Source organism: Lactuca virosa, chromosome 6 (genome assembly GCF_052849685.1).
Source record: "Lactuca virosa cultivar CGN04683 chromosome 6, Lactuca_virosa_CGN04683_v6, whole genome shotgun sequence".
Taxonomy (NCBI): domain Eukaryota; kingdom Viridiplantae; phylum Streptophyta; class Magnoliopsida; order Asterales; family Asteraceae; genus Lactuca; species Lactuca virosa.
Genome location: NC_136431.1, coordinates 191,365,856 through 191,437,944, shown reverse-complemented (window position 1 = coordinate 191,437,944; position 72,089 = coordinate 191,365,856). Strand labels below are relative to the sequence as shown.

Below are 72,089 nucleotides of genomic sequence, written 5' to 3'. Positions count from 1 at the left end.
GTCTTATTCATTAGGCGTGATCGGGCTGAATAGTTCTGGACGTAATGTAGAATCCTCATCGGCTCCTTTAGTATCAGCCATGGCTGCCGCATCGGAGGCTATGCGTTTCGTATCGATGTTTGAGCGTGCGTATGGGGATAGACATCCGAATTTCGTCCTGGATAGTTTTATGGACGCCTTACAGCGGTCGAGACGCGAGTTTAAACTGATGTTTGTGTACTTGCACTCGCCTGATCATCCTGATACGACCTCTTTCTGTGAAGAGACTTTATGCTCCGAGGTTTTATCTGCGTTTATAAATGAGAATTTTGTTGCTTGGGGTGGGAGTATTAGGGCAAGTGAAGGGTTTAAGATGAGCAACAGCTTGAAGGCTTCAAGGTTTCCTTTCTGTGCTGTAGTTATGGCAGCTACGAACCAGAGGATTGCTTTGCTCCAGCAGGTGTGTAGTCTTACTTTTGGCATCTCCTTTGTTCTTATTCATTGTTGTCATATGTATTTCATCCTCTATTCTTATTTTAGGTAGTCTTCTGAACTCAACACCCTAACAATCCTCTTCATATAAACAATTACCCTTATCTAAACCCTAAATATTTGTTTCCTATTGTAGGTTGAGGGGCCTAAATCGCCTGAAGAAATGCTTACAATGCTACAAAGAGTTCTTGAAGAAAGTTCCCCTGTTCTTACTGCTGCTAGACTTGATGCTGACGAACGAAGAAACACCATTCGTTTGAGGGAGGAACAAGATGCTGCATATCAAGCTGCACTTGAAGCTGATCAAGTATTTTTCTTTTAAATACATATTTTTTACTATTCTTTGATAGGAAATATTCAATTTTAATAACTTATTTCAGGCTAGGGAGAGACAGAAAAAGGAAGAAGAAGAAAGAGTAGCAAGGGAAGTTGCTGAAGCTGAGAGGAGAGAGAAGGAAGAAGAAAAAGCACGTGAAAGAGCTGCATGTCAAGCTGCTGAGAGAGAAGCAGAATTGGTTAAACTGAGGGAGGCGAAAGGTTTGGCTTTGGGGGCAGAACCGGAAAAAGGGCCAGATGTCACACAGGTATTCCATTCCTCTCTTCTTTTATTTGGTATGGCGGAATCGAATGGTTCATTCCATTTGAATAAAAGAAAAGTTGTTTGTTTTGCTTGATGGAATGGAATGAGTCATTGCATTCCATTAGCCAAAAGAAAAACTACTTTATGCATTTAAGTTTACCATTTCAAAACGGTTGTGTGAATTAGGTATTGGTGAGATTACCAAATGGAGAGAGGAAGGGAAGGAGGTTCTATTGTAGTGCTAAAGTACAATGCCTATATGACTTTATTGATTCTTGTTCGGATTCCTTAGAAATTGGAAATTACAGTCTTGCCACCAACTTTCCTCGTGTTCTTTATGGCCTCGAAAAACTATCTTTAACACTTAAAGAAGCCGGATTACATCCTCAAGTCAGCCTTTTTGCTGAACTCAATTCATAAAACTTTAAAAGTATTTTTTGTTGGTTAAACAAGTTTGTGGCCAAAACTTGATGTGTTAGAGTCTTTTTTGCTTGTAGTGAAGTCTTCCTTTTTCACCTTGATGAATGAAGACCATTTCTGTTTCCAAAACAAAGTATTGTTTTTTTTTATTATTATTATTGTATGTTTTTTTACATGATGATTGATAACTTCTACGGTTCTACCAAAGGTAAAAATCATTTAGGCTATGTTTGGCAGACTAGATGAAAATCTAGCTGATAGTTGAAAAACTAAATGATAGCCAAAAAAGCTAGTTGCAAGCTGATATGCTGGTTGATGGAAATGACATTTGGTAAAGTTAGCTGAAATATGTAAAATGATACAAACATACATTAAAGTTTGAGTTTTTTTTATATATAAATAAGAAATGGTATATTTGGGGGAATTTTAACTCAATAAGCTAGTTGAAACTTTGAAGGTAGCTAATAAACTATTTTTTTGTTTGCCAAACATAACAATCTAAAAAACTTCAAAAAATAAATTAGATTATAAGCTAGCTATGACATTCCAAAGATAACATTAGTTATATAAGATTAAGGGCCTTTTTGATTATATAGAGAAAAAAAAATAGATGAGTTACTAAAATGCGACACATCATTATTTTTTATGATCTTGGTTGTATTATAAGAATAAAATGATTTTTTTTTCATAAATTGTTTGTGGTATATGTAGATCAGACGTATAGGTTTAACTTAATTCTATATATTTTTTCAATATAGTTATTAAAAACTTTATTTACAAACTAACAAATTAAAATCTAAATAAGATTATTGATACAAAATTTATTTTCTAGTTGTTTTTGGAAAATTAAAAATTGATGGTTCAAACAATAAGATTTAGTATTGGTAAAAGATGATGTGCTAGATTAATTTATCTTTCCTAAAGTAAAGTTATTTGATGATTATAATAAACATCAAGATTTGAGGATGGTAGTTGTCATACCATATTTATCACATTTTAATACTACCATGTCATTTTTTCTTTCACATAACAAAAATGAGATGGTGGGTGTTATATTATATTTTATCATATTTTTATTTAATTTTAAATATATGTAAATAATATATCAATATTATACTTTATATATATATATATATATATATATATATATATATATATATATATATATATATATATATATATATATAAATAAGTAGATCAAATGAGAACACGTAAAAGGTTGAGAACGCGAGAAAAGAGCTGGACCATTTAAATATTTAGATCTAAGCTTATTATTAAACGGACGATTTATAAAAAATTCTAAATTATGGGCATTAAAGTGTAACTTTTAAATGGTCAGAAGGGCATAATAGGAATTGCAAATTTACCTATTTCCTACAATTTCTCACCCTCTCTCCTCTTTCCTTTCATAATCCCGTATCTTATCTCCCTCACTCTCTCTCTAGGGTTTCAAAATAAACCGCATCTCTCAAAGAATTTGGTTCCCTTTTCTTTCCTCTCTTCCCGTCGATCGCTACATTGCCGTCTTACCCCAACTTCAGGTTTGAATCCACGTATCAAATCAGCGACATTAGATTCCAGTTCCACGGCAATCATCGACGATCCGACATCGGCTTCCGCTTCAGAAGAAGAAAGTCCAGCGAAGATCGACGCTAGGGTTAGGGTAAAGGTGTCGTTGAAGGTTTATCATATACGATATCACTACTGTGGACTTTATCAAAACCTGACATTGAACAAAACTGTTGTTCTTATACTGAACAAAACTGTTGTTCTTATATCGGGAAAGTTACACTCAAAGTTGATCTTGGTAATGGTACTTCATTAGAATCGTGGAAATGCAGAGTGGCTTGGCCAGTGGAAGGAAACCCTTATTTATCTTATGGATGAGTTGGTATGTATCGTTTTTGGTATTTATTAGTTTATTACTTTTTCTTGCTTTCCAGCATACTTGTTTGATCACATTTTTTTTATTATCGATCGCTGCTTCTCTATGACATGCTTGTAGAGACCGAAGAATGTTCAAGGTGCCGGGAAAATGGAGGTTCGTGTATAAACGATCCAATATATGACGATAACCACATTAGCGGATGAAACTTTAATTGTTCATACATTCAACTTGATCTCGTCCGTTTTAAAAGCAGATCATCGGTAGGTGTTATCCTAGGAAATGCCTCTTGTTAACTAGCTATTCAAATTTATTATTTTTTACTATACATAACTTTAAAAGTTTTCAACATATATGTATTCATTACTTCAATTCATATAGTTTTCTTATTATTTCATAATAAATACAGAATACTTAAAACATATTATTTATTATAAATATAACTATTCATTTAATTTACACGTAAAAATTCAGGAATATTAATTTTGGCAAATGGTTTAGAAATATCTGTTTTGAGAATCACCAATGAAGTGACCCCTTAGTACATAAATTTGATGTGATAATCGTTTAATAAAAAATAATGTTTTTCGTCTTTTGTAGGGTGGTTTTTCATGTGATAATCGTTTAATCAAAAAAGAATGTTTGATTATGTTCGTTATAATCATTTATGATTATAAATATTGTTGTCCATATGATTAGAAGACACCAATAATAATCATTTATGATTATAATTATTTGCAACATAAACGATTAAATGACTAGATATAATTATTTATGATTATAACAACATATGATTTTGCTACCAATCATTCATTTTAATATTTTTTTATTATCATTTTATAGTATTTACATAGTATTGTCATTTTGTAGATATTGATCAAAGAAAAATGAATGTTGGAATTTTTTTTACGTATCACTACTGCTCGTTACACAAGCTCGCGAGCCATTTGATTCAAATAGAAGAATGAGGTTGCGACCGATTCAAGAAAATGGTTGACACAGTGATGAATTTTGTAACTTTTTCTATTGAAGTGATGTAATCAATATTGAATATATAATTATGTATAAATGTTATAAATTAGTCTTGACATATTCATTTATGAATATACATATAAAATTGTATAAACTCAATCTTTAGAAGATTTATTTATCAATATAATAGTGTTTGAAAATGAATTATTAATGTATTGATTTTTTTATTTGTCAGTATATTCATGTATGATTAGTAATTAATTTTTTATTCATTTAAAAATAAAAAAATTTATCTTTAAATTGTGTTGTATTCATTTACGATTACAGCCGTATATTTTTATAATTACAAATGTGTTTTATTCATACATTTTTGAAAATATTCTGATGAATTATAAATTAAAAAAAATTGATTTTTTTATTTCACAAAAAAAAAATGAATACAAATTATTTTTATCATCCATTAATAAAAAAATCGGTTAATTTTTTTAGGTAAATGTAATCAATATCGCTAAATTTTAGGAAATTAAGATTTCAATTTAATTTGTTTTAATTTAAATTAAATATACAATTACTAATATACCCTTGCAAAATAATTGGTCTAGAAGTGTTCTCGCGTTCTCAACCTTTTTGGTGTTCTCATTTGATATATATATATATATATATATATATATATATATATATATATATAGATCCGGTAAGAAATTTTTTTTGGTAGGAAGGTAAAAAGTTTTTTTTCTACATATTTTTTTGACGAACAAAATAAATGAATCACTAGATGATTCATTTGTAAGATGATTCACAAGAAAAAATTCCCAAAAAAACATCTTTATGATTCATTTTTAAGTAAATTAAGAAAAAATTCATTTTTATGACAATTTTAGTGAATAACAACAAAATCATTGTATAAATGAATTATCGAGATGTTTTTTTGAAAATTTTTTCTTGTGAATCATCTTACAAATGAATTATCTAATGATTCATTTTGTTTGTTTGCGAAAAAAATATGTAGAAAAAAAACTTGTTACCTTCCTACCAAAAATTTCCCTTTTATTTGATCTTGACTCTATATATATATATATATATATATATATATATATATATATATATATATATATATATATATATATATATATATATATATATATATATAAGGAAAATATCTAATAAGAACACCTAAAAGGTTGAGAACGCGAAAACAATTCTGGACCAATCAATATATAATAACATATTAGTAACTGTATATTTTAATTAAATTAAAATAAAATAAAATTCAATCCAATTCTCTTAAATTTCGGACCAGTTACCAAAAAACAAAAAAATATTCATTTTTTTATTTTTCTTATTAATGGAATATAAAAAACATTTTTACTCAAAATTATTTTATAATTAAAAAAAATTCTAAAAAACATCATTCCTATTTCACGTTTTTTTCCTTCAAAAAAATGAATAGAAATCCAATCCCAAATCAATACACTTGTATTCACAAACAAATTTTTTCTTCAAAAAACCTAATACTATTACAATCACAAATGAATACACATCAATTTACAAATAATTCAATGCCTTTTCATTGATTGACAATAAAAATAGTATAAAAATTATCATTTCTTCATAAAATGAATACCTCTAATCAATGTTTTTATATCACTTCATTGATATGCTTTGCAATTTGTGTTCCATTTTCACATGTTCTCTCTCAAAATGAAAACCTCAATGTTTATTGCATAAATAAAAAACTTAAATCACAAAAAACTACATATTCACAAATGATTAATACATAAACAAAAGACTTACACAGCAAAAAAAAAATACATCTTCATAAATGATTAATGCATAAAAGAACTGTATATTCGTAAATGATTAATGCATAGAAGAGCAGTACAACAAAATATTCTTAAATGATTATACAAAATACACCATTAGAAATGGCTTCTAGTCAAAATTCAAACCCAACTATAACCAAATTTGGTAGCCTATTTACTTGAAATTGAGGGCTGGTGCTCTTCATAATCTTTTAAGTTTAAATTCCACTCTTTTATAACAATAAAAGATTTAAGAATAAACAGTGACTCCCACAAAACCAAACCTGCAACAATCCCAATAAACTCAAATTAATAAGAGAAAAATTAGTGATAAAGCCCATAACGTGTTATAAGGATTTAAGCTTGACCCAGAAACAATACCAAGCCTGTTGTCATCGTCATGCTCGACCTAGAAACCTTGTCGGCTGAAACCTTAACCCAAAAACAGTGACATTGAGTTGGCGACTTGCGATGGTCCGATTAAGGGTACGAAAATCAAAGTACATAAAAATAAACTTATAAATAATTTTTCAAAATTTTATTTGATCGGGTTATGTTAATCATGAATAATTATAAATAACAACAAACACTGTAATTAATAACACACAATAGGATAGATAAAAAAAAACTCAATACAATTATAAATTTATAGTCACAACTGAAGAAAGCACACTACAAAAGTAAAATAAAGTTAAATACATATGTAATCTTAAATGAATAAGGACAATATGAAGTTAAAAAAATCAATTGAAATTACTAACGAATGAAATATATAAAAAATATCTAATACATTTATAATCATAAAAAACGATGTTGCGCTCATGGTCGTTAATCTTCATGCTAACATCACACCTAAAAACAAAGGCACGTGTGATCATTGTTATTTTTAAATTCATACCTGCAAAATGATTTCAATGATATTAAAAAATAAAACAATTCACAAACTATAATAATCTATATATGCATCTTCATTTATTCACAAACGCTTGTATATATGGTTATAGTTATATTTATGTATGATTATAGTTATATTCATATATGATTATATATAGACATAAAAATGCTATAGCTATATTAATTTATAATTATAGCTACATTAATGTAAATTTATTGATATAAAAATTAAATATAGATTAAAAAACTCATTCATGTTTGTTATGCATCTAAATTTAAAAAATGTTTTCACTTGAACAAATTTAATGTTCAAAAACTAATTAGTGGACCTTTCAAAAACATTTGATGCATCAGGTATGAATAAAAGGAACATAAGAAGCATGATGAACATGAAGAAAAAGTTAAATATATCCAAAGGATCTCCAGCAAAACCCATATTCAAAGACCCATATTTCATTGAGTTCAATGAATCATTTATCTCTCACAAAATTCATCAAACATGTTCTATGCACAACCTTTTCCTTTGAATCTGATTCAAGATCTGTGTGTCTATCTTTTCCGTTGATTATAGGGGCTTGAAATCTTGGATGTTCGATCGACGACTGAACTCATACACATTGTCGGCTGGATAAGAAACGATACCCAAACCAAAAACAGTATTATTCTTAAATGAATACTTTTTTTTAATTAAAATGATGTATTCCTAGAAACAAAAAATTATAATCTTCACCAAAGGTAAAGGTTTCTACTCGTTTTAATGTGGCCCAGATCATTGAGAAATCAAAAGGGAACACAATACTATTCGTGGATGAAAATAGAAGTATAGAAAGACTTACCAGAATACAAAATTTACTCTCCTTAGAACCAAAAGAATTGCAAAATCGAGACCATACCTTCCAAATTGAAATCGATTTGCATAATCAAGTCCTATTACTCGATTTTTTTTCATAATCAGCCCTACATAGATTGAATGTCAATGTCAGATGAATCACAAGAGTCGATGAGAGGGAAAGAGATGTAGACGTGAGGAACCACCGTCTGATGAACAAGATGACATTGGCAGATGAACCCGAAATGCTGATCATATATGTTCTTCCGAGGGTCCAATTAGGGTTGCGATGAGAGAGAGAACAGTAAGAAAACTCGATTTATTTAGAAGACGGGGAAGATTGAGGGAACGAACGAATGTAGAAGATACAGGGATGGAAGCAAGCGTAGCAAATGGTGGAGGAACAGGGAAGACGGTGGAAGGGCTAATTTGGAGACCGATGCTGATTAAATTGATGGGTGAGATTATGACGAGCCCCAATTTAATCAGAGATGATAGATGGGGGAAATAATGACGTGATCCTCTAAATATAAATATAGGCTGATTTTATGGAAGTCAAACGAATTGTAATTCCCATAATGCCCTTACATTCATTTTAGCCTTATTAATTTAACCACATAACTTTCATAATTTACATAAATGGCATCTTTTTAATAACCATAGATATTACTATTTGGAAGGTTAAGATCTGTTCTCGCGTTCTCAACCTTTTAGGTGTTCTCATTTGATCATACTCCTATATATATATATATATATATATATATATATATATATATATATATATATATATATATATATATATATATATATAACTACTTATAATGCATATATGTGGTGGGTCCCTTTCAATTTTAAGACATCTATCTTAAAAACAAGGAGAATGTTTTTTGGCCATTAGATACAAAATGAATGGTTAAGATTGTGATCCAAGTAAAATAAAATTAACCAATCAAAACAAATACCTATATTATTACACACAAAAGAAACACAAAATTAGACGCTTACATTTACAAACATATACTATATCAATAAATCACACGAAGCTGTAATTTGAATGCTGCATTTATCTCTCTCTCTAAAACCCTTCTCTCATGTTCTCTCTAAAAATCTAAAGAACAGCCTCAACCAGTTTCTTCTCCTCCACCGGCGATTTCCCTTCCCGACGTTATTACCGACAGTAATACAGCTTCCACCACCACAACCCTAACTACTCATTCTCTATAATAGTTTCTTCTCCCCCGCCAAGGTCACCAAACTCCGCCAAACACTACTAACCTCGCACCACCGGTGCTCTTCAAAACTATCCATATCTGTATTTCTTCACCTACTTGTGCTTCTCTAAACATAACTAAAAACCATAGATCTAAAATCCCCAGATCTTTAACTGGCTTTTGAATATCTTCCTTCCACCAACAGACGATGCACTTACACTAGATCTTGTCTTCTTTCTTTATTTCGATTGTACTTTTTGTATTTAACTATATGTGTGATTGTCTAATAATTGTTTTTTGAAATTTCAATTTCTGGTGTAAAGATTTTGGATTGAATTTTCCCTTTGTAATTCTTTTATAAGCTCTGTGTTTGAGATTCATGTTTTGAGTATTTGTATTTATTAAAAGTTTTAGCGATAGGTTTCAGATCTGTGGTCTATGTATGTATTTGTCTGGAGGAAAAAGTTTCCAATGTATGCTCTATGTGAAATCATCTTCAGAAAAAAAAATGTATTCATTGTTAATTGATCGAGGACCATATGTTGAAGTGCAAAAATTATGTTTGATGCATATATTAATTTATGTTTTTGTTTATTTATTTATTAAAACAACCTTTGATTTTTTTTAATGAACTTTGACTTTTATTTGAACTTGAATCAAGAGCCTGGGATCTCTTTTACGACATCAGATCCGGTTACGTTTTGAATAAACAACATTTGATATATTGATTTGCTAGATCGTTTGTGTAATTCATATTTAATAAAAATATTAAAATTTTGTGTTGTAGTACAAACAGTTTACTCAAATCTTATATGTATTTAGTAATGCATATCTTGTGTTTGTGGGTATTGATTTCTTATTTTCTGTTGTTAAAACACATTTGAAGATGCTAAACTACGTTTGATGTAGAAAATGAATTATTCTTATTCCATTATAACACATTTGTATTAATTTTTATATGTTTTATATTTGATATTTTTCGTGTGCTTGGTATGGGAAAAAAAAAAGACTTGGTATAGAAATGATAATAAATTCTATTTAATTTAGTGTGTAAAAATTAAACTAAAAATTAGGTATTCTATTTTGATTTATGGATATCAAACTTAGTACTGTCTCCGGCACAAAAGAATAAAAACTGGGTACAATTTCCATTTGAGTATAATCTCAATTTAAAAAGCAAACAAAATCTTAGAGAATATATTATATTAGAAAAATCTATTATGTCATCCTATTTAAAGATATTATAGAAGAAGACAATTGTCATCCTATTTAAAGATGGCGTTTGAAAAGTTTTTTTTTATATATAAAAGGTACTCCTATACAACTCTTTTTTAGGGTGGCATGTTTTCGATGTTCATCACAAGTCACAACACCAATCGGCCACATAATAGTATTTTGATTTTTGTTATTAATGACGTTAGTATTTGAAAGCAAAGTAAGTTTAGTTTTCATCATTTCATTTCTATATAAAAACAATAATGTAAATTATAGAAATTTCATAAAGTACAATATGGGGCAGTCATTTCTATATAAAAATAAGAATGTAAATTATAGAATTTTCATAAAGACAATTTGAGGCAAAAGCCATTTGGTAGGGAAACACAAAAGCACTGTCTACACCAAAATGGGTATAACGTTAACATATTTTAATTATTCAAACATAAAAAGGAAAACGTGTGCATGTGTTTCGAAGAATCCAAGAATTATGCATTTAATTTCGTTTTCAGTTTTCACAAAAAATTGGCTAACATAATTAAATATATAATAATTTGAAACTTTTATTTGATATTAATTTTGAAAACTATAATATGAACATTTAAAATAAGCTAGCTTTTTATTTTTATGTTTAGTCATTTATAGGAGTTAACCACATAAATAATTAAGGGCGTGTTCGGCAAAATAACTGGTAGCGGGTAGCAGGTAACGTTTAATTTTGGAGCGTTTTGTTGAAAACTACTCCATGTAGATTTTAATTTTGGAGCGTTTTGTTTAGGTTAAAAGGTAAACGATCCTGTCGCCGTACGAAACTTTTTCTTTTTTACTAGCATTTTCTTAAAAGCTAGAAGTTAGAAGCTCTCAAACACTGCGTGCCGAATACGCCTTAACTTTTAACGAACATAAAACAATAACTTATTTTCATATACTTCTTAATTATACATATTTAAATATACATTTATATTTATTATAAAAAATACATGTTTTTATTTTTAATCAATACAACAATACTCCCTATGAATATATTTTAATAATAATTGTTATTTAACAATACGTTACCTGGTTTTTTTTGAACGTCAATATTAACCTATTCCTACCAAACTACTTTTAATACTACCTATGTCCTGAAAGAGACTTGAACCATCAACCTCAAGGAATGAGGGCAACACTTGATAGCGCTGAGCTAGGATTTAATGGTTTCGGACCGGAACCCAGAGGCGCATTTACATGGTGTCCCGGGGTGCACATGCAACCCTCAAATTTTACCATTAAATGCAAAATTTAATGTAAATTCGTTGAAATACGACACAAGTGCGTCACAAATTCATCAGAAATCCGTCACAAATCCGTTGAAAATTCGTCAAATTAATTCGTAATAAATGTAAATTTAATGTAAATATGTCGATGTAACCCTTTTAGTGACAAATTTTATGACGAAAACAAGTTCTTTTTAGCAGTGCACCCTTAAAAAATTTGTGCAAACTTCATACTTTTTTTCTGCGTCCGCCACCGGAACTGAACTGACCAAAAACTGATTATGGAATTAATGGGGAACCGAGAACCATAATCGTCGAAAAGAAACTACTTGCCGAAAATAAACAAATCACCGCCCTGGCACAATGTCACATTGCAAATTAACAACATACTTTGCTTTTTATCCTGAAACAACAACATGCCCAAAGAAACTAATCGCCGCAGAAACAATTCGTCAGAAGGCTAAAACGAACTATCAAACACAAAAATATAACTAACAAACGCATAAAAACTATCTGGCGCTGCTGCCAGATAAAGAGTAATAGACGAAAATTACTATTTACTGCCCGTCTAGAAACAACTGATCGCCAAAAGGAACAAATCGAAAGGAAACAATCTAACCGTCGAAATGACACTAACTTTCGTACGGAAACTAATCGCCGGAATGTAAAAATCGCCGCCGCAGCATCGCGCGGGTACGCTACTAGTATATATATATAAGTATTAAATGTACAAAGTCTTAATTTTAAGACCCAATTTTAAGAGGTACAATGAGTTATGCATAAGGTAGAAAGTGAAGGGAGGAAGGAAGACATCAGACGTATGTTATAGTAACTAATTGTATTTGACGAACCTCTTTACAATCCAATGGTCTAAAATAAATTTCACACGGATCAATTATTGGTGATCCTTAAAAATGAATTTAAACCAATGAGAGACCAACACATAAAAAGAAAATAAAACACACAAAAAAAAGAAAATAAAACCCAGAAACTCACATTATAGGCACTATAAAAGATAATCACCAGTCAAGTCAAGTTGTCGTTTGCAAAAGAATCCATCAAAATATTCATTACTCTTTTTCTCTTCTTCTCTCTCTAGATAACAAACCTCTAGCTACTCAAACATTCAACCACAATCTTCCAAACCCACCTCCATTACATCGCCACCACTGTAGCCATCACCATCCCTCAACACCATCACGACTCTCTAACATCCCATTCAAATACAATGGTTAGAGCAGCTGGAAATGCCATTGCAGCTGCCATTAACACCCCTACCACCATAAATGTCGTTGTTAAGAGCTGTCCGAGAGGGAAGCAGCGGCTGGAGGCTGGAACGAGAGGGGGTGCTCGGATGTCGGTTCTCGCACGAAGCAAATCGGGTCTTGGCTGGAAGGACCGGATCTCCGGTTCTTGATGGAACCGACGAGCAGTGGGACTAGGTTCTCAGATAGAAGCAAAGCAAAGGCAGGTCTTCGGTTTTGGGTGAAGAAGATCTCGAATAGTGATATTTCGTGTCGGTAAATGAGGTGGAGATTGGTGGTTCGGATATTGTTGCCTCTGTTGTGTTTTTGATTTGTGTTCTTTTCTGTTTAATCGATGGTTTCAATAGGTCGAAGGTAACTAGATTTTTTCAAGGTTGAAGGCTAAGGTGATGTTGGTGGTTCGGTGGTGATTTCTTGATGGAAATTGGAACGAAAAAGAAGGGCAGCAGGTGGGTTTGATGGAGGTTTGCTCGGGTGGGTTTGGAATCGAAGGAAAGCAGAAGTCTCGGGTGTTGGATTTTGATGAAGAACTTTAGTGTTCTTGTTGTTTCTTAAAACTATCTTCTATCTGTTACATGTACTGCACACACACCATTTGTACACAATGAAAAACCACAGAAACCTGTTAGAAATATGGTTTAGTGGCACTTGGAAATCTGAGAATTGAGAATCGTGATCAAACACTTTCAAATCGAAGTATTTGGGTAGTACTTCTGTATCCTCAATTGGATAAGACTTAGAGAAAATCAGAGAGAAAGAAAGAGAATGAAATAGTGTAATTTCGTGAGTACCAGAAAGAAAGAAAATCTGAGAGAAAGAAAGAGAATGAAATTGTGTAATTTCGTAAGTACCAGAAAAATGACTAAAAATTGGTTATAAACCTTTTTTATCTGAAAAACTGTGATATAACAGTTTTTTCTCAACAGTCAAAATTGTTATAAATTCGTGTTTTGTATAAGGATTAATGCTAAGTCAAAAACGGGTCAAATATTTAAAATTTGGATTTTCTGATGCATATTTAATACAGCAATATAACCCAAATAAAATATTTCTGTGCTGACCTGGCAGCTCGACCCCAGCCAGGGGCTCTGCCCCTTGGACCCCGCTCCTAGGGGCGTTGCCCTGGACCCCGTTCGCCCTTAAATGACAGTATACTTTGATACTTGATCAAATTTAAACAAGTGTGTACTCCACACCTTCCTTACTTGTTTAATATTTATCAAGATCATTTTTAGTCAACAAAATAATCTCATTACACTTCAATAACATTGATGATAACAAATCACCAACAAACCTCCTCCATTTAAGTGTAATCTTGATTAACTTAAAATGAAACATAACACCAATAAAACTGATGCATAAATGAAATATCGTGACAATTGAATTTCACATTAGTATATTATTCAATCCAAATATTCGAATATTAGGGTGTTACTAAGGATTGAACATTTTCTATTCTAAGTGAATACATGAAGATAATATACACAACAATTTACATTCTCAAAGTTCTAACTTGACACTATATTTTACTAGCTTGTGTCCCATCCTTCAATAAGCATATCAAAGCCAAGTCCTAACTTCTTGAAGCAGCTAAACTTCATGCTTATATAGGTAGTTTTTTTGTTCTTGCACCTGCAAATGCAATTTTTCAAAGAACTATTAAGAAATAAAATTTCAACCTCCTTAACTTGCAGTACTGAACACATACCTTGGGATGATAATAATAATGTGTTCCAATCTTCAAATATCAAGCTTTCCACATTGAATTCAACACCTAATATTACATTAGATGAGAATTGGGTATCTCAATATAAAAGATTTTAAGTGGACTTTAAACCCATCCCTACAGCCGCCTTGTACACAAGATCTCTTGCTAACCCTTTGGTTAGATGATCGGCTAAATTCAACTGAGTTCTTACAAACTCCACAGATATCACACCAGTCATGATGAGCTCACGAATCATGCTATGTCTAACACCTAAATGTCTAGACTTTCTATTGTACACTTGACTATAAGCCTTAGCCAATGTTGCAGCACTATCACATCTGATAGAAATTGTAGATATCGGTTTGGGCCATAATGGAATTTCATAAATCAAATTCCTTAGCCACTCAGCTTCTTTACCAGCAGCAGACAATGCAACAAACTCAGACTTCATGGTTGAGTTAGTAATACAAGTCTGTTTCTTAGATGCCCAAGAAATGGCACCTCCTCCAAGAAGAAACACCCACACACTTGTAGAGGAGTGATCCTCTAAGCTGTTAATCCAGCTGGCATCTGAATAACCTTCCAAAACAGAAGGATATCCACTATAAGTTAAACCATAATTCATGGTCTCTTTCAAGTACTTGAATACTCTACTCACAGCTTGCCAATGATGTGAACTAGGATTACTAGTATATCTACTAAGCCTTCCCACATCATATGTTATATCAGGCCTAGTACTAATCATGGCATACATTAGACAACCAATAGCCCTTGAGTATTCAAGTTGAGACACTGGAGATCCTTTATTAGGTAGAAGCTTAAGACTAGGATCTATAGGAGTGCTAACAGGAGAACAATTCTCAAAGTTAAACTTTTTCAATATCTTCTCAATATAATGAGATTGAGAAATTGAAATCCCATTGTTTCTTTTTCTAATTCTTATACCAAGAATTACCTCAGCCTCCCCCATGTCTTTCATATCAAAACTAGATGATAAGAATTTCTTGGTTTTATCAACTTCTTCTAAATCAGTACCAAAAATCAACATATCATCTACATATAAGCAAATCATGACTCCTTTACCAGAAGTATCAAATTTGTTGTATACACACTTGTCAGCTTGGTTTAATGCAAAACCATTAGACAAGACAACATCATCAAACTTTTGATACCATTGTTTTGGTGCTTGTTTCAAACCATATAATGATTTCTTCAACTTGCACACTTTGTGTTCATTTCCAGGCATCACAAACCCTTCAGGTTGTTTCATGTATATTTCCTCATCCAAGTCACCATTCAAGAATGCAGTTTTCACATCCATTTGGTGAATCACAAGATTATGTATAGCTGCAAGTGCTAATAATAATCTAATAGTAGAAATTCTGGCAACAGGAACATAAGTATCAAAGAAATCAATGCCTTCCTTTTGTCTAAAGCCTTGGATAACCAATTTGGCTTTATACTTATCAATAGTGCCATCCACCTTCATTTTTCTTTTGAGGATCCATTTACATCCTAATGCCTTGCAACCAGGAGGTAAATAAGCCAATACCCAAGTATTGTTATGCATGATAGAATCAATCTCATCATGAATTGCCTCTTTCCAGAAATGAACATCCCTTGAAGGCATAGCTTCACTGAAAGTCTTTGGATCCTCTTCAATATTAAAACAATATTGATGTTGAGAAATAGTCTCATTCCTTGTTCTTTCAACTAAATATAGTTGAAAATCAGATCCAAAAGACTTAGCTTTTCTAGCTCTGGTGCTTTTCCTAAGTTCAGGTACAGAACTTGCACCACCAGAAACATCTTCAGCTTGAGTAGTACTCTTGCTGGAAGATTGATGAATCATGTCCCTTGGTCTAGGTATAGATGTAAATCTTTCTTCATCAAAGATAACATCTCTTGACTCTATCACTGTGTTTACAGACACAGAGTCATTAGATTCTAAAACATAGAATCTATATGCTTTAGAGTGCTCAGCATATCCAATAAAGATACAATCTATACCTCTCTCACCCAATGTTTTCCTTTTGGGTTCAGTGAGCCTTACAACTGCTCTACAACCCCAAACTTTGAGTTAACTTAAATTTGGTACCTTTTTACACCAAAGTTCATAAGGAGTATTCTTACTCCTTTTATTTGGAGTTCTATTCAAGATGTAACATGCAGTTAACATTGCCTCACCCCAAAACCCTTCACTTAAACCAAAATATGACAACATGGAATTAACCATTTCTTTCAAAGTCCTATTCTTCCTTTCAGCTACACCATTTTGTTGTGGTGTATATGGAGCTGTGGTTTGATGTATTATTCCAGTTGATTCAAAATAAACTGGATCATAATACTCACCACCTCTACCAGTACGCAATACTTTTATTAATTCATTTTTATGAAGCTCAACTTGTTGTTTATAAATTTTAAATTTATCAAGTGCTTCATCCTTAGAATGTAGCAAATAGATATAACAATATCTAGATGCATCATCAATAAAAGTAACAACATACTTCTTGTTTCCAAGGGAAGGTGTTGCATGGAAATCACATAAATCACTATGTATAAGATCCAACATCTTGCTTTCCCTAACAACATCTTTGAAAGGTTGTCTAGTGATTTTAGTTAGCATGCATGTTTTACATTTTTCATTATTTTGCATATTAAAAGCAGGAATTAAACTCATTTTAGACATGTCTTTTAATCTCTTGTAATGAATGTGTCCTAGTCTAGCATGTCATAATTCAGATTTATGAAAATTATTGCTAGTACTACTAGAAGCCATGCAAACAGAATTATCACTAGAAGGATAATTAATATTAAGTCTAATCATTCCATTACATATATAGCCAAATCCTATAAAAGAACCATGTATTGACAATATATACTTTTCACTTTCTAACACTTGTTTGTAACCACAATTATTTAATACAATTTCAGACACGAGATTCTTACGAATCCCTGGAACATATAAAACATTGTTCAAACACAAACATTTCCCAGAAGTAAAAGTAAGTAAAACAGATCCTATGCCCTTGATTGGTTCAGTTGCAACATTTCTCATCTTCACAACAGATCCATCTTCAATTGGTTGAAAGTCCTTGAACCAATATAGATCTTTGCAAACATGACTTGTTGCTCCTTAATCAACCCATCATGCAACTTTATCATCCTGCACATAAAATGCTTCAGAAATCATAGAAATATAATTCTGAATATATTTAGAATTCTGCAATGAAACAGAAATTTGACCTTGTTGCTTTTCTGGATCCTTGGATCCACTTGGTCCAGCACCATCCTTATTCACTTTGCGAAGACGACAATCTTTCTAGAAGTGACCCGGTTTGTTACAATTCCAACAAACCAACTTAGCCTTCTTGTTGGAAGACTTGTCATCCTTTCCTTTAAACTTCCTTTTTCCATTAGACTTCTTGGGATTCTTTGAACTTTCTCTTTCCACCATGTTCACAGAAGAAGAACCAACTTGGTTCTTGCCTTTAGGATTGTTATCAAGTTCTTGAGTCCTTATGGACTCTTCAATCCTTAAATGGCTTCCAAGTTGAGTCAAAGTCAATTCCTCTTTGTTATATTTCAGATTGTGTTTAAAATCCTTCCAGGAAGGGGGGATTTTGTCAATTATCACAGCCACATAAATGGCTTCATCCATTTTCAGATTGTGTTGAGCAAACTGTCCCAAAATCCTTAACATGTCATGGAATTGTTCCATAACATGCCTGGAGTCAATCATCTTGTAACCCATAAAGTTACTAACAAGAAACTTCTTACTAGAAGCATCTTCATCCATGTACTTGGATTCAAGAGAATCCCACAGTTCTTTTGCAGATTCAAAATTTTGATAGATATCAAAAAGAGAGTCAGACATACCATTGAGAATATGACCACGACATATATAATCATCATTTTCCCACTTTGATCTTCTTCTTGTTGCCTCCAAAGGTTCATCTTCAACAGATTCTGGTAAGACTGGCATGGGTGTACTCAGAACATACACCACTTTCAGAGTGGTAAGGAGAAACTTCATCTTCTTGTGCCATCTACGAAAATCTTACCCTTCAAACTTGTTCAGTTTTTCAAACTTACTTGTCATTTTCTTCACAGAATCACCACTTGCTATGATCACATATTACTTCGATTTTTGTTAGAAATATGGTTTAGTGGCACTTGGAAATCTGAGAATCGTGATAAAACACTTTCAAATCGAAGTATTTGGGTGGTACTCCCAAATCCTCAATTGGATAAGACTCAGAGAGAAAGAAAGAGAATGAGATGGTGTAATTTCGTGAGTACCAGAAAACTGACTAAAAATTGGTTATAAACCTTCCTTATCTGAAAAACTGTCAAAACTGTCATATAACAGTTTTTCTCAACAGCCAAAACTGTTATAAATCCGGGTTTTGTATAAGGATTAATGCTAAGTAAAAAACGGGTCAAATATTCAAAATTTGGATTTTCTGATGCATATTTAATACAGCAATATAACCCAAATAAAAAATTTTCGCGCTGACCTGACAGCTCGACCCCAGTCAGGGGTTCTGTCCCTTGGACCCCGCTCCCAGGGGCGCTGCCCCCGGACCCCCGTTCGTTCAGGGGCTTCGCCCCTAAATGACAATATACTTTGATACTTGATCAAACTTAAACAAGTGTGTACTCCACACCTTCCTTACTTGTTTAATATTTATCAAGATCATTTTTAGTCAACAAAGTAATCTCATTACACTTAAATAACATTCATGATAACAAATCAACAACAAAACCTACACTCTTGCACTTGTTAGCTGTATAAGTTGGTTGATCTGTAAAGTGGAAATACTTGAGTTGTTGCCATGATTTTGTATTGTAAAGCATTAGTCTTCATATCTTGAGCAGTAGAGTAATGAGTTTCTCTTATAAAGTTATGAGAAAAACAAAACGCCAAACTCCACTCTACTATTAATTTCATTGATATAATTTCGCTTTTTGTTATATACTTTTTAGTTATGAAATAATCAAAAGCTATAAAATACATTTTCATATATAAAATATCACTTCTCTATAAAAAAATAATATTATTTAAAAGATTTAAATATCAAAGCAAAGTCTATTTGATTGTTAGAAATTATTATAAGTTACTTTTTCTTAAACAATTATAGTTGTGGAATATGGTAATTGTTAGCAAAAGGTGATGCGGACATAAATTCATACGGGTTGTTTGTAATGAAATGTTAATTTATTGATAGTTATTTTTTTTGTGTCTATAAACATTATGTATTATAAATTACTTATTATCATTATTAATACTTAATTATAACGTTAATGGATGATTAATTATAATGTCAATGAATGTTTATATAATTTATATAAAAAAAACTTCGGCTTCTATTTATCTATTCATGTCGATAACAAAAATTACCATAATCAAAGAGTTTTTGGTTAACCGATTGACATGTTTACAAAGCAAATTAATCGTTTTATTTGCACTCCGTTAAAATATACTATCCGTCGGTTGTTGAAAAGAAACTATTTGTCGGATGTCATACTTTTACCTACGAGTATTGTTGATTTTAAAGATAAAGTTTTGATCATCTATTAAAGAATTGAAGCTAAGTTTAGTTTATTATAATATATCCAATCGACATTTGATGATATCAATACTTTAGTAAATGATTATATCAAACGTAATATTTTTTATTAATTATTATAAAACATTTTTTCCTTCTAGCTCAGTTTCATTTATAACCAATCAAACATTATTAGTGACGATCGTGTTTATGATATTTTTTTAAATAAAAAGCAACAATATAAATATTATTAATTGCCTTCTCCAACTAAGCTAGACAAATTCTTTGAACAATAAAAATTCATTAAAACAAACTAACTTCTTTTATTTTGAATTTTGAACCTAGTTCAATATTTTTATCATCATCTTAACATTATTCGTTAAATGAAACTAATCACTGTCTGTTACAAGATAAAGAGTAATAAACGGAAATTACTATTTGATGCCCGTCTAGAGACAGCTGATCGCCGAAAGGAACAAATCGTCAGAATGAAACAAATCGCCGCTGTCGTATCGCGCGAGTACGCTACTAGTATATATATATATATATATATATATATATATATATATATATATATATATATATATATATATATATATATAGGGGCCCATTTTTATGTTTCTTACAGGGCCTTCAAAAACAACGGACCGACCCTGCTTATCCGATATAAAAATACAATATAGAAGATTTCACGTGATAGATTTGTAGGTTTAATATATCTTAATATAAATAAATCATAAACCATACAGAAAAGAACAAAATAATAATATATTTCATTTCATATAGGTTTCCTCGTACAATATAAACAAAATCTAAAATACAAAGCTTAAAAAATTAAAAATAATTGAAATTTAGATTTATACAATTTTTGATCAAGTGATAAACGAAAATTAGGCATGTGTTAAAGATAAGTTTCTTTAATTAACAACATTTTTTTTATATAACTTTATTATCAACAAAATTTTCAAATAAACCTGTTTAACCAGATTCCTTTTCATTATGATGTATGTTTTAAATATATGTAAATTTCAATATTTTTTATACTTATTGAAGACTTGTCGATGTGAAAATCTGGTTGGTTTAATATTTTCTTTTTATTTATATGACAATATTCATGACAATGGAATTCTTGTTTATAATGATTTTTTTTTGAAATACATCATATTTTATGTGATAAATTTTAAAAATACAACTTTTTTTATATATGAATTGTTTCAAATAATAATTCCTTTGATTTAATATTTTTATAATAAAAAATATTTTAATTGTTAGTAGCTTGTAAGAGACAACTTTCTTGTATATGTGATCAATACTCTTTTTTGCAAGATTTTTTTTTACTTAGACCACATGGTGTGTAGCCTACCGCATACCGCGGTAAACTGCGGTATGCGGTAAACACCACACCGAAGACCAAAATGAAAATGTGGTGAGGCCCTATCATGGTATGTTTTTGCCGCACCCTTCACTCCTTTGATCGTTAGAAAGTAGCTGTTGGCTTTTATCTTTTTTTTTTATCTTTTCTTTTTTTTACATTTACGTGTAAATAAAACTTACCTTCTCATTTTAAAATCACCAAACAACACAATTTTCTCTAGATTTTTCAAAAAAAATTATTTCTAAATGTCTTCTTCTTCTTCGACTTCGTCGGATACGTTGGCTTTGCGGGAAACAGGGTTTATGGGGGACGTCATGTGGACAACACTTGCTTGTTTGAAAGAAATGAAGGTGAAAGTTCGTGTTCAAAAATAAGAAATCCTCCTTTATGGAAAGATCGTAAGGTATTATTTTTACACTTTGTTGATGATATAAAAAATCGTTTTCCATATTTTCGGCAGCGGGTTGATGAAAGAGGTAAAAAAATGTTTCTCCACAATCCAAAAATATACAACTGCAATTCGTCAACTAGCATTCTGCATGGGACCGAAGTCATAGGATGAGTATTTGAGGATGTCAGAGCGCACGTCGCAGGATTATTTATACAGGTTTGCTAAAGCTATGATTATCCTATACCGCAATCACTATTTACGTAAGCCTACAATTAGCGACATCCATCAACTATATACATCACATGAAAACAAGCACTGGTTCCCTAGAATGCTTGGGATTGATTATATGCATTGGGGGTGGGTAATATGCCCTAATGCGTGGCGCGATCAGTTTATGGTAGGTGATCAAAAGCAACCGATAGTAATTTTAGAAGCAGTGGTGTAGTATGACCTTTGGATTTGGTATGCATTTTTTGGTCCATCTGGTGCTAACAACGACATCAATGTTCTAGACCAATCGCGGATATTCAACAACATCTACCTTGGGAAGTCGTATAATGTGTCGTTTGTAGTAAATGGGACGTCATACATGAAACATCCCAAAAAATACGGTCCAAAAATTTCATTTTTATTTTATATATAAAACCATAGTCACTCAAATCATCTCAGAAAACATAAGTGATAACATCTCAAAACATCATATCAAAACATTGTATCAAAATCACATGTCCAAATATCAGAGTAAATCATCCCATGCTAAATGTTGTGGTGTGTGCAATGCATTCATCCCGAGTTCTTCCCCTTACTAATGGAAGTACCTGAAACCAAAACTAAAAACTATAAACATGAAGCTTAGTGAGTCTCCCCAAACTACCACATACCATACACATAATCACATAACATAACATTGGGCCTTGCCCGCTATATCGGGCCCTGCCCGGCATCAGACCGAAATCCGGCATATGCCCCGCCGGCATCGGACCGAAATCTAGCATTGGCCCCGCCGACATCGGGCCCCGCCCGACATCGAACAAAGCTCGGTATACATATCAACATATCAACAATACACATAATAAGCACATAACATAAACATATAAACATTCCTCGGGCCCCGCCCGACATCGGATCGAAATCCGGAGACATATAACATAACATATAAAAATTCCTCGAGCTTTCCCCGGCATCGAACCGAAGTCAGGAACATATAAACAAGCACATGCAAGAATCACGAAGACATTAGCATACAAACATTCCTCGGGCTTTCCCCGGCATCGGACCGAAGTCTGGAAACATATAAACCTACATTGGACACTGCCCGACATCGGACCATAGTCCGACACATGCTAACTGTAACACCCCGTTTTGAAAAGGCACTTTGCGGCGGTCTCGGAGGCCCAGGGTATAAGTAATTCGGTCTTTTAGGGTCCCGAGAATTATTCGAAAGGTTTAAGGCTTGGGTGTGTGGTCAGGAGCGTAGGGCCTCTCACCACCTTCTCGTGGATATAAAGTTCGTCGGAAACGGACTTAGAATGAAGAAGTTATAGCACTTTAAAGAATTTGGCATAAATGGTCCCTAATGGAAATGTTTGGCAAGCAAGTCCCATGCATGCAAGGGAAGCATGCACGTGCCCGGCTGGGTACGCCCAGCGTAGTGGAGTAAATGATTGCGGGTATGGGGAGGAGTACGCCCAACGTACGAGAGGTACGCCCAACGTACTCCCAGAGACCCTAAACCCTAATTTTTGGGGCTAACTACTATATAAAGAACATTATGGCTCAAACCCTAGCCTCCTTATTAGCCACCCCAACCTCAGAGAACCCTAAAACCTCTCATCCTTCCATCTTTGAGTGATTTTGACTTCAAGAAGCTCATTTTGGGTGGTGTAAGCTTGGAAGAGGAAAAGAAGAAGTTGGCAAGGAAGAACTTGGGAAGTTGGAGCTCAAAGATCTGGAATAACATCATCATTTGGAACTCCTTGGAGGTATAAAGTTCATAAATTTACCTAAGAATGCTTAGATCTAGTATAGTTTGGTTTTGGAGTCATTTTGGTCCCAAGAATGGACCTTTATGATGAAATCTCGTTTTTGAGCTTAGGGTTGCCACCCTCAGAGCTAAAAGGGTCCCATAAACAGTAAAGTCTCCATCTTGAATGTCTTAATGGGTTCATGCATGAGATCTAGCCCTCTTCATGGAAGTAATGCATCATTTTTGGAGTTTGGGCTTGTTTGGGCCAAGTAAAGTCACCAAGTCAGTGACTTTACGGATTAAGACGTAGAAAAGGATCAGGATCTGTGATGATAGCTTCTGAAGTGGAGTATTAAGCCCTTAATGGGAAAAGGACTTAACAGGGGATTTACGCTGATCGTACGTGTAGGTACGCCCAGCGTACGCACCTTCTAGCCTGTACGCTTAGCGTACATAGATATACGCCCCGCGTAATCTGTCTATATGGACTTTGTGTTTTGGGCCACGATTTGGGTCATGGTTGGGTATTTGGGCTTTGATGGTCCATCAGGAGTCAGTTCTTGTGGGCCAAGAATATGTTTGAGCCTAGGGAAAGGCCGATTGAGGGGATTGGGCCCAATGTAGCAAATTGGGCCATTATTGGGCCACAAGTGGGCTTGGGAAGCTTACCTAGTGTTTGGCCTTTTTATATTACATTTTGGGCCTTGGAAATGGACTAAGTTGGACTAGGGGTAAAATGGTCATTTTACCCTAAGGAGGATTATTGTTTTGAACTAAGTGATATTTCGGTATTGATAGCTTTGGGAGTCGAGAGCTCAGATGTTCGGGATTTTGGTGAGGCAGCGGTTTGGGAGTTCGAATCTTCAGTTCAGATCGGCAGTGTAAGGTGAGTTATCCTCACTATATCAACAGGGTCAAAGGAACCAAGGCCGGCCCTTTATCAGATTTATATCCGGGTATTTGCTTAATATGTTTATTGATCTGTTAGATCTGCATCCTGGTAGTTAGGATGGTATTATGCTAGTGACCTGGTTTAGGTCGGTATCCTGGTATATAGGATGATGTTATGTTAGTGACCGGTTAGGTCGGTATCCTGGTTATAGGATGGTTGATGTGTTAGTGATCTGTTAGATTGTGTAACATCCGTCTCTCGAGGTATTAATTGATTAATTATGCAACTTAAAAGATATTGGTCTATGGTTGGACTTGACATTTTGGATTGGACCTTAAGACTCTTGGGCCGAGATGTAGGCTGCCCATAAGCCGTACGCGGGGCGTAACCTGGCGTACGCGGGGCGTAGTGTCATTGGATGCGCGGGACATGAGAGGCGTACGTGCAGCGTACCATAAGGTACGCCCAACGTACGCGATCAGACACTAAACCCTAATTTCAGGGTTTAAGAGCTATATAAACCCCATTATAGCCCCCCCTGGTTTCTTATCAGCCTCCTCACGCACAAGAAAACCCTAATACGTTCTTACCCTCTTCATTGTGTGAAATTGCTTTTTGTGATGCTTTTAGTGAAAGAAAGTTGTGAAGAAGGAAAGCAAAGGTTGGAGAAGAAGCTTGAGCTCAAGGATCTGGACTAAGCTCACCCTTGGTCATAAAAATAAGGTATAAAGCACTTAACTTTCTTCCTCATATTCTAGATATAGGGTTATGGGAGTTTTGGACCTCTTTAGGTCCAAAGGTTGGACCTTGATCTTGTGAATCCGTTTTTGAGCTTGGGGTTGCCATCCTTGATGCTCAAAACACTTTCTTAGCAATAAAGTTTCAATCTTTGAGGCTTTCATGAAGCCATGCATGAGATCTAGCCATTTCCATGGAAATAGATTATTGTTTTTAGTGTTTGAGCTTATGTGAGTCATGCAAGCCATCAAGTAAGCAACTTTATGGTTTAAGGCATGGAATAATACGTGGATCTAAGTTTGTAGCTTCTGACTCGGAATATTAAGCACTTAATAGAGGAAGGACTTAACAGGGTATTACGCTGAGCGTACGTGTGGGTACGCCCAGCATACTCGCCATCAAGCACTTACGCTAAGCGTACTTTGGAGTACGCTCCGCGTAACGCAGTCAGTTTGGACCTTGAGTATTTGGGCCTCAGTGTGGGCTGTATTTTGGACTTTGGGCCTTAGTGGGCCAGCAGGGGTCAGAGTATGGGCCAAGGGCATTTTTGGGCTTAAGTAGGGCCATAGGAGGAGTTAGGCCCAATTTAGAAAAATTGGGCCATTAGTGGGCCTTTAGTGGGCCATTGGTGGACTTAGAAAGAAGTAAAGGGTTTGGCCTTGGTTATGACCCACACCATAGTAGGGGTGAAATAGTAATTTCACCCATAGAAGGATCCTCGTTTTGATTAAGTGTTTTATTGGTCATGATAGCCGGGACAGCAGTCAGGGATCCTTCACTCGGATTTTCAGCATTTAGTTCTTCGAGGTGAGTTTCCTTCCAGTAGGAACGGGTCTACGGCCACAATGTCGGCCTGTATAGATATCAGTAGTTCCGGACTGCAGTCTGATGTCGGGGCGGTCCCGAGAAGTAGTTTAGTATGCTTGATGTCTTTGTGATTCAGGCATGTCTATGTGTTATGTGTTCTGGATTGCGGTCTGATGCAGTATGCAGTATATGTGTTATTGTTATATGTTATGATTATGTTATACTATGTTCAGTCAGTTCCGGACTTCGGTCCGATGCAGAGGGCAAGGCCCTAGTTAGTTCCGGACTTCGGTTCGATGCAGAGGGCGAGGCCCTAGTTAGTTCCAGACTTCGGTCCGATGTAGAGGGCGATGCCCTAGTTAGTTCCGGAATTCGGTCCGATGCAGAGGGTGAGGCCCTAGTTAGTTCCGGACTTCGGTCCGATGCAGAGGGCGAGGCCCTAGTTAGTTCCAGACTTCGGTCCGATTCAGAGGGCGAGGCCCTAGTTAGTTCCGGACTTCGGTTCGATGCAGTGGGCAAGGCCCAGTATGTGCTTTATATGTATTAGTATGGTATGTGGTAGTTTGGGGGAGCTCACTAAGCTTCGTGCTTACAATTTCATTTTTGGTTTCAGGTACTTCAGCTAGCAAGGGGAAGGGATCGGGATGATGGCATGACACCCACCACAGTTTTAGCCTGGGAGTTAGACTATGATATTTTTGACATGATTTGACATCAGTTGTGATATGAGACATATTTTATGACATTTTGAGACACACGACTTATGGTTTTCTTGTATGATATTTGGATATTATGGTTTTAGTAATGTTTTCAAACGAAATTTTTGGCTTGTATTTTTGGGATGTTTCAAGTTGGTATCAGAGCCTTGGTTTGAGGGATTCGGACACACTTTCGGGCGTGCCTGAACTCAAACTAAGGAAATGGTATAAGGTTTTCAAAAGAAAAACATTTTTGAATTTTTTTTTTGAAAAAGAAACTTAAAAAAAAAGAGTTTTAAAAATGAGAAAAGGGGTGTGGTGCATGCGATCAGCCGAGCTCAAGTAAGTACTCCCAAATTACCCATACAACTTTATGCTATGCTATGATTATCAGCTCTATTAGAATAGCATGCTAGATTAGGACTAAGGATCTAGGAACGATGCCTTATGTGCCGGTTATATGTATTTCAGCTTGATGAGAACTACATGCTAGTACAGATTAGTCAGTATGATAGCCAAAGTCGTGGATGCTTGATTGTGTGTACTCAATGCCCGAATGCTGCTAGCTTTGTGCTTTTAGGAGTTCTAGTTGTCTTTCACTAACTAGTAAACGAATATGTTAAGTTACATATTGCAAGGATTAAATAATTTCAGAAGGTTAGGTCTAGCTCTATTTCGCAGCTCTTGTTTGAGTCCAACCGTTGTAGGGTAGGATCTCTCATTCGAAGAATTATCTAGTTTGAGTAATATGTAATAGTATTCGCGAGCTAGTTAGGGGAAGAAAGCAGGGACTTCTTATGCAGCTGATGGCGGAGAGTGGGTTGGTGATCACCCTAGGGCAAGCCTAGGATGAGATTAGCATGAGATCAGCAGTAATAGTAGAAGGGACTTGGTGGAGTCAAGGCAGTACTTGAGGAAAGTACGGATAGATGTGGAAGGTAGTATGGGCCCGTACTACTGAAAGCAGAGGATCCGTACTCGAATCAAGGAAGGCTGAGATGAACCTAGGGAACTTGTAGTGTGTGAGATCCCTCGAGTTTGGATGAGTATTGTGATGTTAGTGATGGTATGTTGCCGAGTATATTGGCGCTACGTGGTAGACCAGATGGTAGTTCTGGTGTCGACGAGGGATCAGGCTCGGACTCTGGAGTCGGGCAGATTGATGATCAGATGAGGGAGTTCATTCCATCTGAGAAGTACGCACAATATCATTGACCAGACTCCTGTGATCCTCAGTGTGATCAAGGAGGGCATTATAGAGATTTGTGATGAGAGGCCGAGTGCATTCTGCACTGAGATAACAGTCATGATAGAGACTCGTACGTTGATGTTTCAGGAATTCAGAGTTTGTGAGGCTTCAGATTGTCATGGGGGTTAGGGACCCCATTGTTAGCAGCAGATGGTTGGCAGATGTCACCAACACTTTTCGTACCAGACGTTGTCTCGAAAGGAGACAAGATCTGACTTACTTCCTGTCTCCTGAGGGATAGAGCACGAGATTGATAGAAAGAGGTTGGTAATGAGTTGAGTGATGATGTGGTTGATGCTATGTCATGGGATGCCTTTCAGACAAGATTCTGGGCAGAGTGTGCCCAGGCAATTGAGGCGCAGCAGTTGGCGCAAGAGTTGTTAGATCTCCACCAGACGACTGAGACTGTGGCTGAGATCACTGACAAGTCTCGGGAGAGAGCTTAGTTGGTACCGCAGTATGCAGCAGATGAGGAATGGAAGAAGATAAAGTATCAGGATATACTGCAGAATTATAGCAGGGTCAGATTCAGTACAGCACGTGCGGGAAACTGCACAAGGGAGCCTTTCGTTCCAAGGGTTTGAGTAAGTGTGACTCTGGGGTATCCTCTGTTTGTGTTTGAATTATATTTTCAAGAGATGTCATATGCCAATTGCATACCGAGAAGCATTAGCAAATAGTGATAGAGCAATTCCCCAAATTACGGGATTGGGAGAGTACAACGTCATCTTGGTTTATTCCAAGACTGAGGAGCAGCACGAGAAGCATCTGAGGGAGGTGCTAGAAACTTTGAGGAGGGAGATACTTTTTGCAAGGTACTCCAAATGTAAGTTCTGGTTGTGCGAGGTGCAAATTCGGGGGCACCTTGTCAATCAGAAGGGTATTCTAGTCGATCCGGCCAAGATAGAGGCCGTGATGAAGTGGGAGATTCTGAGGTCTCCAATTGAGATTCAGAGCTTCCTGGGTTTAGCGGGTTATTACTGGAGATTTATTCGGGTTCTTGGAGGTGGTGTGATCTTTTGGACTGGCTAGTATTGAAACACTAGCAATGGTAAGCGTGGTTTTCAGCAGATTGGGCATAGAATGGTAAGAAGGATTGAGAATCCTTCCAGTAATGTGTGCTGTAAGACGTTAGTTGAATCAAAGTGGGGGAGAATCATCCAAGGATTCAGAAGTAGGAGCAGTTTTAAACTGGGTTAAGTTTTGCATCCTTGTCAGGAAGGAAGACAGCCCAAGTGGCTGTATGGTTTGAGGATAGTGTGAGATGGAAGTTCGAAAAAACTTGCCAATAAGGAGATCGCGTTCCCGTAATGTTTGTTAGCAAGCCTTAGGGAATCAGGTTTGGGATTCCAGTCAGGACATGAGTTCAGCTGAGTGCGGGTCAAGCGCGTGTTCGATCAAGTATGGAAAGTGTTATAAGTTGCGGGTGTAGCCGTAGCATTCACTAGCAGCCAGACAGTGTTAGAGTGTTGTAAGTCTGCGGGTGTAGCCGTAGCATTCACTAGCAGCCAGATAGTGTTAGAGTGTTGTAAGTCTGCGGGTGTAGCCGTAGCATTCACTAGCAGCCAGATAGTATTAGAGTGTCGTAAGTCTGTGGGAGTAGTCGTAGCATTCACTAGCAGCCAGATAGTGATAGAGTGTTGAAAGTCTGCGGGTGTAGCCGTAGCATTCACTAGGTTGGTAGATAGCGTGGGTACATTGTTAGGACGCGGAAGGAACAGTAGTACCCACCAGTTCGGGTGCAGCAGTGAGGATATGGAGATCCATAAGTTGGATATCAGAATTACCCAGATGGATTAGATCTGGTTGAACCAGTTATAAGACAGTCGGAACGTCACTGCAGTCATGGGATCAAGGAAGCAGTGGACTGCTTAAGGTCATTTATGACATAAGGCTACCAATGGTCATGTAGCAAACATTTTTAGCCTTGGGTTTGGTGACGTCAAGATTCGACGCATGGAACCAATCAGTTAGATCAGAAGGCCGTTAGGGCCACAATGACAAGATAACTAGTAGCAACTAGTTCCAGAGAAGGATTTCGTTTAGAAGTATTGTGAAGTGACTAAGTAGGGAGTCCTTTGGCTCCGCAGCCGGGCTGGAACCCGATATTTTCAGATGACTGATGAACAATTTGAGACAGGGAGGTCTCGTTAGATTTTGGAGAGCAGCCATGTGGCAGCATACTGCTTCAGGTAGTTCAGTGTTCGGGCAGTTTCAGCGTTTGGGCAATGTTAGTAATTGTGTCCTAAGTTGCAAGTACAGATAAGATAGCTGGTTTATTGGGAAGTGACAAGTCACTCACTGCGGAAATAGCTGAGCATTGGCCAAATATAAGTGATCTACATGGATAATTAAGTTTGTGAACTTGTTTTGTAGTGGGAATTTCGAGCTAGCAGGATGTTGAGGGGTCAGTTGAGAGATAAGCAGGCTGGTTTCATCGATAATGATTTAGTATGAGTGGTCTATCAGGGAATCAGACCATCTCAAGACAGCAGATTTCAGACAGAGTAGATATGGACTGTTGCGAGAAATCCGTTCACCAGTAGAATTTAAGGCGGTAGCGGCCCCGATCAGAGATATATGTCTGAGGATGACAGTGATTACCCCACTGCTGGAGCAGATTAGGGAGGCGCAGGCTGAGGGCCTGAAGGAGGAGCGTCAGAAGTGTGAGAGGATCGTGGGCCGAGTAGCTTCCTTTGATTATGACAGTCGATGTATGTTGACCATGAATGGGAGGGTCTAGGTACCGTACTGGGGCGGAGTGCGGCAGGTGTTGATGGATGAGGCCCACAAGTCTCGGTTCTCCATCCACCCAGGGGTGACGAAGATGTACAGAGATCTTCGACCCGATTACTGGAGGCCCTGCATGAAGCGGGACGTAGCTTGGTACATGGAAGAGGTGCCTGACCTGCAGGAAGGTCAAGGCAGAGCACCAGAGACCCCACGACAAGATGCAGCCGTTAGATATTCCCGTGTGGAAAAGGGAGGATATCACCATGGATTTCATTACTAAGCTTCCCAGGACCGCACGTGGAGTGGATTCGATTTGGGTCATCGTGGATTGGTTGACCAAGAGTGCGCAGTTTATATCGATTCAGGAGAGCATATCGGCTGAGAAGCTAGCCGATGTTTACGTGCGAGAGATAGTGGCACGGGATGGAGTGCCTGTGTCGATAGTGTCAGATCGAGACGTCCGGTTTACTTCCAGGTTTTGGAAGCGGTTTCACGACGAGATGGGTACTCATCTTCATTTCAACACCGCTTTCCACCCTCAGACGGACGGGCAGAGCGAGAGGACGATTCAGACTCTCGAAGACATGCTTCGGGCATGTGTCCTAGATTTCGGTGGCAGTTGGGATACGTATCTTCCATTAGCGGAATTTTCATATAACAACAGTTACCACGCCAGTATTGACCGACCTCCCTTCGAGATGCTTTATGGGAGGAAGTGTAGGACCCCAATCTATTGGGGTGAGGTCGGTCAGAGAGTCATGGGAAGTACGGAGGTAGTACTCAAGACCACGGAGTTGATACAACAGGTCCGTAGCAGGCTCCAGACTGCTCAGAGTCGGCAGAAGAGTTACGTCGACAGGAGGCGTTCGGACTTGGAGTTCCAGGTGGGTGATATGGTCCTCCTGAAGGCGTCACCCTGGAAGGGTGTCATCAGATTCCGGAAGCGGGGCAAGCTGGGCCCCAGATTCATAGGTCCGTTCAGGGTTTTGGCCCGGGTGGGTCGGGTTGCTTACCGTTTGGACCTTCCAGCAGAGCTCAGTCAGATCCACAACACATTCCATGTATATCAGTTACGGAAGTGTTTGGTGGACGAGTCAGCAGTTGTACCATTGGAGGATATTCAGGTTGATAGCAGCCTGAATTATATCGAGAGACCCATTGCGATCTTGGATCGGAAGACGAAGACCTTGAGGAACAAGGTAGTTCAGCTAGTAAAGGTGCAGTGGCAGCACCGGAAGGGTTCAGAGTGGACATGGGAGTCCGAGGAGGAGATGAGGGAGCATTATCCGGAGTTGTTTTCAGATTCAGTAGCAGAAGACTTCGAGGACGAAGTCAGATTCAAGTGGGGGTGAATTGTAACATCCGTCTCTCGAGGTACTAATTGATTAATTATGCAACTTAAAAGATATTGGTCTATGGTTGGACTTGACATTTTGGATTGGACCTTAAGACTCTTGGGCCGAGATGTAGGCTGCCCATAAGCCATACGCGTGTGACAACTGTAAAAACCGGTAAAATTCGGTCAGAGTTCGACGATCAAACCCCCGTGAGCCGTTATGCAATAAAGACCAATGGCACGTAAATTGGGGTCTATTAAGTATATGTGTTTGTATTTCTAATTTAACCAACCGAGATTTAACGAATTAATAAATGTTACGTCCTCATTATATATATAAGTTCAAATATATATATATATATATATATATATATATATATATATATATATATATATGTGTTAATTACTTTTGCAAAATATCTAAATACAAGTATGATATATGATGTATATATATTCGAAATAAATTATACACTAACAAATATATAACAAGTTACAATTATTCAAATATATAACTATTTACAATTATTCAAATATATAACCATTATCATTATACACTAACAAATATTTAACAAATTTACAAGTATTCAAATATATAGCAATTATGTGAGCTGTCAAATTGAGGCAACTGTAAATCTTCTTCCGTGATTCCTGCTTACTCAATTCCTTTCTCCTGGTTTCCTGCAAACCATCAAACAAAACCCACTCATTTCAATCTATCTGTCCCCATTCCTTCTCTTAGAAACCAAAACGGGAGGTTGTTGCCCCCTTTCATTCCAGCTTAATTCCTGTTGTTTTGATGAGAAAAACAGGTCCCAAACACCATTGAATTCTCTTTCATTCCCTGTTAAATTCTGTCAAGCAATCAAACACAATCACCTATCGAAAACCTGTTGATCAAACTCCATGATTTGCAATCAAAATCACAAACACAGACAAAGAAAATTGCCGTTTCTTCTGCACCTCACCTTACCTAAAACCACACACTACATATTATACAAAGCTCACAAGCTATTACTCAAGCTAATGATGAACCAAATTGCTCACCTCAAAACAATTGCTTTCTTTCTTTCCTTGCTGTTGGGATCGTTGGCTATGAAGAACATCACCAGAAGTGGTGATTTCCGGCCATTGAAGAAGTATCAGCCCTTCCCTTCATCTTCATTGTTTCCTGCCAAGAACCACCGGTGGTGGTGGCTGTTTCCGGCGAGACCAAGAGGGGCAGCATCCCCGTTTTCTTCCTGCTATTTCCTGTCAATTGAAACAGCAAAACACCCCACAATATCAGTGTTTGATTTTGCTTCTTCTCTTCCCCTCTTCTTCAATTTCAATCACAGAAAAACCCCACAGGAGGTGGGATCTCCGACAGTAAAAGAGGGCAGCAACCCCTCGCCTCTTCTCTTCTCTCTAGTCGGATCAACAATAAACCAGAACAACTTACCTGTCGCTGTTTCTTTGCCCATCGGAACAACCTCCGCTCCCTGGCTCCCTTCGCGAATCGTCACCGACGAAGATGAGGACCGAAGTCCCTTTCTCAGTCCTCTTTGTGATTGGTTTCGTCCATCGAGCCACCTGAGTCACCGTCGATTTCTTCTTCCCCTTGGTTTCTGTCGCCGGCGATGAAAGAAGGACTGCAGTGGGGCGTCGGATCTGGGTGGCTAACCCTCGTCGCTGCTTGCTTCCGTCCGTTCCAACCGCACACGCACAAAAAAACGAAGACGCGTCCCTTTGTATAATTGGAGAATGTGGCGAAATCAGCCCCTGCGTTTATAACTTCAAATTAAAACTGGCCTTTTTGACATAATCCACAAACAAAGTCCTATTTGACTTAGTCCTTACAAAATGGTTTTTATGCTATTAAAAGATCAAAACTATCTATCTTGATATAATTTATCACAAAATAGTTGTTAGTAAAACTTCAAAACAACATTTTAAATACAAAATATTTCAAAACAAGTCAATTTGACTTGAAATATTAATTAAATAGTCTCGGACCTTACTTTACTTCAAAAAGATGTCAAGATGCGGTTTCTCGTGTGAAGCTTCACCAAAACCAAGCTTAGATCGAGATCACGCTTCGAATGAAATGCAAATATACTCGGTGATACGTCTTACAAACGAGGAATATCACGTAGCGTTTCCACGACCAGTTTCACGCCACGAGCCTCATTCCCCATACGAAGCTGAGTTCATACCCCTACATTTTATATTTTTGTTAAGTTTTAAGGGGGGGAATACAAGTTAAATCATCAATATCATAATTAAACGTTTTCAATAGATTACATCAGAAAAGTTGAACTTCAATCACGACCGGTTTTGGTAAACTTAAACATTTTAGTTTTCAAAACAACACAAGGTGCAAGTAGTTCAAGTTCTTGATTTTCAAATGGCTACTTGCACATCACCATACGAGTTTTCTATAATTTATACATAACTCAGTATTTGTATAAATATTGTTTTGTTTGCGCTACTTGTATTTGTAGTGCACTATTATTATTGTTTTGTTTACGCTACATGTATTTGTAGTGCATTGTCATTTTGTTTTGTTTACGCTACATGTATTTGTAGTGCATTATCATTTTTAGTCTAATCTCCATAACTATGCCCGTATTCTTGAGGTACGTTATGGACAATAATAGCGCTATTGGGTTTACCACCCCACCTTGGGACGCTAAGGTGATTGATCGCACGTGGTTGAGTGTGTATGATGATTAGATGCTCCATCCTATATATATACGTATGTATATGTATAGGGTGAGGACTATTTGTTGTTGTTATCCTTTGTTAATCAACTTTCAATTCTATAAACCATTATCTCGAATACAATTGTTTGCCAATTTCAAAAGAAAACAAATACTATGTTTGTAAGTGAAAAGCATTTAATAATACAAAACAAAAACTTATGAACTCACCAACCATCGTGTTGACACTTTTTCAAACCACTTGTACTCTCAGGAAATCATTAAACAGGTAACCAAGTGTTGTTGAGAATGGGATGCTAAGACGTAAAACATTTCCTATCTTGTCCATGTATTGTAATTGATTTATAAACATGTAAATCATAATGATGTAACTTTTCAATTATATATATATATATATGTTGGTTGTGTTTACTTGAATTACTATTGCAATTGTTGTTATGATATTATACATGAAGTCCTCCACCCCCGGACGTTTCCGCCATCCTCGGTTTGGGGGTGTGACAACAACCGTCAATTTCTGGTCAAGTCAAAGTCAAATAAAGTCAACAAGTCAAACCGGTCAACTCAATTAACCTTGCATATTAGGGTATACATTATGTTACTACTGTACAACTCGCTATTTTAATAAAAAGTTATCACTTGGAAAGTTCGTATGATTGAAATTCTTAAACCCTAAACGGGATAAGTGAGGTAACAAAACGATAAAACACTATTGCATACCCTTCGGGGGTGTGTAAGACCCTTAAACATGGCTTAACGGGGTTTACGAACCTTGAGTTGCGAAGCTAAACACTCAAAGAGGTCACAAACAAAGTCTCTTTCAATCTCTCTTTATCAATCTTAATCTCTCCCAAATCTCTCCCAATCTCTCCCAAATCTCTCTCAAAATCTCTTCTAACTTTTTATAATCATTTGGGGCATCCCGACACTTAACTTGGTGAAAAACCGCTCAAAACGGGAAGTTTATATGAAAAACAGCCTTAAAGAACTGAAACCTCTCTATTAGAACCGAACCCTCTTAGATCCGAACTGCCTAGAACCGAAATGCTACAGGACCGAATTTGGCTAGAACCGAACCCGAAGGTCCCTTCGGACCGAACCCCCATTTCAGCCCATTTCGCCTTCGCTCCCTTACCTGAACAGTTCGCCTTCGGTCGTTGCTGTTGGGGGACCAAACTTCGGCCCCAATCCGAGAGGCTTCGCTGAAATGCATCTTTCACCTGGTTTTCAACCACGACTTCGTTTTAAGCCCGTTTTTCATGATTTTGACGTGGGATTTTCACCCAAACTCATATTTTGACATATAAAACACTATATAATCATAATTTAAACACATTTTAGGGAAAATCATTGCCTAAGAATAAAATCTAGTAGGTAAGATTTATGGGTGGAGTGTTGACTTTATCTTTTGGTTATGACACAAGCAATCCCACACACATACTCCATGGCCATCCCCAGTCACAATTCATCACTATTCAATCAATCATTAGTCCTTCCACCCTCTTTCTCCAGCATATGAGGGTGATCAAGGCTGAAAATCTTTACTCCACCTCCCACATTCTACACATTTTCACCAAGGATCAAACCCATTTCTCTCTCTCACTTTCTCTCTCTAAAAACTCGAATTTGAAGGTTGTTCTTGAGCATTTCCCTCCAGGTTTGGTAAGTAACTTCATCCTTCACTTGATTATCTTGCATCCTTTCACTCAAATCATGGGTTTCTTACACAAACATCATCATAATTGTTGCTAGATCTTCAAATCTTCAAGCATCTCCCAAGTGTTCTTGACTTGGAAACTTCTTCTATTCATCATCCATCTTCTGAAACCACTCAAGGTGAGTTCATACCCCTACATTTTCACGTTTTCTTCAAGTTTTAGGGGGGAATACAAGTTAAAAATACCAAAAACTTAACTAAACTCAAACAACAACTTTCATCAGAAAAGTTGAGTCTTATTCACGGACTGTTTTGACCATCTTAAACTTAATATCTTTCAAAACTGTTTAATATGCAAATAGTTCAGGTTCATACCTTTAAAATGACTACTTGCACATCTCCATACGATTTTTCTACGATTTATGGTGATGTTTACAAAACTGCCTATCATTTCAGAAACGAATTCGGACCAGTCTGTGAATATGAACGTTTTCACACAAGTTAAAGACTTCTAAAAATTATAATAAAAATTATGAATAAACTAGACACATTTTATGAACTCTCAGAGTTTACGGATTCAGTTTTCGACTTCGTATGATTTTTCTATGATATTTTTAAAAACAATGCAGAAAGGTTAAAAAGTAGTTACATAGCTTACAATATTAACAACACTTTGTAGTATGTTGAGCAAAGTGCATAACAATAAGTTCTAAATGTTGAATGTATTCTTGTTAGTTTATCATCATAAACAGAAATTTAGTCATTCATGATAAGGATTCTTCATTCATTTCGAGCACATATAATAAACTACAATAAGCATAGTTTATGGATTCTACGATAAAACCATACTACATGAAAAAGGTTTTACTCTCAAAACAAATGGGTTCTTCATATACTACTTGATAAACTATAATAGTAATAGTTTATGGATTCATATCACTAATTTATTTTCATAAAAGGTGATTTCACTTCCACCACGGAAGGGGCTTTATACTCAAACTATATGTAAACTAGTTAACGTAAGTTGTGAGACAATACTTCCATCGTACTCTTAGAGTACGGGTTCAAAATCCTGTAAGTTATAACCAGAATCTCTTGTAGGGAGAGCGTGATAATTGTGTATAGATCTATATTGGGATTGACACCCCACACCTTGCTGCTAGCTACAGCGGGACCTGTAGGTCTACGGGTGAAAAAAGTCATAACAAATCTTAACGTCTGAAAAACGTTGTAACAGGTCATCCGGTCGTAGTATGGTTATAACGACTCACATAGGGAGTTAACAATCTTTCAAGTTTACTGGGAAAATTCTACTTGAAAAGGGATTTTAATCTATTTAAAACTACAAACACGTTATAAGTATAAAACACACTCATACTCTCGGTCCTAGGATTTAGGACTACATGACTTTTATAAGGAAAATATTGGATTTTCTTTGGAATCACATTTCTATTAACACTACATTTCATCTAGAATTGTTAGACTTCAACTATAATTGCTAAGTGTATATGCTAGAGTTATATAAGAATCTAGTCGCAATCGACTTAGAATTGGTGGGCCCGCCTTACTTCATGTTCCTTGTTCGGTTGTGGACCTAGGGCAGACCCATTATATTCGACGGTTTATTTAACTTAAATTTTATATAACTTGTATACGCTGGGTGATTATAGAAGGAATCTATGGGTCTATCTAGGGTACATTATCGCATAACATAGGGGCGTTCATTTCACTCTTAACAAAGAACATATTGGATTTTCTGGAATCATACTCTATCGCTTTTACAAGGAAAATGGCTTCTTTCTCAAATAAAACTCTTATGAACTCACCAACTTAATTGTCGACACTTTTTCAAAACTACTTGTATTCTCAGGAAATCAGTGAAACAGGAAATCAACAACATCTTGAGGATGGGACGTTAAATCGTCAAACAGTTTATTTTGTCATCATAATGTAATTGATTTTGAAACATGTAAACATATACTATGGTGTAACCTTTTCAATTATATTTATGATGGTTGTATTTACTTTGAGCACTATTATACTCGTTGTTGTGATAATATACATGAAGTCCTCCACTCCCGGACGTTTCCGCCATCCTTGGTTTGGGGGTATGACAATGCGGGGCGTAACCCGGCGTACACGTGGTGTAGTGTCATTGGATGCGCGGGATGTGAGAGGCGTACGCGCAGCGTACCATAAGGTACGCCCAGCTTACACGATCAGACACTAAACCCTAATTTCAGGGTTTAAGAGCTATATAAACCCCATTATAGCCCCCCTGGTTTCTTATCAGCCTCCTCACCCACAAGAAAACCCTAATACGTTCTTACCCTCTTCATTGTGTGAAATTGCTTTTTGTGAGTGCTTTTAGTGAAAGAAAGTTGTGAAGAAGGAAAGGAAAGGTTGGAGAAAAAGCTTGAGCTCAAGGATCTGGACTAAGCTCACCCTTGGTTATAAAAAGAAGGTATAAAGCACTTAACTTTCTTCCTCATATTCTAGATATAGGGTTATGGGAGTTTTGGACCTCTTTAGGTCCAAAGGTTGGACCTTGATCTTGTGAATCCGTTTTTGAGCTTGGGGTTGCCATCCTTGATGCTCAAAACACTTTCTTAGCAATAAAGTTTCAATATTTGAGGCTTTCATGAAGCCATGCATGAGATCTAGCCATTTCCATGGAAATAGATTATTGTTTTTAGAGTTTGAGCTTATGTGAGTCATGTAAGCCATCAAGTAAGCAACTTTATGGTTTAAGGCATGGAATAATACGTGGATCTAAGTTTGTAGCTTGTGACTCCGAATATTAAGCACTTAATAGAGAAAGGACTTAACAGGGTATTACGTTGAGCGTACGTGTGGGTACGCCCAGCGTACTCGCCATCAAGCACTTACGCTAAGCGTACTTTGGAGTACGCCCCGCGTAACGCAGTCAGTTTGGACCTTGAGTATTTGGGCCTTAGTGTGGGCTGTATTTTGGACTTTGGGCCTTAGTGGTCCAGCAGGGGTCAGAGTATGGGCCAAGGGAATTTTTGGGCTTAAGTAGGGCCATAGGAGGAGTTAGGCCCAATTTAGAAAAGTTGGGCCATTAGTGGGCCTTTAGTGGGCCATTTGTTGACTTAGAAAGAAGTAAAGGGGTTGGGCCTTGGTTATGACCCACACCATAGCAGGGGTGACATAGTCATTTCACCCATAGAAGGATCCTCGTTTTGATTAATTGTTTTATTGGTCATGATAGCCGGCAGTCAGGGATCCTTCACTCGGATTTTCAGCATTCAGTTCTTCGAGGTGAGTTTCCTTCCAGTAGGAACGGGTCTACAGCCACAATGTCGGCCTGTATAGATATCAGTAGTTCCGGACTGCGGTCCGATGCCGGGGCGGTCCCGAGAAGTAGTTTAGTATGCTTGATGTCTTTGTGATTCAGGAATGTCTATGTGTTATGTGTTCTGGACTGCGGTCCGATGCAGTATGCAGTATATGTGTTATTGTTATATGTTATGATTATGTTATGCTATGTTCAGTCAGTTCCGGACTTCGGTCCGATGCAGAGGGTAAGGCCCTAGTTAGTTCCGGACTTCGGTCCGATGCAGAGGGCAAGGCCCTAGTTAGTTCCGGACATCTGTCCGATGCAGAGGGCGAGGCCCTAGTTAGTTCCGGACTTCGGTCCGATGCAGAGGGCGAGGCCCTAGTTAGTTCCGGACTTCGGTCCGATGCAGTGGGCAAGGCCCAGTATGTGCTTTATATGTATTAGTATGGTATGTGGTAGTTTGGGGGAGCTCACTAAGCTTCGTGCTTACAGTTTCAGTTTTGGTTTCAGGTACTTCAGCTAGCAAGGGGAAGGGCTCGAGATGATGGCATGGCACCCACCACAGTTTTAGCCTGGGAGTTAGACTCTGATATTTTTGACATGATTTGACATCAGTTATGATATGAGATATATTTTACGACATTTTGAGACACACGACTTATGGTTTTCTTATATGATATTTGGATATTATGGTTTTAGTAATGTTTTCAAACGAAATTTTTGGCTTGTATTTTTGGGATGTTTCAGATTGGTATGATTATCTGTTATATACATGCTAGTGTATGATATTTATGTGCACATGATTGTTTGATTGGTATGGGGATTGGGTTGAGGCGGGTCCTACTTCGTGCTGTAGGCCAACATACCCAGGGTGGACCGGATAGACTGCAGGCCCAGGAGGGCACATAGTCAGGCCGAAGGCCCGACGAGCGGTCCGGATAGGCTGAAGGCCCCGAGAGGGCGGACCAGACGTGCCAAGGCTCGGAGAGTGGACCAAATAGACTGAAGGCCCGGTGCGGGCGGTCCAGTCAGACTGTAGAATCAGAGAGTGGACCAGGTGGACTGAAGGCCCGGTGCGGGCAGACCATTCACACTGTAGACTCAAGATGCATGGCTGTTCTGTGTTTGTTATATGATATGTTATGGTTGTATGAGGTTGGTATTTTGGGGGTAACTTACTAAGCTTTTGGGCTTACAGTTTCAGTTTATTGTTTTAGGTTCAGCAGATGACCGCAGGAAGGCGAAGGCGTGACCGTACACTTCCTCGATTTATGTTTATGATTTCTGGGAACTCTGATGTTTAAACTATTTTGAAAACAAACTGTAATAACTGAATGGTTTTATATGATTTAAAAAGTTTTAAATTGGCTCAAATTTTATGGATGTTACACTAACATACATAAACGAGCCGACATTGGTGCCTTAGACCCGTTCCTAAGAGGAAACTCACCTCAATGTCGTGAATAGCTGAAAGTCCCTGCTCCGCAACCGACACAAATCACACCCTATACAGAATCAACCTCTTAGATAACATCCCATACTCAAAACCTCTTCACGGGTCAACCTTGGTTAGATTCAAAGTCAAAGTCAACATCCTGGGTTGACTCAACTCGTCGAGTTCCATGAATCATAAACCCTGAAGTCGAGATCCAACTCGACGGGCTCTTTCACAACTCGTCGAGTTCCTCCTATCTACAGAATCAAGACTTCTCTAATCAACTCATCGAGTCATCCTTGAACTCGTCGAGTTTTGCCTTTAACAGAATCGAGACACTTCGTCCCAACTCGTCGAGTTCCTCTATGGGCTCGACGAGTTCTTTAGTTTGTTAATCCATCTTAATAGATTAAGCCCCTAATCTTCAAATCTGAGCTCCATACTTCACCTACACTCTGAAAATGTCCTTTTAAGGGTAAAGTTTCCAACTTTACCCATTAATACCCTTACTTAATGGGTCTAGCTCAAACCCTAACTCTTTAGGACCTATATCTTGGTCCACAAGCCATCCATACTCCAAACTAAAGCATACAAACAGAGATCTAGACCCTAAACACTACATGAACACGTAAAGTTTCCTCCTTTCATTCCATGCATGGCCATTTGGAGCTTAAAAGGCCAAAATGACATCCTATAGCTTGCATGGGGCTTCAATGGCCATAAAGTTTGCACCTTTATGCCATGAAAGCCCTCCATGATTCCAGATCTGATGATTTACCCACTTGGGACGTCCATAACCCAAATATCAAGCTTCTTTGACCAAAAACCCCATAAAATGATAATAAAGAGATCTAAGAAGTTACTAAGCAAGTTTGAGACTTGCTTACCAGAAAATGATGAGAATGAAATGGAGTCTCTGGATCTACTAGCTTCTTCTTGAATCCCAAGCTTCTCCTTCCTTCACAAGCTTCAAAACATACCAAGTTTCACTCAAAAATGGCTCACAAGCTTACAAATGCATTAGGGTTTTTGAATCTAGGGTTTGGGACTTGGAGGCTGGAAATGAGGCCAGCAAGTGGGGATTAGGATGCTTAAATAGGGTGCAAAACCCCAAAATTAGGGTTTCATTCTGGCAGCCCTACTCGTCGAGTTGAGGGCTCTCAACTCGTCGAGTAGGTTACTTAAAACCAGCGTCAAATCTGGTTTCTACTCGACGAGTTTGGGGTTCCCAACTCGTCGAGTTGCTCCACAAAAATGAATCAATTATAATTAAATGCGTACCAGGAACCAGTCGTTACAATACAAGCGTGGGTATTACCTTACTGATGGTATATATCCCGAGTTAGCAGTATTTGTGAAATCATTCACATGTCCAAACGATGAGAAGCAATTAAAGTTTAAGTCAACACAAGAATCTTCTAGGAAGGATATCGAGCGTGCATTTGGTGTCCTAAAGAGACGTTGGCAGATACTCATAGTACCGACACGATCTATAGAGCGTAGACGAATAAGTAGCCTGATGTACGCATGTATTATATTGCATAATATAATATTAGAAGATGAGGGGAACGCGATTTGCTGTTACAATGAGAATGAGAATTTACCAAATGTAAAAGGAATTGGTATTGGTTCGGAGACGTACATGGAAAACAGAGTGTATACGACCGGCTTAGGCGCCACAACCTTCACGCGGATTTGGTAGAACACATCTTCGATCAATGCTCGAACGAATCCCGTTGTCAACGATTTTTTTGAAGACGACTTGTTTTGGAGGAGGATTTTGATGACTTGCCGAGCGACAATGATTAGACGATATATATTATTATACTATGTTTCAATTATGTTTTTTTTTTGTTTTTTTTTTTAAATTTAGTATGTATTTCGTTTAATTAATGAAGTATTTTCCTTTTATTATTCTTAATTTATCACATTTTATTCAATTAAAAAAAATTGTGGTAAGGTGTGGTATGACACCCACCAATTTTGTAGGGTGTGGTAAAAAATGATGTGACAGTAGAAAAGTGTGGCGAGTGTGGTATGGCACTCACCAGCCTGGATAGCTAATTTTATAAAATTATTGTTTGGTGAGTCAAACACAACAAATAATAATAGTACAATGGACTCCAAATACATTGCTTTAATGCACTAAAAAGTAGTACAGGGCAAGCGGGGTCGAACCTTAAAGACACGAGATAAAAGTCTATACCTCTTTTCGCAAGGTACTTTGATCACAAAAGGGGGTTTTGTTTGCAAAAGTAAAATAATATAATAACAATCTACTTTAAAAACATGCAGAAAATGAAATAAACTTGTAAACAATTTGATTGAATGGTTCTAGTTCTAGTTCTCAATGTTGTTGTTCAACTTAGGGATGAAAGTGGGTCCAAACCCGGACCGGATGGACCCGGACCCGGAAAACCCGGAACCGGTTAATGAGATTTTGTAGAACCAGAAACCGGACCGGTATATAGGAACCGGTTCCGGTTCGGTTCCGGGTACGGTTCCGGGTAAAGTGGGTCTAGAACCGGAAAACCCAGAAACATCAAAGTGGGTAGGTTGGAACCGGATAAAGTGGGTTTAGAACCGGAAAACTCGGAAAAACCGGAATTTTTTGGTAATTACTTACTACTTAGTGGATTGAACTTTGAAAATTTTCATATTGATATCCCGACTTTGGGGGACTGTAACTCATTGAATATGAAACTAAAATTAACAAAATTATAGTTTAAAATCATGTACAAACTCTAAAATACACTCTGGAAAAACCGCATGTCAATCCGACTTTAAACGAATGAGATATGCATGTGTTAACATTTTCACATAATACAAAGTACAAAAACAAATTGCTGAAAAGTTGAAAATTTTCAGTTTTGATATCCCGACTTTGGAGGACTGTAAATCATTGAATGTTAAACCAAAAATGACAAAATTAAAGTCTAAACTCATGTACAAACTGTAAAATACAAGTTGCAAAAAACCACATGTCAATCTGACTTCAAACGAATTAGATATGCATGTTTTAAAACTTTCACCGAATACAAAAAAACTAAAAAACTAAAAACTTCCAGCTTTGATATCTCGACTTTGGGGGACTGTAAGTCAATTAATATAAAACTAAAAATGGCAAATTTATAGTCTAAAAACATGTACAAACTCTAAACTACATGTTGGAAAAAACCGCATGCCACTCGGAGTTGAAACGAATGAAATATGCATCTTTTAAACGTTTCACAAAAACTGGTTCCGGCCTTAAAAGTGGTTACGGTTCCAAACACCGGTTCCGGTTTTTAGACCCGTTTTACCCGGACCCGATGGACCCAAACCCGGATTACCCGGAACCCGGATAAAGCCAATTTTTAAACCCGGAACCGGAACCGGTTCTATATATTCCGGTTCTAACGGTTCCGGTTCCGGTCCGATTCCGGTTCCGGTCCGGGTTTCCGGTTCTAAATCTCATCCCTAGTTCAACTTGATTATGAGTTGATGTAATTCATGATTGCTATTTTAAGTTGGTACTGAAAGATATTAACACGCTTTAATACCTCTCGCTTGCCAAATTATCTAACAAAAACACGCTCTTTGACTAGACCTAGCTTTACTAATTCAACCTAAACACGCTCTTAGATTGTATTGAAAAACTGCATTAAGTTTTATACAAGCTTCCCAACAATGTTCATTTATTTTCATATCTCGGAAGTATCATAACATATGATATATGTTTTACAATAAGAAAACTTATTGTTTATTACCAATTATTATGTTAATAGAGTGATTAGGTGCCTTAAAAGTTAATTAACTATACAAAAATTCAATTCATGAAAGTGGCCAATCAAACACAAATCAAATTCAAGGGTTCTAGTTTAAACAAAAACATAATCACTAGAATAGAACTACAAATCAAACATCAAATCATATGCTTCAAGTCAAGCAATCAACATGTTTTGAACAAGAACTGGAAATTAGGGTTTCTTAGCCACACATGGCTAAGAACAAATCAAACAAGAATAAAGATGGAATTGAAATGTTTAATGCTTACAAAAGGAAATCAAACGTGTTTGCAATGATTAGTAGCCTTCAAGAATTCCCAAAAATCTCCCGAAAATCGCCAGAGAAAGCTCTCAAAACCGTCTCCTTTGAAAGAACGGCGACATCCCCTTTTTTAATAACTGCTCACGTGCCTAACTCAAGGTCATGTGTTTTTAGCATGCCCATGCCTTTTGCCCATGTGTTTTTAGCATGGCCATATGTCTTGACCATGTGTTTTAAGCATGGCCCTTGCTTTTTGCTAAAAGTCCAATAAGTCTTCACTGTTGGCTCCTTCTTCAGTCTAGCTTCACCCTGAGTTATGTTGCTCAAATATAAGATGAGCATGGACAAACACGACTCGTGCCGGTGTGACACGAACCGTGTTTCAAATGTAGTCCTTTGCTATGATGATATGCAACGAATCGGGGCGTGTCTTCATGTTTTCTTCCATGACATGACAGGTCCATCTTCTCTTCATGCTCCAAATCTCCATGCTCCAAGTTCCATGTTTCAAGCTCCATGCTCCAAGTTCCAAGCTCCATAATGCCTAAAAAATAAATCAAAAATAGTGAAGTACCACACATTCTTAATAAAATATGCAATTGTCCAAACAATTAACTAAATGCAAGAATTATGAAGTAGAGTGCTATGAAAGGACGGAAATAAACATGCAAAATAGGTGCATAAAATGCACCTATCAAACCTCCTAAAGCTTAGACCTTTATTGTCCTCAAGAAACAACAAAATGAAGAATTACTTTAGAGAAGATGATAAGTGACTAAAAAAACTAAGATGAAAGGAACAGAAGGAATGAAAAGGACCTAAAGGGAATTAAGAGTGAATGCATGCAATAAAAGAAAAACTAATGAAAATAACATATGTACAAAAAGATTAACAAAGCTTCAAATATTTATTTATTTACTTATTTTCAAACATCAATGCAATAAACAAAACAAAACGAACGAGATTCAATCCAATTAACCTCATTGTGTCATACAGTCGACAGTTTACCTGTCGTGCCTTGAGATAACTTGGCATTAATCCCACAAAGATATATGACATTTAAAACAAGATTTTTAGCTACTCCCTAACACAACTCAACAAAATCAACAGTTACAACATTTGTTCACTTATACCGATATTGGGTTAGCAGATGGAACAAATTATGGTCTTACTCTCGTGAAAACATATGTGATGAAAAACAGTCTCACTCATCTTCATTTCACAAAGTGTGATAATAACCGACTCCGACTATTTGTTGACCAACAACAATCTTTTTCCAAAATATATTTTCTAAAAATTCCCTAATATTTATCCAGATTGGTTACATGTTTCAAACCACTTACACCAGTCAAAGTATTTTGAAAACAATTTGTAATCATTATTGGTTTTTGAATGTTTTAATTTTTTTTTATATTGGCATGATTTTTTATGGATGTTACAATGTAACATCCCAAAAATCAAGGTAAAATTTTCATTTTTAAACCATTCCAAAAACCATAAATGTTTACAAAACATAGATTCCAAATGTCATAATCACAAATCAGAGTATCCCAAAATCATAATCTCATAAAAATCCGAAGGATATGCATGATCAAGCCTTCGCCTTGCCCTGTCCTCTGAAGTACCTGAAACCATAACAATCAAACTGTAAGCCAAAGCTTAGTGAGTTCTCCTAAAGTACCACACACAATTATACAGATAACAAAATGTATATATGAGCATTCAGCTTGACTGGACCGCCTCGCAGGGCGTACGACCTATCTGGACCGCTCTCTAGGCTTTCGGCATGACTGGACCACCTTGCAAGCCTTTAGTTTATCTGGACCGCCCCGGGTATCTTGTCCTTCAGCATAAAGCATGACTGCCTCAATCCAACAACCATAACATATCGACATATATAATAACAATCAATAACCAAAAAGTACAGGTAATCATACAGTTCTACCGGTCTAACACATAATCAGTGAACACAGGTAATCATACATATATACCAATCTATCATATAACCAACATAACATCAATCCAATATACGAGGATACATAATTCAGTGGATCGGCATTGGTGCCTTCGACCCACAAGTACAGTGAGGAAAATTCACCTCACAGTCTGAAATGTAGCAGAACAAATCACTGCTCCAACCGCTGACTCTACCGGTCACCTATACAGCAAACAAGGACCTAATCTCAAACTACTGCTCAAAATACCCAAAATGACCCTAATTCAAACTTGGCCAAATTCTTGGTCAAATTCAAAGTCAAAAAGTCAAAGGGGTCAACATAGATTGAGTACGTCCAGCGTACTCGGTACGTCCATCGTAGTAGGTCCTTAGCCAAAATACGAGCCTTTTCTCAGTACGCGCAGCGTACCACCTGGTACGCCCAACGTACTCAACCTCATCCTACTTTTCCTCATTAAGTGCTTATTTCATTAAGATTTCACATCCAAAGCTTAGATCTAGTCCCAAATATCATTCTAAGTCATAAAGTTTCCAACTTTATGACTTTCCATGGCTAGAAGGAGTCCAAAAACCAAAAGCCTAACTTAATACACAAACCAAAACATCATAACTCTTGCATGGAGGGAAGAAAGGGACCAATATCACATTTTTATGGTTCCTAGCACTCAAAAATTTCTAAAAGGAAAACTCTTATGCTTTAGAGTAAGCCATACTCATGAATACCAAGATTATGGGACCAAAATGCATAAAAACTTAAGAACTAGCAAGATCCAAGGAAAACATTGATCAATTTCCAAGATTTATACCTTCAAGGGATGCTTGAGGGTGACATACTTTTGGATCTAGGTTGCCTTGAGCTTCCAAGATGATCTACCACCTTCTTCCTCCTTCACAAGCACAAGACCACACTCTTCTCAAGCTCAAAATCACACACCAAAGAACTAGGGTTTGCAAGGGACGTTTTTGGGAGATGGAGGTTTATAGAGGAAATGGTTTTGAGGGATAAAGATGCTTAAAAAGTGCTCAAACCCTAAAAATTAGGATTTTCTCACCTGCCAAGTACGCCCAATGTACTAACATGCACACACGACCCTTTTTAATGAGCTATGCCAAGCGTACGCCCCAAGTACGCTTGGCGTAAGGACCAATTTTGCAACAAATTTTCATACTTAGGGTCAAAAAGAAAATACCTGATGTATGGGTGTTACACAGCACATACTGATCTGTTACTTGTTACTAATTACCAGTTTATTAAAACAATTACAAATTTCAACAAGTGATTAACTAGATTTATTTAATCCTAAATTTTGTGATCAGGCTAAAAAGAACTAAAATCAAACATTCATTACGATCAAAACTGAAATATTTAGATAGCATCACAAACTAACGACCAGATCTAATGATTAATTACATAAAAAGTACTAATCTTTACAGAACTGAAATCTAGAGTTTAGCTATACAGACTAAAATCTGATCAAAACTAATGAAAAGAAAGATTAAACTACTAAATCTTACTAAACTAAATGATTGAGATGATCAATAACCTTTAGATCTTCAGAATCGATGTAAAAGTGCAAAAATTGCCCCCAAAAATCGTCTATAAAGGGTTTTTCTTCGTCTTGGAACGTCTAGGGTTTAAACTGGTCAGATAAGGAGACTTTATATACGAGTCAGCAACAAAAAATACGATTTTTGAAAAAATGTGATCGTGCTTTTGGAAAAACACGATCATGTTTTTCCGTCGAGGTCCCGAAAATTTTGTTTTTCGCGTTTAATGAAGTACGATGCTATTTTGGACACTTTTCTTAAAAACACGATCGTGTTTAGCAAAAACATGATCACATTTTGTCTTCGAGGTCCTGAAACTTGATTTTTTGGCCTAGAAAAGTTGCGAAGGTAAAACACGATTATATAGGAAAAAACACGATCGTGTTTTTCCTAAAGCGCGCGTTTCAGACGCGAACTCTTCAACTACAGTAAAACCCAGGTTCCAACTTCCTAAAGTATTTTAGCTCCATTAAGCTCCAAATATGCATCAAAGCTGCTTCCAAAGTACCACTTCATTCGAAATATCTTAAAACAACATAAAAACATGAACATTACGAGAATTTTAACGATAAACATGAACTGAACATTATTTAAACTAATGCATATAAAAAGCATAAAATATGATGCAAAATACTAATAAAAACTACTATAAAAAATGCATAAAATGACATCTATCAAATGATAAACAACTCATCATCCGCGATCACCATTTGGTAAGGAACTTCATTTGCTCCATGATTGAATCAAGACACTTCCAACTTAGTGAATCAAAACTTTATTGAAATCAACCTTGAAAATTAATGCCGATCGATTTGATTTTTTCAACCATGTACATACTTCATTTATCATAACAGGACCATCAAGAATGTTTCTATCAGCGATAAATGTTGATTGAACATCCTCAACAACATATCGAATCCACTTTTTCAGCCGATCGATTAGCAAGTACTTTTAACAATTACTTTGTAAATGCAGCCAATTAGGTTAATATGACGATAATCAACAAGAGAAAGAGGGCCATTGATCTTTGGAACGAGAGCCATAAATGATGAGTTGCAGCCACCGCTGATGGTATCTGTTTGGAAAAAATTGTCGAAAACTTTCACGAAATCGTGCTCCAAAAATGCTCCAGAAGGACATAATAAATATGAATGAGAAGCCAACTGGTCCTCAATGTCTCCTTGATTTCCGCTAGGTGAAAAGGTTCATCAAGAAATGAAGCCTCTTCCAAGGATAAAGTTTTTAGACCATTACAACTTAGAGTGGGTCTTGCTGGATCTGTTTCTGTGAACTTTTTACTGAAAAAATAAAAAAAAATTATTGTTTAATAAAACCGGGTCCAACGACCACACCCCATTATGCTCACATCGTAAAGTGGATCTACAACATACAAATTACTGTAGGTGTTTCATAATTTGATTCAAAAGCATGAAAGCTGGAGCTTGTCGTTCTCGATAATCGAAAAAGATAAAAAAATCCATAACATAAAAAATTCAATATTATACAAATAATTTCACAGAATAAATCTTTAAATTATGGTAAAAAAAAAAAAAGGGAAATTTTGATCTCATCTACATCTTGCCACCAACTAAACCCCACATCAAAACTCCAATCCCCGCAGAAATCAAAACCGATACTTTCACCGTCGACGACGACGATGAAGACTTCGCCCCCGGTCCCGACGGTATTCCGCCAAACACGGTGGGATAGGAAGGTGCAGAGTCGGCAAGTGCTCCGCCGGGAGCGGAAGAAGGCGGCAGTGGCAAAGACCCGTCAGCGGCAAACACCGAAATTTGAAGCTTCTGCGATTTTTCACAGTGGCCGGAAACACCACTGGTGAAGTAAAACACACCCGGTGAAGTAATATTGAATAACGAATTGCCATTGTTCATATACAAGATTGGATCTTTCAGATTGCAGGTGTCGTAAGATTCTTTCGTCACTTGAATCACTGAATCTTCACTTGGTGGATACAAGAACACTGTAACAAAACACAATGAACATAAAAAATCTGATATTTTCTCAAGAATCTTGAAGTTTTTGAAGAGATGAACTTACAGAGAGAGTCGCCGATCTTGAAGTTGAGTTTTTTGGGCCAATTTGTGTAAATTTTTGGATCTGTGGAAGTGGGTATGTTCCAAGCTTGAAGATTTCCAACTTGGAATTGATACGCGATAACATTTGATTGAATCAAAACGATGAACAGAATCGAAAATGATAACCGATGGCACATTTGCCTTCCAAGAACAGCCATTTCTCGTTGTTTCTTGGTTTTCTATTTAGTGAGAGAGTATAGGAGAGAATTTAGGGAGACGAGGAGAAAGATTTCTCGTGAATAAAAGGAGGATGAATGAAGTGAAATTACTGAATTGACCCTTGATCTTGTGTTCTGTTTTAAGCAATGGGGAATAAGGGTTTTGACTTTTGAGTAAGATGTGATTATGGTAGATCTAGTAAAATGTGGAGCTTGGAGCCAATAATTGTTTAAAAGAAAAACAAAAGAACGTGGGCCAGTTGGTCTACAGAAGACATAAAACTGGATGCAGATCATCATCATGGATAATGGAGGCAATGCAAATTTATGGAAAAAACATGTGCATGTGTGTCTGCTTTCTTTCCTATTAAACCACATTTTAAGATTCTTTTTTACTTTGACTTCAAACTTACTAAATTTTCTGTAGCTCTTTATCGAGTAATTTGTGTCGGTTTTAAGGTTGTGTTTACGTGTTAGAGAAATCAAACATCCTCTTATTTTTTGCTCTTGTCCATTTTTATACTCACTAAATCTAGACAATTATCAAAAAAGATGAGAAAAATAATTAATGTTTAATATGTTATTATTTTATATGAACATGAACAAAAGCTACCAGTATATTTAACTTCTCTATGGTTTATTACACATGACAGAGTAGAGAGAAAGAGATTTCTAGGGGTATTTTTGAATAATGGTGATGATGGAAAATACATGGATATTTAATTTCCATTATTAGTTCAATGCATACCAAACACTATTAGTTTAATGCATACCAAACACTGTACAGTTTACATGGATATTTGTTTTTATATTGATAACTCTTAAGTGTTACATGCAAAAAAATTTAATGTCTTTTAACCTTATTTGGAAGCATGCAAATTACAACAATTTCTTGTAATGGGTTATATGCAGAAAATAGCATGGACTTTCATTTATTTGTTTTTATAGTATCTTATTTTCAATTTTTTATTATTACAACATTGTATTTTGAAAATTTTATACAATTATAAAGCAATTTTCAACGATATAATTTATTTCTTCAAATGATGTTTTTATATGACAAAAATTGGAAGTACAAATGTTATAATTTGATAGCTTTTTTAAAGTACATTGTTGTCATAGAAAGAAAGAAATAAATAAAAGTATTTTGCTATTCTTCCATTTAGCCCTATATTATTTAAATCTCAAGTTACAGACCAGAAAACTAATTCGATAAGATGAAGAAAAATGCTAAACTTTTTTTTTTTCAACAAAGAAAAACAATGTTCATAACTACAAATTTCAAAAAAGTAGAAAAAAAGAAAACTACATTGCCTACATAATCTCCTACCTAACAACTATATCAACTCCTTTATTCTCAACAAGTTTCTAATTTTCCAATATTATTTCCAACCAAAAATACATTTCACACAAGAATATCATAAGTTGACTTTTTGACCTTTTACTATAATCTCATTTCATTTCTTTCATCTTGTTATCAAATGTTAAGTGGTTCGGACTCCAGTTCCCTCACTTTGTCTAGTGGCCCTGCATACAAAATGACCGATTTAGCCTTCCGAATAACTTTTTTTTTAATTTATAATTCAAAAAGGTATGATTTATGAGCAAAAGAAGAACATACATGATCTTTCTACAACTCCCAATAGGCGTCTTTGCAACATGGATGCAATGAAGAGGAAAACAGCACACATTCCAAACATTACGGATATTGGAAATGAATCAACCTTTAAAAAAAAAAGGAAAAAAAATTAGCATTTTAATATATATAATCTTAAATAAATGTTTCTGCTAAAAAGTTTATTCTTCCAGCAACCCAGAGAGCATCCACAATAGGAAAGTTTTTTTTGTGTCACATCAGCACCAACTCAACAACCCTAAAACTTTTCCATATGTTTATATATTTCTAAACCTTACTAAATTTCTAACTTTTTCTTATTTATTATAAAAAGAAATATGTTTTATAAGTTTAGAATTACTTTTTATATCTATTTTACATTACGTTAAACAAGAAAACAATTTTTATATATAACTAATAAAAAAAAAGGGAAATCTCCGATAAAGTCAAAATATTTTGGGTCAGTTTACGGTTTAATCCCAACTTTTATTTTTTGAACAGAAAAGTCCCGATTATTTTATATTTTTCCCAAATTAACGAAACAGTCCTTATCTTTTTTCAACAAAAAAAGACAGATTATCGTATAAAATTAGATAATCAGGACTTTTTTGTTCAAAAAATAAATGTTGAGATTAAACCGTAAACTGACCCAAAATATTAGGACTTTATCTGAGATTTCCCAATTCCCTATAAAAAAGATAAAAGATTAAAAAACCAATGAAAAAAAGCCCAAATGTCAAAGAGCCCATTGCCCTCAAAAAACACAATTTTAATTTGTACTTGATAAAAAAAAACAAAATCAAGTACATAGTGGGCCCACTAAGTGGTTAGCATAAAAAAACTCAATCCACATTGGAACTGAAACTCTCATACTGTAGATATGGCAAATACTGCAAATACTGAGACTCAAACCCTCGTCTGTTGTGTGTGTGTGTGAGAGAGAGAGAGAGAGCTCACATTGTAAAGTACAATGCATACAAAGATATTAAGTGGAATCCTGAAAAAATTCATAATAGTGCTTCGAGCTTCTTCTGGAATATATTGTGACCTCATCTTCATAATCGAAGGCCAAAATAATCCAACACATGCTTCAAACACACAAAATCCAATCAATTGAATACATCCCGCAAATGAAATACTTCCACCTTTTTCACTCGAAGGAGCCACCAAAACCTTCATTTAAAAAAAAAAAAAAGTCAATCAAATTCATCATTTCCATATTCAAAATCACACAAAAAACTACTATTACATTTTATAAATGTGTCACCTACACTTGTTATAACAGGAAGCATAAGAGATGCAGAAGACACAATAAAAACAACTTGCATGTAACTTTCAACTTTAGTTGATGCACGTGCCATTAACCTTGAAGCAAATGAGCTTCCTAACATGGAAGACAACATGAAAGTTGCAAAAATGAATCCATGTGGAATGTCTTCATCATTTGGGCTCAAAGCAGGAGTCCATAAGAACACAAAAGTGTACATTGAACCTTCAAATAGCGATTGTATTGCTCCTAATAATGCAATCTTTTCATCTGATTTCAAAAGGAAACACAATTGAATTGATGTAGTAATCAAAGATGGAATGGAATCAGAAAAACAATATTTGAAATGGAATGTAATGCATCATTCCATTCCATTTAGAGAGAGAGAAAAGTTGACCAGATGCGATTGCAAGAGCAGCTCCTCTGAATTGAGTCAACAAGTCTTTGCTTTCTGAAGAATCTCCATAATTTTCAGTCCAAGAAGAAAGAATGATTGCCATTCCAATGGCAAGAAAGCATGAAGCTGCATCAAAAGGGGCAACAGGTCCTAAAGCTAAAGATCCAACTAAAAGATTCCCAAATAAACCAGCTAAAATGGCAACTAATCCATTTCCAAGAAATATTGCTTTGGAGAATGTTAGTGATAGCCATTGTTGCTCAAAACCCCTCTGCAACATAAACAAGAAAAGATTGTTTATGAGTTTGATGATAGTTTCAATGAGTTGATTATCAAAAAGACTCAAACACCTTATTGTGTTCAGCAACTAGCCATGACTCAAAAGCTGAAAAGAGGAGTGACGTGGCAATCCCTCCCAAAATACGTCCAATCATTAGGATTCTATACTGAGGTGAATGCTTGGTGATGCAGCTCAAAATGTAAGTGATACAGTAAGTAATCGAAGCCCTTTTTCTTCCACTAGATTAAATACAGAGAATTTGAGTTATTAATCACTATCGTAGTAGAGTAAAAGTTGAAAAGTTCAAAGAAAATGAAATGGGAAGTGGGAAGTGGGAAGTGGGAAATTACTGTTTATCAGCTAAAGATCCAACGATTGTTCCAAACAACATGGAAGATCCAAATCCAGCGATAAAGAGATGGCCGATATCCCGTTTCCCGAATCCGTATGTGGTGTAAAGATAGTAGACGTATGGCCCCTGCAACCAATCACCAGCTACACCCACATGAAATCAATTGTGATGTTAAACGAGAATTTTGAATATCGAGTTCAGAGATATACCCAATTACTCAATTAATTCCCTAATGTTATGGATCCAACGAAGAATTTTGATTATTTTACATTAGATCTTATGATAATGTCATCGAATGGTTACCGATTTTTAACAAGGATTTACAGAACCCCTTATAAACCCGGATCGAATTGATCCTCATTGATGTGAAATCGCACGTGGGTAACTCAAACTAAAGAACAATCGGTGACAAATGTAGATAGATTAAAGTGGATTGATGGAAACGAAGAGACGAATGTGAAATATAAGCGTACCCATCATTAGGGAATAGACGAGAAGGTAATTGTTCTTGAAGGAATTGAAAGCAGAAGAAGTGTTGGTTCGATCTTTGTTGTTTTTGCTGAGCTCCAATGTTGCAACGATAACACCAAGACCTCCGAAGACTAGCAAGTAAAAGAGCTCCATGATTCTTGATCTTGATCACAGTCTCTGCGCACAAAGACTGTGTGTGAAAGAGAGAACCACAAAGTACAGAGACACTGGAGCTTTAGCAGAGAAGAATCGAAGGTAAATCCGGTTGTAGTATGAACCAATTATAAAAATAAAAAATGGAAGCATAGACTAGAGAGTATTGACCCGGGTTCATGGTTTTGGCCTTTGGGATTAGCTATGCATTAAAATAATTTTTGAGTAAATTACATGGATAATGACTTAAAAGGGTAATGTATTTTTTGATTTGTACATATTTAGTCACTGAGTTTTTTTTTCGTCCATATGTATCCCTTCAACTTGTTAAACTGTACACATTCAGTCCTTATGACCTAGGTTAGCCGGAAAAAATGACTTAATAGGGTAATATATTTCTCATTTTGTACACATTTAGTCCTTAATATTTTTGTACATATTTAGTCCTTAATATTTTTTTATTTCAAAATAAGTCAATTTTGTTTTTGTACACATTCAGTACTTATGAATGTTTTCTTTAAGTTTTCTCATGACATATTACGTGAGACAGTCATTGATAAAGTGTGTGGGGTTGTTGATGTTTATGTGTAATGTCTCATTTTCACAACAAAATTTTTTTATTTTTAAATAAGGCAAAACTCCCTAATTATAAATCCATTATTAAGAAAAAACGTTTATTCCAAAATACATTTTATCGAAAATCAGAGTAATATAAGAAACGCGGAATCCTCAATATTGTTGATAAGTGTGTACAGTCATGCATTCTCCTTCCCACGACCAACGATAGAACCTGAAAACATAAACAACTGTGTAAGCACAAAGTTTAGTGAGTTTCCCCCAAAATACCCGATACAACACATGTATTATCATGCATAACGGACCTACACTCATCAAATTGGAATACTTTGGCCCAATCAGTCATCGAACTGGAACGCCAACATGCAACAGGTCCAATCAGTCATCGGACTGGAATACCTAAGGTTTGTTGGCATGCCGCCTTAACCCAACAACCCTTCTCGAGTCTCCATGCCTATAGCTTATAGCCGGCCCGCACCAGGTATCTTGGCCTACAACATATATCAGGACCACCTCAACCTATCCCACCACCATATGACAATCCCACATAAGATGTCGTGAGAAAAACCTAAAGAAATCATTTATAAGTAGTAAATGAATACAAAAACAAAAATGATTTAGTTTGCAACAAAAAGAAATATTAAGGACTAAATGTGTACAAAAATATTAATGACTAAGGTGATGTTTGATTTTCTAAAGCAAAAATTCATGAAGTCTGCGGACCACCTCTGCAACCCTCTACAGTAGAAGAGGTGGACCAAACGGCTGCAGAGTATAATAAGAAGCGTAATTGTTTTTTTAACATCTGCATACTGCTGCAGATATTAAAAAATTAAAATAAACTAATTTATAAACCGAAAATAGTAATTTTAATACGTAAAATTTAATAATGTATAACATTTCGGCAAGAATTAATGATATTTCAATAAAAATAATGATATTTCAACAAAAAATAAAGATATTTTAGTAAAAAATAATGATATTTCATTAAGAAATTATCATTATTGAATATAAAAAACGAAAAAAAAAATTAACAAGAATAAACAAAAAAAAAACGAAAAAAAATGTGAAATACAATTTCAACAACATATAATCAAAATTACTGCAAAAAAAAAAAAAGAAGAGGTTGGAAGAGGCAGTACAAGTGTTGCGCCAAACAGAGTACGCGTAGAGGTTTTTGACTGCGAAGACTTCTAAAAAACAAACAGCTGCGAGATGAAAAGTGATGCGCGTGTGCTGCGTCGCGCAGCAATAAGAGGTTTGAAGAGGTTTTTTCCAAAAAAACAAACAACACCTAAATGTGTACAAAGTGAAAAATATATTACCCTATTAAGTCATTTTTACCGGCTAACCTGGAGTAGCCGGTCATAATGACTAAATGTGTACCGTTTAACAAGTTGAAGGGGTAAATGTGGACGAAAAAAAACTCAGTGACTAAATGTGTACAAATCGAAAAATATATTACCCTTTTAACTCATTATCCCTAAATTATACAACACGAATCCAATAAAAAATAACTATTTTAGTTAGAGCTACTTTACACGCTATGGTATGAGGCCAATCTAACTAGGTCAAATTTATATTGTTTGATACCACAATTAAAATTTGATTTATTTGATCTGTCTTTTTATTAAGTCTGATAAAAGTTATGTGTGACACAATTAGATTTGATTCGGATCAACAACTATCAAACAACCTCTTATTTGATCTTTGTTAGGTTTGATAAAAAGTTATGTCCGACTCAATTGGATTTGATTCAAATCAACAACTATCAGACATCTTCTTAACTAATCAAATCCCAAACAAAAATATTAATTCCTAATATTCTAATAATATATGAAGTAAATTAAAGTATTACATCGATTAAATACCATAAAATAACATACGATGCTTTAGATTTATCCTAAAGGTCACCATTCTTCCAAAACCAAGTAAATAATTTTACGAACAAATTACAAAATTATGTAAGAGAGATATTATTTTATTGGGCAAGTGTCGTAAAATAACAATTTGTTCTTTGGATCATTTATTTTTTAATTGTACTTAATAAAACAATAAACTTTTTTTCCAAAACCAAATAAAAATAATTTTAACAATACTTTTACAAAATTATTTAAGAATTGGTATTTTTTATAGGGTTAATATCATAAAATGAAAACCACCATTCCGCTAGTATTTAATATGTTCTTTGGATCACTTATCTTTTAATTATATTTATTTGGCCAATAATTATTTATTTTTATTTTTTTTGAATTCTCATTTATACCACTAGAGTGGATTTCAACAATATAATTCTACCATATTAGATGCCAACACCAGATACAAATAAGTGCAAATAAGTGAAAACATTCTGCCATATTGAATGTCACAGCATATCACTAAGATTCAAAACTAGTTTACACGGTTGAAATCTGCCTCAATGGTGTAATAAGAACCCATAAAATTGTTTATTTGTCTATTTAGTAGAATTTTAAAAAAAGGGGCAACTCAAAGAGTATTACTGATTGTCATTTGATGATATTAACCCTACTTTATATCAAGTGTATACCCAGTTATTAACATTAAATCGGGTATTTAATCTCCGATAGTGCAATTCAGATTGTATGATTACATGCATAACCTATACCCAATGAAAACAATATGAAGAAGCATAATTATAAAATATTTTGTAAGGTAATGTATTAGTATTACAATGCGGATTAAGAGGTCAAAATCCATAATAAAAAACAAAAACAAAGAGCAAATAAGCAAAAAGGAGGAAGTAATAGTAAATAGTAAATAGTAATAGTATACCTAATCTTATCTTATCTTCCTTGATCTATAATGACATAACAATAATAATATACAAAAATCTTACATCTATTATAACAAGTCATTTTCCACACTCTCAAAAAAAGGTTAAACAGATTACACACAATAATCAATCACTTTATCCCGTAATTATGCCCGCTAAAACATCCGTCTTACCTCTTGCAAAAATCGTGTAAACTAGCCGAATAGCATCAAGCCACGTGTCCAAATATTCCCATGAGTCCGCAATCTGAAAAGTATCAATACAATTAAATAATTTTCACAAATAATAATATTTTAAGTTATGTTTAAATGCAATAAATACCAAGAAAATTTGTCCATGAATTGTATCAATGCAAATGGAAGGGCCAGGTGGCAAAGTCAAATCCGCACATGGTGATACCGACACAATATCCGGAATTTCCACTTTAACAGTTGCTCTCTCTCCATTTTGAATCTGTTCACAAATTTAATAAAATACAATATAGTTTTTATTTAAAAATAAATAATTATATTAAAATAATAATAATAATAATAAGGGAACCTGTTGGAGGCCTTCATGGTTCAAAACAAATTGGGTGCGTTTCCAGTCGCCATGTGGCGCGATGGGATTGCCCGGTGGTGGTGCAGTAAGATACCCGACTTTTAAATAAGGTAGAGGCAGCTATAAAAATATATAAAGTAAATTATTTTTTATACAAATTATGATATTGATATTAAAAAAAAAATGATGTATAATGTAAAAAGTATACGCACCATGGACCGGACAAGCTTCAAGGCACTAGTGTAAACCTGGGATTAATTTTACATAATAAACAAACTTAAAAAATGCAAAATTAATTTTATATAATTTTTATAAAAAAAAATACTTACGGAATAATTTGGCTTCAATGCATGAGCAGCTGCAATGTAAATAGCAGATTGACTGTATAATTCATTGGGGGACACATCTTGTCCTCCGGTTCTTGATGTGTCTTCTGCTAATCCATACTACAAAGACAAAATTAATAAAAGTAAGTTCAAATTTATAAAAGTTACACGAATTTATTTAAATTTGGGAGAAAAGAGAATTTATTAAACTGACCAGAACAGTGCCTAAGTTGTAAATGGCCCTATGGAAGTCGAATTGCAACTGTATAGCTGCACGAAACTGCATTATTAACAAAATAAATGTTGTTAATAAGAAATAAACATGTTAATTATTGAGGATCGGAAACACAGTGTGTTAGGTAGTAGTAGTTAGTGTCTAGGCCTTAACATCATTTGCACAGACAAAAGATAGAGAGTTAGTCTACTCTTTATCCCACCCCATTGACATCATTCCCCGTCTAGAGTGTATGTCAAAAGTAGTACAATCTATCATGTCTTGTGTAACAAATAGGGTTTTAGTGTATACCTTTTCTTATCGCCTCTGCTGTAAATCCCAATGTTATTATAGTTGATAGGGTTTGCAATTTGAACCTTAGCTTTGAAGACTTTGTCAATATTTCCTCTACGTAATGATTGGATTAATAAGCTGATAATATGCTAGATATCTATTGTCAAATTTTGAGGAAGATTGAAAGAAAAAAAAAAAAAAAAAAAAAAAAACTCACAATCTCCCCAGCAAACTTTTGACCATCAACGTAGATCTGTTTGGAAAACGACTTATGTAGAACATAGAGGATCTTACCTCGTCCAATCACGTTGTCAGTCGAGAATCCACTTGTAACACTTTGAATCATTTGAAAACTGAAGTATTTTACAACATTCGTTATCATCAAAAGCGCTACACGCTCCTCCTACAAGGGATTGACAAACACAGTTGTGTACTCCGACGAAGTACGCATTTCACTGATAGTCACCAAAGACGACAAATTATCTCTATCATTCTCAAAAAGCGACAAACAATCTGTATCACGGGTCTACGAAAGCGAGCACTATTTACCATTATCACTACTGCCGCCGGAGCACTGTCGGCGGCCAACAACGATCCTGCAAATCGTAACTCGATTCAACAAATCAACAAATAAAATATCAAATTAAGAAATATACCGAAAAATTACTCGCAACAAGGTACAATATGACAAAATGGGTAGTGGGCACCATGAATAGTTACGACGAAAGCGATTATTGTTCTAACGGAGTTAAACTATTAATTGATAATTTAACTCCGTCAGAACATGAATCACTTTCTTTGTAACCATTCATGGCACCCACCACCCATTTGATCGCATTGTACCTTGTTGCGAGAAATTTCTCGGTGTGTTTCTTAATTCGATATTTTATTTGTTGATTTGTTGAATCGAGTTACGATTTGCAGGATCGTTGTTGGCCGCCGACACTACTCCGACGGCAGTAGTGATAATGGTAAGTAGTGTCGCTTTCAGAGGATACAGATTGTTTGTCGTTTTTGGAGAACAATACAGATAATTTGTCGTCTTTGGTGACCGTTCGTGAAATACATAGTTGGTCAGAGTTTACGATTGCGTGTGTGTGTCCGTTGTGGGAGGAACGTGTAGCGCTTGTGATGATGGTGAATGTTGTAAACTACTTTAATTTCCAAATGATTCAAAGTGTTACAAGCAGATTCTCGACTGATAATATGATTGGACGCGGTAGATCATCTGTGTTCTACATAAGTTGTTTTCCAAACGGATCTATGGTGGCGGTCAAAAGTTTGTTGAGGAAATGATGAGTTTTTCTTATCTTTTTTTCTGAAAATTTGACAAGAGATGTCTATATTATCAACTTGTTAATCCAATCATTACGTAGGGGAGGGGTCAAAAAAGTCTTCAAAGTTGAGGTTAAAATGGTAAACCCCTTCAACCATAAGAACATCGTCAGACTGATTGGGATTTGCAGCAGACGTAATGAGGAAAGGTTCGCACTAAAACCCAAACCCAAGTTACAGGACATGATAGATTGTACTACTTTTGACATGAACTCTAGACAGGAAATGATGTCAATGGAGTAGGACAGAGACTAGAGAGCTGTTAGATATAGTATCATTCATAATTAACATGTATTCCTTTAGTATAGATGTTGACTTTTTTTTTTATAAAAATGTGACAAAATGGTGATTTTTTTGTACCTTGCTGATTGCACTTTTTACTATTGTTTGTTTCTCACGTGCGGGAACAATTGCACTTAGTTCCTGCAATTTCAAATTATGATATTAATCAACAAAAATTAATATTATGTGTTAATAAAAATATCAGGTGTCTATAAAGTTGAAAAAGCTTTGGAAATGAATGTATTTTTGAAGCACCTGTAATGCAAGACCCCAGTTGTTGAGAGCCTGAAACGAATTTTGTCACGAAGTTATAAATTATAATAAATGAATAAGAAATTGTTTAAAAATATAGATAAATTAGACAATGATGAGTAAAGGGGTGAAACTCTGGAATGGAATCTGTCAAAAGAATTGAAATATGATGGAATTATAACTTGTCAAATGGAATGGAATTCAATAATAAAGATTAAATGCTTTTAAGTTTTTCAATTTAAAGAATTCCATCCATTTGGCAACCAAATACACTATGGAATGGAATCACTAATTCCAATTCCATTGAATCCACAAACCAAAGATTTCTCAAAGTTACCTGGGGACTGTTCCAGTTTAGTTGAACAGCTTTTTCATAATTATTTGTTGCCTGAAATATCAAGAAAAAAAAAAAGACACCTTTCTTAGCATTTCACAATCTTTATATAAATGTATAAAAGGGCAGAAAAGTCATTAATATGATTTAAAGATCTAAACCTGCTTCCATAGTTCTTCAGCTTCCTTTGTACGCCCACGCATTTTGGCCCGATCAGATATGGCAATAGCCCAGTTATAATAAGCCTGAAATTAGAAACAGATTTTTATCATATAATCATACAAATTAACCATTCAATGCAACTTGATTAAAATACAGGGACTGAAAATGCATACATCGTGAAGTGTAGGGTTTAAACGGGTAGCTTCATCATACTTTCTGCAAGCCTCTTCAAGTAAAGCATCTTTGGATGGTGAACTTGCATCTGAGTTTACATTATCTGCACTTTCCTGAAAAAAAAATGAAACCAAAAGATAAAAAAAAAAAAAAAAGTGAAATTGTTTCATATATTGCATCAAGAATTATATAAAAAAAAAAAGGCAAGTTATACCTGAAGAACTAATGCCCAATTATAAAGTGCATCATAATCATCTGGGTTTCTTTCTATTGCACTTGCATACCTAAAAAAGAACAAGAAACAAACAAGTTAAGTGTGGGTTTATGAATCTTTTTTTATTTCTTTTATTCCATTATTTTCTAGGATTCATCAAAATGTTTATACTTTTTTTTGCAATTGAAGTTCATACTAAAAGAGCTAATGTTATGATATATGGAGATCAAAAATGCAGATTGAAAAGATTGAATAGAAATATGCCAAGGGTAGAAATGTAAATGTACAAGGATACAGTTATAAAAAAAAGGTGACCTTTTTGCTGCAAATGTAAGAATCCGTTGTCTTGATCGACCTTCCTCATCAGAACCTGTGATACTATTGATCAAGTCCATGGCAGCACTATTCTTTTCTGTATGTTGTTTTGTGCTTTCTTGACTGAAAAATTCAAACATGTGAATTTCAAAGTGTGAGGATGGTTGTTACAAAGAAGAGGGGATTGAGAAGTCTTTTAAATCTTGAATTCCAAAGTGTGAGTTCAATGTCCATGCTAAATCTTCAAAGCAACTTATGGGATTTAAAGATCATGTAAGAGTGCATATCATCCCCTTTGCTCACACGAATCATTCTTTTTTAAGTTATCATTGTCAACTAAGCTCTGTGCTTTTATCACATGTGGTGCACCTATCAACACTATTCATATTACTAAATACTTTTGCCTTCATTGATAACCTAAATCCCATATGAATTGAGTAAGGGGAGGTAAAAAGAGACAAATAAGAAGGGGTGAATAGTTCTATTATTAGGCGAAATCAAGTTCAAACTAAATTTGAAGATCCTAATGATTTAGAACAGTGTAAAGGGACAGATTGAAAGAACCATTCATATTTGAAATTAGCTTGGCACCAAGTTCTGGTAGTCCATTAATTGCAACACCATACTTTAAGCTCCTAAAACTATGCACTGTATGCAAATCAATCAATATGCACATCATACCTTACACCAACTGAAATAGAAGCAACTCGTTACAGTCTATGAAAAATTAGGTGATTTACTGTTGAATTGCTTTAGTAACATTCATTGTAGTCTCAGCCTAACAACAATTGTCAAAAAGAAAATTCATATCTGGTGAAAAGTCTAACCTATGACGAGGTGCAGCAGCAGGAGTTGCGGCGACTTCAGACACTTCAGACACTTCATCGCCATTCTTCAATTCATTCAACAATTCTCTCATAGTGAAAGTTCGGCTCCCCTCTTCTTTCGGTAGCTCCGCATTGTCCTTTGATTCGATCGTCCGCTCTTTATCGGATTCTTCTTCTGCTCCTCCTTGGGGTTTCGGATCTACTCCCCCTGGAGCAATATCATTATCACTGGATTGGATCGGTTGATTAAGCTTCGAAGAATCACCCTCATCGTTATCAGTTGGGTGGATCGCGGTGTCTTCGGGTCGATGGAGTTCGGAATCTGGTTGAGGCTTGGCATCGCCGTTCTGTAATTCGGAGCTCTGATCGTTTGTAGACATTGTTGAATTGATTGAGATCTACTGAAGCTGAATTAGTAAATTGAAAAATTGCTGCAGTTGGAGTTGTGAGGAAGCCACCAAAACTTGAAAGGACTTCCTCCACTTCTAAGTTTATACTTCTCGAAGCAAAATACTTTTAAGGATGCATTTGGAAACGGGGATGGAGACTGTATCAGATCCGGGTCCTAGGAGCCACCCGTGAATTGGGAGTTACCGAGTACGGGTGAGCGTGCGGTTTGGTGCGGTTTTAAGGCCAAACCAAACCGCAAATCGTATGGTGCGGTTTTTTCATTCTTAAAACCGTTGGGTGCGGTTTTGCAACGGTTCGGTTTTACGGTTTTTAAATGCGGTTTCGGTTTGTATTGGTGCGGTTTCGGTTTTAAATCGTGTCTAGACTTTGGTGCAGTTTTTTATGTTTATTGGAACAGTTTTCTAAAAACGTAAGAACTGAAAACCATGTGCATGTAAGCTTGTATTGTGATTTTTTTTTTCATTTTTGAAACCATTCATTTCCAGCCTAAAACAAAAATACATAATCAAAAATTATAAGTAGCTTAAAATAATTAATAATCGAAGGTTGGTTGAATATGACTTAATTTGTTACAAGCTTATTACACATGTCGATTAATATGTTTGGCTAACAATAGAAATTTTTTTTGCACCCCATATAGTCTTACACAAACACAAAGTAAACATATAAAAGTATATTATCATTTATAAGTATTTTACATTATAATATATTAATTGATTTATTACTATACACGCTTGCGGTGCGGTTCGGTTTTGGTGGACCGGTTTTTTGGATAAAAACCGCACCGCACCGTTGACTTTCGGTTTTTGCAAAAATTAAATCCGCACCAATGGTTTTTGCATCGGTTTCGGTTTTTCGGTTGCAGTTTTGTCGGTTTTTCTTTTGTCGGATCGGTTTTTGCTCACCCCTACCTTGGAGTCGGGAGGCAGTAGCGTAGTACTAGTATGAGCTCCAAACCCGGAACCAGATCGGTTAGAACGGGTAAAAGTTAAAATGGGTCGGATATCATATATTAATATAAGCCTAAAATGGGTATCGGACATAGTAAGTCCGGGTAAAATGGGTTAAAAACCAGATCCAGAAAAACTTAAAAGTTAGAAAAAACTTTCAACTTTGATACCTTAACTAGATAGTAACTCATTCAATATAAAACCAAAAATGATGAAACTATAGTCTAAAATTGAAGTGCAAACTATAATTACATGTTGCAAAAGATCTCATATCAACCCGACTTCAAATGAATGAGTTATACAATTTTTAAAAAGTTTTACAGATTTCACATTACCTGAATTTTTCCGGTTCTAAACTCATTTTACCCGAAACCGAATAGAACCGGTTCTTATATACCAATTTGGTTTCTGATTCTACTAAATCCTGTTTTTTGGTGTCTTAGTTTCTGGTTCATAGTCCATTTGGGTCGGGTTTGGACCCGGTTTCAACCATACTAGTAATAATAGTTTGGCTATAAAAATTAATTATCTTTCTAAATAAGTTGGTTTTGTTAATTTATTTAAAAATGTTTATAATTTCTTTTAATGTAGTATTGTATGGTGAAAAATAAAGTAATCTTTTTTATCACAGTATAAACTCAAAAAAATATGTATCATAGCCTAAGTTGGTCAACGACACACATACCAATTAACCTTTTACCTGTATCATTTTAGGTCATTTTACGTGCATAAACTATAGAAAACGAAATAGGGTTCAACTGGAACAATTGATTCCAGGTTCTATCTTCTCATTCAATAGATAAAAGAGTATTTATACATCAATAGATCCACATAGATAGGAAAACAAATTATAATCCTATCAGGAAACTAGGAATAAAAGAAGGGTAAAATAAACATAAGAGAATATAAGATAATCTCGATTATTTTCTTCACTCCCCCTGAAGATGGAACGTGAAGATCGCGAACGCCCATCTTGCCTAGCAGAGAACAAAATCTGTCGGACCCAAGAGGTTTAGTAAAAAGGTATGTTAGTTGATCTTTAGTGTGGATAGCAGCTGGAAATACTTCTTTGGACTTGTTGAGAGAAAAACTTTTGAGAAACACTCGAATAAACGTTAGTACAAGCTATATATTGCGGAATTAAGTTAATCTCAAAGGATCATAAAGCTCAACAATAATAAGAAGTTAGGATTGTTAGAGATGTTAGTTGCGAAAATGTAAGTGCGAAAGGTAAAGGAAATGTAAATGACAACAAGATATATATCAAGTAAACACTAAGCTGATTCTTAACAAGGTTTGCGTTCAAACCGAGTTAGTATATGTGATCAGCTTAAAGTGAATGAAGTCACAAGGACTTGCTCCGAAGAAGAGTTTGAGAGTTTGATTTTAATATACGAGTGTAAGTTCATAAAGATCTTTGAAGGTAAGAGAGAATATAGAGAGAGTAATTCAGATAGAGAATAGTGATGTAATAGAGAGGTGTAATTCATTCAAACGACGAGAACTCTATTTATAGAGTCTCGAGAAATTACATGGAGAATAAACAAAGACTAAAGTTCTGATAAAGTGTCCATGCAAGGTACACTGGGTAATACAAAGTAAACATAAAAGTTAAGAAACAGAAAAACTAAGTCTTTGTTGCGGATGGAGACACTGCAGATAACTTGATGTTGCGGTAGCAAAAGATAACTTCGGATAACAAGTTTAAGAGGGTCACTTTCTTGATTCAACAGGACTCAACTCGCTCACGAACGAAATAGCAATCCATCTCAATATGTTTAGTGTGTTCGTGAAAGACCGGGTTATTAGCAATATGTCATGTAGCTTGGTTATCATAGTAAAGTCGAGTAGCACCTGTCTGAGTAGCTTCAAGGTCCTTTAACAACCAACAAACCATAAATTTTCACTCACTGTAGTGGACATGGATCAATACTCAGCTTCAGTAGAAGACCGAGACACCACAAATTGCTTCTTTGTCTTCCAAGAGATAGGAGTACCTCCAAGAGTAATAAAATAACTAGTTTTTGAACGTCGCGTGAAAGGGAAACCAAGCCAATCGGAATCACAATCTGCAACCAACGCTAAATCACCATTGGCTGGGAGAAAAATGCCTTGACCTTGCGTGGCTTTGAGGTATCCCAACACACAGAGAGTTGTGTTCCAATGAGTTTCCCGAGGAGTCGAAACAAATTAGTTGAGCGTATTGACTGCAAATGTGATGTCAGGTCGGGTGACTTGCAGGTATAGAAGACGGCCAATAAGCTGCATGTACTTCCCAACATCAGTTAAGGGGGAATCGTCTTCAACAGTAAGATGAATATTTTGTTCCGTAGGAAAAGAACTTGGTTTGCATCCTTCCATACTGTTATCAGCTAGTATGCAAGAGTATACTTCCTTTGGCTAAGAACCATTCCATACTGTGTTCGAGCCACTTCAATTCCAAGAAAATATTTCATTGTTCCCAAGTCTTTAATATTGAACTTGCTGCCGAGAAAGGCTTTAATTTTAGCAATGTGACGATCATTATTCCCCAAAAGAATAACATCGTCAACATAGATAAGAGTTGAAATAAAAATATTCTTTTGTTTGAATATAAAAAGTGAGTGATCAGCCTTAGAATGCTTGAAACCGATTTGGAGAAGAGATTCAGTGAACTTATTGTACCAATTTCATGAGGCTTGTCGTAAACCATACAATGATTTTCGCAGACGAAAAACTCGAGTATCCCCTTCCTTTGCAAAACCTTATGGAAGCTTCATATACACTTCACTTAAATCTCCATGTAAAAAAGGCGTTATTTACATCGAGTTGGTGAATCATCCATCGTTTCTGAACATCAACTGCTAATATGGTTCTCACCGTCACTAGTTTAGCAACCGGTGCAAACGTCTCATGGAAGTTAACACCTTCAATTTAGACGAAACCCTTTGCAACTAGTCCTTCTTTGTAGCGCTCTACTTCACCAGTCGGTTTATATTTGATTTTGTAAACCCACTTTAATTCGATAGCTTTCTTTCCAGGTGACAAATTTGTCAATGTCCACATGTTATTTTCAAGAGCTTGAATCGCCTTTTTCATAACATCCTTACAATGTTGACTTTTAACTACTTGATAAAAGTGTTTGGGCTCTTCTTGAAAAGAAATGGCACTCAAGTAAGCTTTGTGGGAGTTGGTAAAGTTTTTATAAGACACAAAGTGAGATAAAGGGTGTACCGTTGAGGAAGTTGTGTTGACATGGGAGTGAGAATGGTTAATGGAAGGTGGCAAATCGACTTCAAATTCTTGTAGACGTGCAGGCTTGGTTCAAGTTCGTTCAGGACGAGTGCCTTGGGCTAGATGAAAAGTTGGTTCGGCATCAGAATGATTTGTTTGGGCTGATTCGAACCCACCAGTAGAACACGTCCTGTTTGGGTTGCATAGTTGTTGTTGTTTAGACTATCATTCACGTGCATCTGGCTGGATAATTAGCGGGGTAAATGTAGTATATGGCGAATCTGGATCAGAATAAGGGTTCTTGGCTTTGTCTTTCCCACTCCCTTCGATTTCATTTGTTGATCCAACCATGGAGGCTTCTGGTTTGTGATTTCAACAGATCAGAGGAACCGCTCTGATATCATATAGAAAACAAAATAAGGTTCAACTGGAACAATTGATTCCAGGTTCTATCTCCGCATTCAATTAATAAAAGAGTATTTATACATCAATAGATCCAAACGGATAGATAGGAAAACAAATTATAATCCTACCAGGAAACTAGGAATAAAGAAGGATAAGATAAACATAAGAGAAGATAAGATAATCTCGATTATTTTCTTCATAAACAAAATTTGTCAAACACTAAAAACAAGTTATCAATTTATATAATTTTGATACCAATAAGCTTTTTCTCGAATGCAAAATTTTATTAAAATTAGCAAGATACAATAAATAAAACATTACAAAGAAAGAATAAAAAATGTGAGATTTTGTTACCAACCAACCAAATTTAGTTTTAAGTTATGATTTCTATGCAAAATCCAAAAGATGATTGAGAAAAAATTTGGTTAAAACAACCATATTTCTTTGGCTTTTTGCAGGTTGAAAATCAAAGCATTACAAAATCTCCATATCATCTAAATTGTAATAAGAATCGTTAGATACAAACAATCTATTTGGTGCTTATTCACACCTGAGTTATCCATCAAGTTATCCGCCCAACATATTGTATCCATCACAAAATAGAAATAGGTTCAAATATCTCACCATCTCAGTATTTTGGAGCAAATCAATATAAATGGTTTCTAATTAATATTAATGGTTTTTATTAAATGTTAATATTTGTTTAATTTGAAAAAAAATAGAAAAAGTTGGTAGGCAAGGATAACATCACACCCTACTCATATGTAAAAATTGGCAAGAATGGTAAAGGCTTATATGGCGTCTATATGACATCAAACTTTGGTAGGCAGAGATGACACCATATCCTTCAGCCTTGGTATAAGGCTAGAGATGTCAAGGGAATTCTAATATTAAAATTGGTTTCAGAGTTGAGTTTTAGCACAAGCTTAAGAGTTTTAGACAGAGTTAGGAGTTATTTGACTTCTAAAATGGTTGAATGTTTGGTTTTTTCATGTAACATCCCCAAAATTTAGATTTGTGCTATGTAGGAAAGAAATAATAGATAGAATGAGTTGCAAATGTGTAAATATTGTCGACAATGATTAAGTGTCAACTTTGATACAATGAAATATTCCCTTAGAGATAAGATAAGGAGAAATGATAACAATGTAAATTGTACTAGACATGGAATCAAAGAGACCTCCTTAAACCCCTACATTAGAACGGATGAGCGTAGTCGAGGTAAGACTGAAAATGTCAATATTTAAACACGCGAGGGTGCATGATATAACATTCTTATACATATAATAGACACAATTCTAATATATATAAATACAAGGGGTAAATTTAAAACTCTTTAAATTTAGTTGTCTATTATTAATTCTAATTAATTGCGAGGACACAATGTAACAATTAATAAATCATGAGGGGTTAATATTCAAATTTATAAATTCATATTATAAATAATATTAAATATTTAAATTCACTATTTAAATAACAAATAAATATTCAAATTCAAATAAACACATTTAAATAATATATATCAATTAATAAATATTCAAATTCAAATAAACATATTTAAATAATATTTATCCATTATCAAATAAATATTCAAATTCAAATAAAAACATTTAAATAATATTTATCAACTTTCCAGATTCAAAAACAATTTAAATTAGGTATTTATCCATATTTTATAAAGCTTCATATTCGAAAAATGGGAAAAATCCGAAAACCCTAATTCTGTCGAGTTCACGTCGTGAACTCCTAGTTCACGTCGTGAGCTGCGACTAGGGTTTTAACCATTACAAATTTTTCAATTAATATTCTTCCATTCAGTTTCAAACAAGTTTTTACAGAAAATATGGACCTAGGGTGAAAGTAACCATGAACCAATGGCTCTGATACCACTGTTGGGTTTTCTATGCATCAAATACACTCTAAAACTAGGCAACGGAAAAATCGAAACAACGATATACCTAAGTATACATGCATCCTATGGATCTATGGCTTCATGCTAATTACATCAACCCTAGAAAACTAAAACATAAGTAAGAAAACATACCTCTTATGTAGCCCTTGATATCCATGCTTGAGATCTTGAACCTCCATGAAGTTGCTTGGATGAAAGGACCCAAACCAGAATCCCTCTAATGGTATCACACCCAATGACACCAAAGAGTGGAATAAAATAACTAGGAGAAAGGTCAATTTCACATACCCAAAGGGGTTAGAAATCGTCCCTAAGAGGGGGATGTCACACCCCCAAACCAAGGATGGCAGAAACGTCCGGGGGTGGAGGACTTCATGTAGAGTATCACAACAACGAGTATAATAGTGCTCAAAGTAAATACAACCATCATAAATATAATTGAAAAGGTTACACCATAGTATATGTTTACATGTTTCAAAATCAATGACATTATGATGACCAAATGAACTGTTTGACGATTTAACGTCCCATCCTCAAAATGTTGTTGATTTCCTGTTTCACTGATTTCCTGAGAATACAAGTAGTTTTGAAAAAGTGTCAACAATTAAGTTGGTGAGTTCATAAGAGTTTTATTTGAGAAAGAATCCGTTTTCCTTGTAAAAGCGATAGAGTATGATTCCAGAAAATCCAATATTTTCTTTATTAAGAGTGGAATGAATGCTCCTATGTTATGCGATAATGTACCCTAGAAAGACCCGTAGATTCCTTCTATAATCACCCAACGTATCTAAGTTATATAAAATTTAAGTTATATAAACCGTCGAATATAATGGGTCTACCCTAGGTCCACAACCAAATAAAGAACAGGAAGTAAGGCGGACCCACCAATTCTAAGTCGA

At 35.6% G+C, this 72,089-nt stretch overlaps 4 protein-coding genes and 1 long non-coding RNA gene across 5 annotated transcripts in view; 2 read left to right on the top strand and 3 right to left on the bottom strand.

Moving 5' to 3' along the window:
* Positions 1-1,644, top strand: part of LOC145122858 (plant UBX domain-containing protein 10-like) — a 2,193-nt gene extending 549 nt beyond the window's left edge. The window contains exons 1-4 of the mRNA XM_079058423.1: positions 1-439; positions 608-778; positions 852-1,055; positions 1,238-1,644. The exon at positions 1-439 is cut by the window's left edge and continues 549 nt beyond it. Of these exons, the coding sequence (XP_078914549.1) occupies positions 1-439; positions 608-778; positions 852-1,055; positions 1,238-1,471 (1,048 nt within the window). The 3' untranslated portion in view covers positions 1,472-1,644. The remainder of the gene's footprint in view (positions 440-607; positions 779-851; positions 1,056-1,237) is intronic.
* Positions 1,645-2,672: 1,028 nt separating this feature from the next.
* On the top strand, positions 2,673-4,439 carry LOC145122672 (uncharacterized). Its single transcript, XR_013714696.1, has 3 exons — positions 2,673-3,362; positions 3,477-3,619; positions 4,227-4,439. It is a non-coding gene; the product is annotated as an uncharacterized LOC145122672 (long non-coding RNA).
* A 45,887-nt stretch (positions 4,440-50,326) lies between these two features.
* On the bottom strand, positions 50,327-51,270 carry LOC145119920 (early nodulin-like protein 8). The gene is made up of 2 exons (XM_079055687.1): positions 50,930-51,270; positions 50,327-50,852 (listed from the first exon to the last, which is right to left on the bottom strand). The coding sequence occupies exons 1-2, from the start codon at positions 51,123-51,125 to the stop codon at positions 50,443-50,445; spliced, it is 606 nt and encodes a 201-aa protein (XP_078911813.1). The 5' UTR covers positions 51,126-51,270; the 3' UTR covers positions 50,327-50,442.
* A 1,073-nt stretch (positions 51,271-52,343) lies between these two features.
* On the bottom strand, positions 52,344-55,796 carry LOC145119919 (uncharacterized). The gene is made up of 8 exons (XM_079055686.1): positions 55,510-55,796; positions 55,035-55,179; positions 54,755-54,923; positions 54,405-54,675; positions 54,012-54,277; positions 53,698-53,913; positions 52,747-52,849; positions 52,344-52,652 (listed from the first exon to the last, which is right to left on the bottom strand). The coding sequence occupies exons 1-8, from the start codon at positions 55,658-55,660 to the stop codon at positions 52,603-52,605; spliced, it is 1,371 nt and encodes a 456-aa protein (XP_078911812.1). The 5' UTR covers positions 55,661-55,796; the 3' UTR covers positions 52,344-52,602.
* Positions 55,797-58,980: 3,184 nt separating this feature from the next.
* Positions 58,981-64,842, bottom strand: LOC145120568 (protein HLB1-like). The gene is made up of 14 exons (XM_079056375.1): positions 64,300-64,842; positions 63,473-63,595; positions 63,158-63,227; positions 62,943-63,056; positions 62,769-62,852; positions 62,611-62,661; positions 62,277-62,306; positions 62,100-62,162; positions 60,111-60,176; positions 59,900-60,016; positions 59,783-59,818; positions 59,571-59,690; positions 59,352-59,483; positions 58,981-59,276 (listed from the first exon to the last, which is right to left on the bottom strand). The coding sequence occupies exons 1-14, from the start codon at positions 64,677-64,679 to the stop codon at positions 59,166-59,168; spliced, it is 1,497 nt and encodes a 498-aa protein (XP_078912501.1). The 5' UTR covers positions 64,680-64,842; the 3' UTR covers positions 58,981-59,165.
* Between the last annotated feature and the right edge of the window lie 7,247 nt (positions 64,843-72,089).

Excerpts from the sequence above, each read along its gene's own strand:
- LOC145120568 (XM_079056375.1), bottom strand. The coding sequence starts at position 64,679 with ATGTCTACAAACGATCAGAGCTCCGAATTACAGAACGGCGATGCCAAG. Across the intron at positions 59,691-59,782 it reads TGAAGCTTGTCCGGTCCATG|CTGCCTCTACCTTATTTAAA; the intron begins GTGCGTATACTT and ends ATATTTTTATAG. Across the intron at positions 59,484-59,570 it reads ACCATGAAGGCCTCCAACAG|ATTCAAAATGGAGAGAGAGC; the intron begins GTTCCCTTATTA and ends ATTTGTGAACAG.
- LOC145119919 (XM_079055686.1), bottom strand. The coding sequence starts at position 55,660 with ATGGAGCTCTTTTACTTGCTAGTCTTCGGAGGTCTTGGTGTTATCGTT. Across the intron at positions 55,180-55,509 it reads CGTCTATTCCCTAATGATGG|CTGGTGATTGGTTGCAGGGG; the intron begins GTACGCTTATAT and ends ATGTGGGTGTAG. Across the intron at positions 52,653-52,746 it reads GGGAGTTGTAGAAAGATCAT|GGCCACTAGACAAAGTGAGG; the intron begins GTATGTTCTTCT and ends TTTTGTATGCAG.
- LOC145119920 (XM_079055687.1), bottom strand. The coding sequence starts at position 51,125 with ATGGCTGTTCTTGGAAGGCAAATGTGCCATCGGTTATCATTTTCGATT. Across the intron at positions 50,853-50,929 it reads CAAGATCGGCGACTCTCTCT|TGTTCTTGTATCCACCAAGT; the intron begins GTAAGTTCATCT and ends GTTTTGTTACAG.